The sequence below is a fragment of the Humulus lupulus genome, chromosome 3 (assembly GCF_963169125.1).
Source record: "Humulus lupulus chromosome 3, drHumLupu1.1, whole genome shotgun sequence".
Classification (NCBI taxonomy): domain Eukaryota; kingdom Viridiplantae; phylum Streptophyta; class Magnoliopsida; order Rosales; family Cannabaceae; genus Humulus; species Humulus lupulus.
The window spans coordinates 242798388-242870476 of NC_084795.1; the positions used below are offsets into that span (position 1 = coordinate 242798388).

The following is a 72089-nucleotide window of genomic DNA, read 5'->3' on the forward strand; positions in this document are numbered from 1 at the left end:
GTATTATTTATAGATACGAAATCTATAACTTCTGTATGAGAAGTGAAAAGATGATTTCCTTAATTTCTTTGTTCATAAGGTTAAATGATTGAGATCTCATTTTTGTGATTAAGTTCACAGAAATATCATTTATAAGGAACTTAGTGGGAGTTAAGGATAAAATACTGATGAGGGTTAAAACGGTAATTTGCACCCAACTCGTTAGTAAGTCATCGATAGAGGATTGACTGATTGTAATGGTTAAAACAATGGATAACGTATTTATGGTTTTGAAAATACGTTCTATGAATTCAAGAGTTCAATTCCGAGTCTATAGTGGAGTCACGAGGAATTAATAAGGTAGTGAAATTATTCGTAAATAAATTCACGGTAACTTGTTGGAGCTTGTTTTCATGGATCCATAGTCCCCGCATCACCTTTGAGTAAATCATCTAGAATGTCTCAATTAATTGATTTAATTATCAATTAGGATTTTTAAAGTTGACTAGGTCAATTTTGGAAAATTTACAGAGACATGAGATTTAGATAATAAAAGAGAATCTTTGGGTAAATTTATTAATATTGATAAATTGGTATCAATATAAATAAATAATATTAAATCAAGTTTAAAATTATAATTAGTTAATTTGAATAAGGATTTAATTAATTAATTAAAAAATAAATAAAAATTAAAGGTTTTGAATTTAGGCCTAGTTGGGATTTAAATTCAAAACAAAGAGATTGGGCACAAGTCCATTTATGGCAGCCAAGGCTTTTATTTTTGTTTATTATTTTTAATTAATTTAAATTTAAATAAATCCCATTAAGTTGCCTATATAAGGAATATGATATCTAGGGTTTTCATAAGGAAGTGAGTTTCAGTTGATTGGTAAGTGAAAACCTAGACAGTCTAACCTTTCTTAGCCACTCTCTCTTCTTCTTCTCTATAAGATCTCCATCTCATGTGTTGAAAACCAGCCCACACTAGTTCTAGGTTGATCAAAGGCTTGGTGAGGAAGACTGTGTTGCTGATCTTGTTCAATCTCTTGATAATACTCTGCTACAGAAAGGAATCAAGGGTTAGAGAGATTGAAGGATGGAGTTGTTCCAGTTCCGCTGCATAATGTAAGTTTTTTACTTTACTTTGTATTTGTATCAATTTCATAGGAGCATGTTCTAGGAATTTGCATGTTTGTTTGATAATATGTAAATTGCGTGAAAATAAATAAAGATCCTACAATGAGTTTTTCCAACAATTGGCCTCAGAGCCATAGGTTGCTAGTTTATTTTTATGAATGAACATGTATGAAATTGATTGATATGTTAGGTATTAATTGGATGGTACATGTTATTAGTGCATGTGTTATGTTTTCTTATGTAAATTTAGCAATAATTTGGTTGTGTTTTGGATTTAAAAACTGCACAGATTTAAAAAAAAAAAAATTTGACTGTTTTTTTGCAGTGTGTGCTAGGCACGCATAGAGCCGCTGGCGAGACCCGGCCGTACGGATCTGTACGAACGTCCGTATGGCGTCGGTGCCGAAACCCGCGCGCGGCATTTTTTCGCAAATTTTTTTTTTTAAATTGGATATTTTGTGCAGTTAGGTTTAAAATATTTAAAATTGATTATCTAATAATTTTATAGATATTTTTGCTTTTTAAAATATTTTGAATTTGTTATCTAATAATCATGAAATTTTAAGATTTTTTTTTATTTTGTTATAAATAAAATATTAAAATTAGTTATGTGATTATTCAAGATATTTTTATTATTTAAAATATTTATAATTAGTTATCAGATAATACTAGATATTTTAAATTTGGTTAAAAGATATTTTGATATTTTAAAATTTATTAAAATATTTAAAAATAAAATATCTTGTCATTCCTAACAACTTAACAACCTTGGTTAAATTAATTATTTGAAATTGAATTGTATTTGATAAATTCTAATTTAATTAATTTAATATTTTGTAACTTATTTAATTAATTATATTGAATTTTGTCCGATGAATTCTATGTTAATTAATTATGGTATTTTGCAAAATAGAATATTGTTGTGGTATATTTGCATAATTTAATAATACATGCTTATAGAGTAACATGTTAGGTCCATCCAATTATTAACATATCAAGCATCATTATTAAGTTTTTTTTTTTTTTTTTGCATTTGGGCTTTAAATATAAGTATAATGATGGCCCAATTTTTGCGTTTAAAAAATGTGGGAAAACTCAAATAAAACTGTCATAAAATGTTAGGTTTTATTTGGGCCCAATTGAACATGTAAAGTTTAAATTCCTCTCTTGTGGGTGGTTCCACTTGTGAATGCCCATTTGCTTTGCAGTACTAGATTGAGCCTAATCAATTGAATAACAATTAATAAAGCAAATGTTCAAATTCATGTCTTTTTGGGCTTTGTGTAGAAGTTAGGGAGCCTTAGTAGTGGGTCCGACATACTGTACCCAGCTCTCCTCCATGCAAGCTCGAATTGTTAAAGTCCATTTACCTAAGTTGGACTTAATTGTATTAGGTTATTCCTTTTAGTTGGACCTAATAATTGATTAGAAACATATTAATTCTAATTTTTGGATTAATTTTCAATGGTAATTTTAGAATTAATGGAAAAAATTATAAACTATGGTTTGTTGATTATTTTTATAATTTGGCGAACCTTAGTTGATTTATTGATTATTTTGATAATTTGGAAAACTTAAGTTGATATTTTTTCAAAAAGAATAAAATATTAAAATATTTAATAATGAGTTTTAAAAAATTTCAATTCGATCTCCATCGTTGATTTAACAAGGTTAGAGTTCAGTGGGGCCTCATGGCGCTTTGATTTCGTCTCCCTACGAAAGGTGTTCACTGGACTTCTTAATATGGTTAAATTTCTTAGGATAGATGGTTATAGATGGACCTTCTATAGACTCATCCCTACGGTGACTATAGGAATTAAGTCTATAATAATCGAAACTGTGGGTCAAACTCATAAAGTAAGAAATATTTGTGACTCTCGCCTACCGGGACACATGAGTTTCCGTTACTTTGATCGGATGGAATAGGTAGTTAATAAAAGTCTATGACGTTTTATTAATTGAGATGTTTCTCTATTTAACTACGTGAATATTTGTGACTCTCGCCTACCGGGACACATGAGTTCATGGCTAGCTAAAGTACCTAAGAAATAGAATATAAGTGTTTTAGTATTTTTCGTATCTCAAAACATTTTGTATGTTATGCTATTTCTAAAATATTTAATGAATAAATGTTTGTCAAGCAATGCATTGATTTCTACTTAGTTGATAATAGAAGCTCTAGGCTTCCCACCTCATACTCTCTTTGATCTCTAAAATGTTACTCTATGGTGAGAACCTGACGAAATGTTTGTCCAAAATCAACATGGTGTTGATTTAGACAACATCGAGTTCATGATAATCAAAGATATTCCTATTTTTCCCATGCAATGATCACCAAATCCTTCAAAGAGGATTGTTGATGGTAGTTCGAGCAAATGAAAGAATACTAATACTACTAAACAAGCTCAAGGAGAAGCTGATTTGAGCTTCTTCTTCGAAGAGCAAGAGAGGAAGAAATTCATACAAAAAGAACAAGAAGTCAACTGGCAAGGCACCAAATGCTGCAAAGCATCTTGGAGCAAGGCCTGATTATAAGTACACAAAAAGGGGAGTGTTTCCAACTACAAGGAGACTGGGAATTGGAACAAGATTGCCCAGAACTCAAGGCATATGGAACCCAAAATAATTAAATTTGTTGTGGATGCATGTGATTTTAGAGGATGATACTTCGGTTTTGGATCGCTGAATCACAATCTACTAAACATGCATGTACCTTTTTACACTTTTAGCATTGGGAAAGCCATGAAGGATAAAAAGCCACGGCTTGGTATCCATCAAGGGTTGTTCGTATCAAACAAGGCAAAAGGATAAGCTTGAATGAATTTTGGAAATAAATATATTGTTTTAAGACAATGTTCATTTTATTATGATTTTCAATATAAATTTTAATTTAAGTAATTCTTATTACATTAACAACAATTTGTAGTTACTTTCACAAATAATAAAATCCTATTTCTTTAAATGGATGTGGATTGTGGGGTGGATGTATGAAAAGCAGGCTATACCTATTGCAACTAAACAAACCATATGTTATAGATAATGAGTTGTTTAAGACAGCTAATTCTAGGACCGTTAAACGACAAAAGGTCAATAACGTTAGAAATGACGTACCTTTGGCATTTTCGCTTTGGTCATATTTGTTATGATAGGATTCAAAGACTAACAAAGGCTGGGCCTTTGAGGAAACTCACCTAGGGTGACCTACTTGTTTGTGAATCTAGTCTCGAGGGCAGAATGACAAAGCGTCCATTCTCTGTGATAGGAGAAAGGGCCAAAGAACCACTAGGGCTAGTATGTTCAAATGTCTGGGGACATATGAATGTTCAAGCGAGGGGTGGTTATGAGTAATTCGTCACCTTCATCGACGATTGCTTTAAAGACTCATGTAAGTACCTAAAGCATAGGAATTCTGTGAATTTGTTAAGAAGTTCAAAGAATTCATTGCTATGGCTTTAAAACCAAATTAGGTAAAACGTTAAAGATCCTGCGATATGATAGGGGTGGAGGATATTTGGATAATCAGAACCAAGATCATTTAATTGAACTTGAAGATTTGTTTAAAACAACTGCCCCAAGGACTCCGCAACAGAACAGTGTTGCTGAGCGGTGTGAATCGCACGTTTATGAAAATGTGTGTTCTATGATAAGCTATTAAACTCTACTAACTTCTTACCTAGATCTTTTCTGGAGACATACTACCTATACCGCATGTGATATTTTTTTTTAAATGTTGTGCCGTCTCAAAAGCTGTCTCCAAGACACCACTAGAATTATGAAATGGTCGTGAACCTGGTTTACGTCATTATGGAATTTGGTGGTGTCATGTTTTTGACATGAGGAAAAAGGTAGAAAGCTAGAACAATGAGCTGAGGGTTTGCTTGTTTGATGGCTATTCTAAAGGTACTCAGGGTGGTCTGTTTCATAGTCCAGTAGACAAGAAAGTGTTTGGCTCTACAAATGCTACTTTTCTGGATAACGACTACATAATGAATTTCAATTCTCATAGAAAAATAGTATTAGATGGAAAAATGATAAACTATTGTTCCATCCTTACCGACGGAAGTCGATGAAAACAAGGTACATTTAGAAATCACTAATCCAAGTCAGAAAGTTATGATGCCTCGTCATAGTGGGAGGATTTCTTGGAACCCGGTACCTATGATATAGATAGTGAAACCCACAAGTTGGTTGGGAACACAAGTAACAATGATTCGTTGGCCTTTAAATAGGAAATGGGTAGGTCTGAAAGAGATTTTTGACTCAAAGCCAAGTACCAGGTAATAAAGTCTAAGTACTCTTAATTTGTCTGAAATCTTGTAGATGTGCCATTGGACTTTAGGCCCATGGGGTGCAAGAGGATCTATAAGAAGAAGAGAGGAGCTGATAGAAAGGTCGCGACATTAAATGCTCGACTTGTGGCAGAGAGAGAAATTTGACTTAGAGAAAACTTTTTCTCCAGTAGCCATGTTAAAATTCATTAAGTATACTCTTATCCATAGCCACAACTCTTGATTAAGAGATAAGGCAAATGGACATCAAAGAAGCATTTTTAATGGCTATCTTGATGAGACAATTAACATGCATCAATCAGAAGGATTTAAAGTAGTTGGACAAGAAATTCGGCAAGCTGAGTAAGTCAATCTATGGACTTAAACAAGCTTCGCGCTCCTGGAACTTAAGGTTAAATGGAAACATTAAGACCTGAGTTTTTGAACAAAATGTAGTTAATCCTTGTGTTTGACAACTTAGGGAAAAAGACATTGTGGTGTTTTGAATCCTTTATGTAGATGTATCTTATTCGTTGGAAACAATGTCAAGAAATTATCAAACATAAAGAACTGGCTAGAAACGAAATTCCATATTTCGTTGTAGCAAGTCGTGTTCTTGGTATCTAGAACATCAGGGAAATAAATAACTGAAATTTAGCTCTAACTCAAGCGACCTACTTTAGTGAGGTGCTTGGTCATTACTCTGTAACAAATTCCAAAAAAAGATGTTTAGTGTCTTGACATGGAATTTATTTTTCTAAGCAGCAGTCTCCACAGACTCCTCAAGAGAAAGAAAAGATGTAACGAATTCCTTATGCATTTGAAATTAGAAGTCTAATGCATGCTATGTTGTCTGTTGTGATCAAAGATCTTCTATGCAGTGGGAGTGGTGAGCAAGTGTCAGTAAAACCTTTGAAATAAACAATAGATGGAAGTCGGTATCTTTGATGGACTAGAGACTATATGTTAGTCTTTCCAAGTGGATCTTTGTACTTGTTAGGCTACACATATTCAGATTTTAGACTGATGTTGATGACAAGAAGTCTACTTCTGAAAAATGTGCTTACTCTTGGGGGTGGAGCTATGATTTGGAGAAGCGTTAAGCTATCTGCCATTTTAGAATCCACTTTGGAGGCTGAGTACATAGTTGCGTCTATGGCGGCTAAGGAAATCTATACGGATCTCGGTGTTATTCTAGAAATGGATAAACCACTCATTTTGTCGAGTGACAGTAATGAGGCAATAACGAATTTGAAAGAACCTCGAAGCTACAAAAGAGCAAATCATATAGAGAGAAAGTACCACATTATCGAGGATGTGTGACGAAGGTGTGAAGTGAAGGTGATGAAGATATCATTGTAAGGCAATCTTTCATATCCCTTTACAAAGATATAAGCAGAAAACATAATTGTGAAGCATGTAGAATGCATGGTTTTGAGAAACATGTCCCTTTTGTTTTAAAAGGGCAAGTGGGAGTTTGTTGCGTTTTATGCCCTTATAAAACCATGTCGGACATGTAGCACGATTTCATATTATCAATAAAAGTAGTAGAAATCATTTAGTTTGACAACTGGGTTGCTTGCTTGTTTTATTACATGATTATTGAAATAATACTAACATTTATAAAATCCCGAACATATAGATAGTTACAATTATAGTGACTAGGTCACAGTGGATTATAGTTGTAATTATATGTTCAAAAGAACGAGTCCTAAGATTAGATCAGTGCATTGGATTTTCACTGATTAGGCAATCTACGATATGATCTACTTACACATTCAGGGTGTGATGTCTTGTCCAAGGATTCAACCAAGTAGATAAGATCAGATGTATTTAGTTACATCGGACTAGGACCGATATTGATTATTGATTGATGAATAAGTATCGTTGTTATCAAATCTAATCAATGTCACAACGTTGACCATATATTAAGTCGATCTTAATTCTGAGTGATAATATTCTGTTAATTATATTATTTAAATCTTTTGACTTGTTCGTTACCAGCTTACCCTACGGTCTAGCCCATACTTACATCTTGGAGATTTATTAGTGTAATTGAGTGGGAGTATTATTCATAGATATGAAATCTATAACTTTTGTATGAGAAGTGAAAAGATGATTTCCTTAATTGCTTTGTTCAAAAGGTTAAATGATTGAGATCTCATTTTTGAGATTAAGTTCACGGAAATATCATTTATAAGGAACTTAGTGGGAGTTAAGGATAAAATACTGATGAGGGTTAAAACGGTAATTTGCACATAGCTCGTTAGTAAGTCATCGATAGAGGATTGACTAATTGTAATGGTTATAACAATGGATAACGTATTTAAGGTTTTGAAAATACGTTCTATGAATTCAAGAGTTCAATTCCGAGTCTATAGTGGAGTCATGAGGAATTAATAAGGTAGTGAAATTATTCGTAAATAAATTCACAGTAACTTGTTGAGCTTGATTTCATGGATCCATGGTCCCCTTTGAGTAAATCATCTAGAATGTCTCAATTAATTGATTTAATTATCAATTAGGATTTTTAAAGTTGACTAGGTCAATTTTGGAAAATTTACAGAGATATGAGATTTAGAGAATAAAAGAGAATCTTTGGGTAAATTTATTAATATTGATAAATTGGTATCAATATAAATAAATAATATTAAATCAAGTTTCAAATTATAATTAGTTTGAATAAGGATTTAATTAATTAATTAAAAAATAAATAAAAAATAAAAGGTTTTGAATTTAGGCTCAGTTGGGATTTAAATTCAAAACAAAGAGATTGGGCATAAGTCCATTTATGGTAGCCCAAGGCTTTTATTTTTGTTTATTATTTTTAATTAATTTAAATTTAAATAAATCTCATTAAGTTGCCTATATAAGGAATATGATATCTAGGGTTTTCATAAGGAAGTGAGTTTCAGTTGATTGGTAAGTGAAAACCTAGACAGTCTAACCTTTCTTGGCCACTCTCTCTTCTTCTTCTCTGCAAGATCTCTATCTCATGTGTTGAGAACCAGCCCACACTAGTTCTAGGTTGTTCAAAGGCTTGGTGAGGAAGACTGTGTGGCTGATCTTGTTCAATCTCTTGATAATACTCTGCTACAGAAAGGAATCAAGGGTTAGAGAGATTGAAGGATGGAGTTGTTCCAGTTCTTCTGCGTAATGTAAGTTTTTACTTTACTTTGTTTTTGTATCAATTTCATAGGAGCATGTTCTAGGAATTTGCATGTTTGTTTGATAATATGTAAATTGCGTGAAAATAAATAAAGATCCTACAATGAGTTTTTCCAACAGTCAGTGCACCGGATTTACACTGACTTGCCAATCTACGATATGATCTACTTACACATTATAGTGTTATGTTCTTTCTAGAACATTAGCAAAGTAGATAAGATCAGATGTATTTGTTACATCGGACTGGATCGATATTGACAGTTGATAAGATAAGTAAACATACCATTATTATATATTCTAGTCATATCATATAGTTGACCATAGGTCAATTCAATCTCAATTCTGAGTGGTTAGTATTCTAACTGATTATATTATTTGAGTTCTTTGACTTGTTCGTTACCAGCTTACCCTACGGACTAGCCCATACTTACATCTTGGGAACTCGGTAGTATAATTGAGTGGGATTGTTAATCATAGATATGAATATCTATAGCTTCTGATGAAGAAGTGAAACGATGATTTCCTTTTAGTTGTGTTCAAGGTGTTAAATGATAGAGATCTCATTTCAGTAATTAAATTAGTTTACTAAAATATCATTTACAAGGAACTAAGTGTTTTAAGGATAAAATACAATGAGGGATAAAACGATATTTTAGTCCTATCTCATTGTAGACCGTCTATAGAGGATTGAGTTACAATTATGGTTGTAACAATGGATAATTAATAGCGTATCTATATTTGTTATAAAGCGTTCTATGAATTCAAGAGTGCAATTCCAAGTCGATAGTGGAGTCACGAAGAATTAATAAGTTAGTAAATTTATTTGTTAGATTTATGATAACTTATTGGAGCTTGATTTCATAGGCCCATGATCCCCATTGTAACTTGGATAAAATCATCTAGAAAGTCTCAATTAATTGATTTAATCATCAATTAGAATTATCAAAGTTGACCAGGTCAATTTTGGATAGTTTCACAGAGTTGTGTAATTTTGAGAAGAAAAGTGTAATGACCCAACTACTCTAGACTTTTGGACCATTAACGAAAACTATACATACTAATCCTTAATAAAACTTACAAGTGAAAATACCATAACTTTATTAAGAAACTTGTAAAAATAAGAGTTAAACTTACATAAACTCAAAGCAGGATATGGGATCCCATTGTTTTAAAAAGAAAACATATCTTAATTGAAATGAAAAGAGATTACATAAATAGGTGCGGAAAAATACACATAAACTATAAATAAAAGACTACATCCTCGAAATCGAACTCTCGACTCCTTGAATCCATTCATCACCGATACACATTCCCCAAGCATCCACGAATCTTACCCGCCACTATAGCTATTTTCCTGCACATATAAACAAAAAGGAATGAGCCTAATACCCAGCAAGGAAAATCTACCACATACTTCATATACATAAATTTCATAAGAAACATAAAAACATAACATAACACTTATATCATACACATACTATAATGGCCATTATTACTTGGGGTCCCATAGACTAAACAAGTCATATGCCCATTAGATTAGTGGGGTCCTACTAGCTAAGCAAGTCATATGCCCATAATCTATTTGGGGCTTGTTAGTCATATGGGTCATATGCCCAAGCCTACAAACATACATATCATAACATATTTCATAACATAAAAACCATAAGATAACATATAAAACATATAACATATGAATTCTATCCTATTTTCCTTACCAAAATACCGGGATAAGAGGACAGAGTTGGGACTTTGGAACACTCCTAAGAACCATTTGAAAAAGAGTGAGTATAGTGAAGAAGAGAAATGAAAGGAATGGAAGGACTAAACCATTGAGAAAATACTTACCAAAAACTTATTTGCAAGTTCTTAGATTTCCTAACTAAAATAAAGATTAAGGTTAGAAGGCTGAGTAGAAGACTGTGAGAACTTAAAATAAAATAATACCAATGAACTAAGGTGTGGAAATACCTTGAAGACTTGTAATACCAATCTAAACCTCGAACCGAAATACTATAAAACCTTACTTCCCCAAGTGTTTGATAAGCTTATGATGATCAAGCTTATGATTCCCAACCCAAGTGTTTACACTCTCACACTCACCTAGCAACTTGCAGCCTCTGAGCTTAGAGCAAAAGATGAATAATGGCTGGGTACTAGGTCCTATTTATAGAGTTTAGGAATGAAAGGATCTTAATTTAACTTGAATAAAAATAATGGCTTTTTAAGTGAAAATAATTTGAATTTTCGTTCAGCAGAGGCTGAAGACTCGTTCAAAAAGATGCTGGACTTATCAAGAGGTTGAAGGGTTGAATGGAAAATGATTTAAAAAACATTCAAAATATGCTGAAGGAGGCGATATATCGCCTGGACCATTATGCCCGAGGCAAACGGCATCGTTTCGTGTTTTCCGTATCTACGTGCTGCGATATATCGCCCCCTATAGCTGCGATATATCGGCATACGCTGATTATTTAAACACAAAATTACACATTTTTAGCTTAATTCAAATTGAGTAAACAACCTTGACTAAGCCCTCAGACGTATTCAAAGCTGCTGACTGACCTTAGAGCATTCAAATTTTACCCTTATTAAATTTAATCCTCTAAATACTTAATCCTTATTCACCCATACATAACATGTGCTTAAAATCCTATTGGTTCTTATCTAAACCTTATAGTATAATAAATATTATCCTCAATATCAGTCATATTAATCAAACCTTAGGTTAAAATTAATATTCTTAATCTATAGGTTAAACTTAGAAAATCTACAAGTACTACTATGAGTGTCCAAATAAATCCCGGTCTGAACGAAAAATCCACAGTTATAAAGATAATACTATTACTACTATAATACTACTATCTAACTAGCTAAGTAAAGTTCTTGGACTCTACAAAAAGAGAAATTATGGCAGATTTATTAATTAAGATTTATTGGTATCTAAATTAATAAATAAATTTAAATCAAGGTTCAAATTATAAATAATTAATTTGATAAATGATTTAAATAATTATTTAATTAATTAAATCAATAAAAAATAATACAGGTCTTGATTTTAAGTCCAATGAGCTTATAATCAAATGAGAAATTTCACAAGCCTATAGCCCATGATAATTTCGACCTAGGGCTTCAAAATGGCTATTATTTTATTGATTTTTTAATTAAATTAAATGGCCTAATTGAGTCTATAAAATGAGTGCTTAGAGAGAAGTCAAAACATAAGTTTGATAAGTTACAAGTCAGATTTTCTGATAGTTTTAGATTCTCTCTAAACACAAGTCCTTTTCTAAGCCTCTTTGTTATTTTCTATTCTTCTCTCTATATCTATCTCATGTGTTGAGAATTGCCCACACTAGTCTAGGTGGTCCTAAGGATACATTGGAAGATTGTGAAGAAAATAGAAGATCGGTTCAGTTTCTTGATAATACTCTGCTACAGAGAGGATACAAGAGTTAGAGAAACTGAAGGAAGGACTCTTTAATTCCGCTGTGTATACTGTAAGTATTCTATTCTTTGTTTCTCTTGAATTCAATTTTAGAAACATATTTTAGGCTATCTCATATTACTTTGTTTAATATTAGATATACATGAAAATAAATAAAGATCCTGTATAAGCTAATCCAACATATTTCGGGTATTAGATGGTTATCAGGGTTATCGGGTTATGGAAATAAATAATTGGAGATATATTTGAGGTTAGGAAGCCTAGGTGGGAATACTGGGGAATTTTACCATTTTGCCCTCGGGGACGTTTTTGGTACCCCGAGCCTCGAGATTGACTTAAATAATTAAGGATAGATTAAACAAAACTAGGAAAATAGTGGAAGACACCCAAACCGACCCTTTTCTTCTCTCTCTTTCTCTCTCAAGGGAAACCACAGTTGCAAAGGAAAAGCTTGGTTGGAAACTCAGGAAATTGAGTTGAAGCTTTGGAAATTAGCTCAGGGTTAGCTAGAGGAGCTAATCAAGGGTTGAGGTTGAATCAAGGTAGAAGACTTAGGAGTTAGCTCAGCAATATCTTGGAGGATTGGTCCTTCAGTGAAGGTATAAGCTAGGGCTCGGGAAACGGATCGTGCTCAAGGGGCGTCTCTCGTAATCATAGCACTTGGAAATTAAGGTAAGAGAACTGCACCCAGTTGTGAGTTTATAATGGTACTAAGGGTTCCCTATTCTTGTATGCGTTATGAAAGTTGGTATTATGCCATGAGAATATTAAACCAACGACCTAAGAGTGTCGGGGTTTACATTGGCGCACAGGGCGCGGCTCAGCCACTGGTAGCTGAGGATAGCTTAATATTCACTGAGCTCGGTTTAAGCGGACCAGAGTCAGTGGGGTAAACAGAGGGTGCGACCTAAGGGCCTCGACCCTGATTATTGTGTGATCTGATTGTCATTGTTAACTATTGAATATGATGTGCTGAATGACTGAGTATTAGCTTGTGGATTCATGGTTATGTGTATGAGTTATGTGATTAATATGGACTGCTAAGTGTATAAACATGCTTTAAGAGTTATATGGTTATTATCAATGCTTGTGCTATGATGTTATGTTTTCTTGCTGGGCCTTGGCTCACGGGTGCTACGTGGTGCAGGTAAAGGCAAAGGTAAGCTTGGTCAGCCCTGATTCAGAGAGCTTTGAAGGCAGAATGTACATGACTAGTTGCTCGACCGCCACGATTGAGGAAGGGACAGGAGCAGGAGGATCATAAATCTCTGTTTTTCCCTTAGAGTTGCTAGCGGTTGTTTATACCTTGAAATTTTGTAAACTGACTTTCAAACGTTGTTTCTTTTGGGATCCCTTGTACAAAACATTTAATTATATGAAATGTATCTTCTATGACCAAAACCTTTTAACCCTAGTTCATTAATGGTTTTAGTGACACGTTTTCAACTAAATGACTTGATTAGCAAGTCCTGCACCTTTATAAATATACAGTGTAACGGTCTTGGCTACCCAGGGCTTTACAGAAGTCAAGTCTATTCTTAAAAAGATGGTGAATCCAAATAGGAAGGATTGGAGTGTAAGAATAGATGATGCTCTATGGCATATCGCACAACCTACAAAACACCACTTGGTATGTTTCCGTATTGGTAGGTGTATGGAAATCCTTGTCATTTACTGGTTGAATTAGAGCATAAAGCTTGATGGGTTGTGAAAAAGTGTAACATGGAGATGGACAAGGCAGGCCAACAAATAATGTGGCAATTACAAGTCGTATGTCGTATCAAATTTAAATATTTTTTTTTATTCACTTATACCAGCTACTTCAGTATGGCAGTAAATAATGGTCGAACCCATGAGGATTATGATCAAATTATTATTAAAAGTAAGAACTAAACTGAAATTAGAAAGATATTTTAGTTTTAAAAACTGAAAACATAAAATGAAATAAAGATCAAAGATTAAATAACTAAGGACAGGACGATATTAAAGGTATAATCAAGAATTACTCTCCACCTTCGACAATCAATCTATCAACAATAACAACTAATATTCCCTATTCCCAATTAAACTATTAACCCCGCAGCTAACACTTAAGCAGTCAATTATCCTAGTTTCCCTATCATACTTAATTAAAGATAAGCGCTCTTAATTAACCATTTTTACCCAACGATAAACTCATTAAGCATGCGATCTATTTAACCTTGTAAAAACATTACACTCTACGGAAATAGGTTAATCTAGGCAACAAATTCACTAAGCATGCAATTCATTTAACCTAGGTTCTATTTTTCATCACAATCAAAATACCCGTCACAATATCCGAATTGTAATTTATCACTCTACCTAGAATCCTAAACTCTTAGGTGAATAGAAATCCTAAGATGATAGTAGAACAATGCAAAACCCTAATTAGTGGCCATCTAAACAAGATTCATAACATTCAAATAGAAAAAATAGAAAGAATAAAATTCATCAATGCATTCAAGATCTCATGTCTAGGGTTTTGAAATAACCCTCAACTATAAAGAAAACTACTCTATAATCACATTCATATTCGTAAAACATAAATATTCAGTGAAAATAAAATAGTTTATTGAGAAGAAAGAAAAACTAGATTGAAGAATGTTTTTGCTGATGTCTTTTCTCCTCCTCAGCTGCTCTAGCCTCTAAAATTTGCAATCCAAAGTTGTATTCAAAGTTAACCCTAATACCTTTTATATAGCCCATTAAAAATTCAAATTTTAAGAAAAATGCTATCGCTGGTCGCGGCCCAAAATGCTCACATGCTTTTTCTTCGTAATCTTCAACTTTAAGCTTGAACCTCGGGTTTAGGGACTTTTAAAACACTTCAAACTCGTCCCAAACTTCATTTTCTCAAGTCCTATCATTGCACATCCATTCCTAACCACAAACATATATTAAATTCATCAATAATACCTTATAAAATATTTTATGGCTTAAATATCTAAGACCTGTAAAACAAAGCTAAGAACACCTAAAAATACATGTAATTAACATTATCTAAATGCGAAAGGATAACAAATATAATATCTAAAATACCCTTATCAGGTTTTTTGGGTATTGTCAAATCAATTGGCACTATTTTGAAATGATTCAAATGCCTAGAATTTTTTTAACTTAAGACCCTTGTTAAGCATAAAAGCTCAAATTTTCCATTGAGAAAGAGCTATATGGGTGAGAAGGAGTGATAGATTTTGAAAAAGGTTTGGAGAGAGACATTGAGGCTAGGTATGTAGGTTTTTGTATGGGTATTAATATGGGTTTTGTATGCGTATGAGAATATATATGGGCTTTGTGTTTGATGGTGGTGGCCTTCCTTTATTTTTCATTCCATTACCGCCATTTGATAAATATTTAGAGAAGAAAAATCGATATCTAAATGTATATCTAAGAGTTATTTTTATTTATTTCTCATGCTGATGTAGGACTGGCACCATTGATAGTTGCTTTGGCCATGACTCCGTGGAGAAAATTATTGGCGCTTTAGTAAGTTTATAATAAATATTTGGTTGATTTCTAGTGCTTTGAACCCTTTGTGTTTTCAATCTTAGTTAGTTATAATCCTAATTTTTTTATATGAAGATATATTTTGTATATATAGTAGGCATTTCGCAAGTTTTTAAGAAAATTCAAATAATTTACAGTGCCGAAAACAGGGTTCAAACATTCTGTTCCACACATGTTTTTTTTTTATAAATGCGTATACAAAAAATGTTTGAACCTTGACTTTGACACTGTAAATTATTCATATTTTTTAAAAATTTATGGGATGCATACTATAACTACACTGTGCACAATTATATAAAAGAATTGAGATTCTAACTATCTAGGTGCCAAAAAGACAAAGAATACACCGATAGTCCCCTTTTCGGAGGAACTACCACAAAGAACTACCCTAAAAACTTTGCAGAGTTTTTTTTTACATAAATAAAAGTATTTACAATTGTGAAACAAGCTTTTTAGATTTTTGAGTAAGCACCTTTAAATCCAGTCCTCTCATTGTTCATTAAAAAATTTCCAAATAATTATTTGTTATAAAATCTTACAGGGCAACATGGCAGCATCAAAAATCAAATATATGGATCCTAGTTATCACTTAGTTACAACAATTTATCTTTGTATTTTCTTTAAAAATCAAATAAACAATTAAAAGGGTCAGGAAAAGGAAGCTTCTATAACTACGTTGAATGGTGCAAAATAGTTTTTTTGGAGCTAAGAAGAATCATCTGGCTGATCGATTTTACAAAAAAACTCCAGTGGGAGCCTCCGAGTTTAAAAGATGTGTCACAAGACATGGTGGACTGCCATTTTTCACCGCTTCTTGAAGTTGAGTCTGAAGTAGAGCTACCCACTGCATTGCGAAAGCCATACATGTGAGACCGACGAGAACCTTCATACCTAGCCTCAAACTCTCCCTTGAAACCTCTTTCAAAATCTCTCACTCTTTCCCACATATAGAGCTCTTTCTCGATCTCTCTCAGTCTCAAACTCTCTCTCACTCTTCCTTAGATCTACCTCAATTTCTTCTTCTTTTACGTTTTCATGTTTTTGCATTTTTATTTGATTTAATTAAAGAAAAAGCCTGAGTTCCTTTTTTATTTTTAATTAAAAGTATTTAATTTTTTATTTGATTTTGTTCATTTAATTAAAAACAAATAGTTTATTTGTTGCCACATCACCCATCCCATTAGTAAAATTAAAGAAAGTGCTAAGAGGTTGAATGTTAGTATTTGATTGCTAATTTTCAAACTTGAAGGGCTAATTTTCTTACCAACGTATAATTAAAGAGGTTACTATGCTAAATACCTTTTTAGTATTAGCATCAGTCGACTACATTGTTTCCAATCTCCACCTTCTCCATTTTTCTGTCAATATCAATCTCAAGGGGGCGGTATGTTTTTTTCTTCTCAACTCTAATTTACTGTAATGGGTAGTGCTTGTTTTCTATTAAATGTCAATTTTTGTCTTTTAACTCCATTCCACTTTGGAAATAAATGTTAGCTTTATTTTAAGATCATTAGTATATATGCAATTCTAAACGTAATATGACACAAATCATAATAGGCAAGATCTTTGAACAAAATGATTTTCACAACTACATAATAGATTAAGAAAACATACCTTGATCCATAACAAGAGCAAATGATTTCTTGTGAGCAATTGCCTAGAATTGTGTTTCTCCCTCTTGACCTCTTTAGGTTGACAAACTTTCTTGATGGAGAGAAAAACTAGATCAGTGGGTAGAGAGAGAGAGCCAATCTTAGTAGGGTTTTCTTTTCTTTATATACACCTTCCATCAATATGTAATAGGAAATTACATTTTATTAATTAACAATTAGAAATTATTCTCTTTATTTTATTAAACCCTAATTGTAACAGGTTACCACAACATAAATGAATAAAGAAAAAAAAAAGGTAATTGGATAATGTAAATAATCGATTACTCATATATCAAACACATACGCTAGAGTAACTTGTTATTTTTTGTTAGTTTTATATTAATAAAGGTAGCAAATTACCCCAAAATTAAACACATACGCCAAAGTTTATATGTTATTATTTTCTTACTTTTATATTGTATGGTAGTAGTTACTTAAATTTCGATTAACTCAAAAATCAAATATATACGTATGTCTTCTGATTACCTAATGACTAATGGTAACCCCAACATTACCCATGAAAAAAATAGAGAAATATTAGTAAATGATTGAAAAACAAAGCACTAGGAAGCTCAATGTCCCCATTTTAAAAGTTGTAGAGAAATGACTCATTTAGACTTTTCATTACCTAAATTGCCCTTGTAATATAAAAGTCTCCTATTCTTCTATTTCCTCACAATAAAGTGATACATAGGGGAGAAAAAAAAACACATATAAAGAAAGCTGAAAAGACCGATAGTATCTCAAGGTAGTTGTCGGCGTTGATTTCCACCATTTTTCCCGGCAAAAACAAGGTTTAGTTAAGTTTAACTTCTTCCATATTCCTCTCTTCCTCTTCATTGCTTGATTTGTTTTTCTTTTTTGTTTAAAAACAAAAATCCCCCCATATTTTTTGACTTTAGGCCATCGTCCATTTTTTCCAGCCATTTCTCAAAATTTTCGGCAATTCTTCTTTCTGGTATGTTAATTTCTATTTTATTATTATTTGTTTTGATATATTATTTTATTTGATTGATATATCTGTTTTGTGTGGTGTCATATATAACAGATGGTTTGCCAATATTATTCCAATTTTTTTCCCTTTTCTATGTTATGTATGGTTTTATAATTCGGGATGGGTTAAGTCTATATATTTTAATATCTAGTGTTATTTTTATAGTTAAGTTGTTGAGGAATGATTCATGCTTATTTTTCATAGATGGTTGATGTTTGTATATAGATCTGAACAAAATTATGTTTTTGTATATTGTTTCCTTTAATTTTTAAGAATTTGTTAACTCAACTTTTTAGATGAAATCTCATGCTAGATGAGATGTGTTCTATATAATTATTTGTGTGTATTGTTTATTTTTAGTTTTGATGATTAAGGTGTTTTGTATTTTTTTTTCATGGATGTTATTTGGCTAGCCATTATTTATAGTACAGTGGTGGTTTTTTTTTTTTTTATTTTTTTTTTTATAATTCCACCTACTTTAGTTAGTGGATAGTTATTGAGTTATCATCAATTTATAATGATGATAATTGTTCATTTCGGTTTATGTTTGAATTCTCATTTTTTATTATGTTGAAGCTAATTTTTCATCTTTATGTGTAGTCTACATTGTAAGTTTGTAGCTCTTTTGGTTCATTGGAGGGAGTTTGTATCCCTTAGCTCTCTTTTTAAAACAACAAGTTGGTTGTTTAGCATTTAAGAGTTTTGTCTTAGTTGTCCTTTTGTGTTCGTTTCTAGTTGATTTGGATGAAGATGCATTTGTGTTGTTTTTGTTCCTTGAGGGAGTTTGGGTCTCTTTTATAATTTGTTTCCTGCTATTTTTGTTTCAAATTTATTTCTGTTTTTACTTTTGTTTAAAATCTATTGTTAGGTATAATCATTTTACATTTATATAATATATATTATTTTTACATATATTTGTCTAATATTATTTCTGTAACTATTGGAAAATTCAAGGTAGAAGGTTCAAGAATGATTTGTTAGATGTCGTTTGGAAGCAATGAGCACATTTACAAGATTCTTGACATGGGCAAAAGATCAGCTAGTTGAGCAAAATAGTTTGGGTAGGACTATGAATGTAAGTCAATTTTAACTATGTCTTTTGCTTAACTATGGGTACATTTATTACTAAGAAAAGTATATATGTCACCCTTAATGCATATGTTTTGTTATTGATTAATGTTATTCATGCTCAGGTAAATTTAGTTGGTCTTCAGATTTACCAAGTTATTGATGACAACTTAGAATTTCTTATTAACATTGTAGATCGAAGTTGCACTTGTCGCAGTGAGACTTAGATACAAAAGCAAATTTGTCACATTATGCTTATGTCTTGACCTTTACATGAATGATGTTTTTGTAAACACATATAAGGGAATAATCTATCCAGTAGGGAGTCAAAACGTTCTAGGATATTCTTGAAATTGTAAAAAATTAGGTTGTGTTGCCACCTGCTGTGAATAGAAGGGCTGGCAGACCAAGAAAGAATAGGATTCCTGCATGTGGTGAAAAAAAGAAGCAACTCAGGTGTGGTAGGTGCAAAGAAACTAGGAACAATCATATAAGGTGCATAAATGGTATTCCTATGAAAATGAAAAGTATGAAGATTATAAAATCTTATGATCACACTCGTTAAAATTTTACTTAGTTTGAGTATTTTTAGTTTACTTATTCTTTGATTTGGTACATCAGGTTGTTTTTCAATAATAATTTGAGTACATTCAAATTGTTATAAGTGATGTTAGAGATATCTTTGAAGGTGGTATATCAATTAGATTTGATGTTTTAATTATATTATGACATATTTTGCCGTCACAAAAGTGCTATACCATAATTTAAAAAAGATATATACCCATCTCACAAAGCATATATACACGTGAACAAAAATGATATTCCAAAGTGTAAATACACATGACCAAAAGTGATATACTAGAGTTTATATCTGTCATTTTCATTGTGGTGTATCACAACACCTATTGCTTATGCTTACATAAAAATAAATAAAAAATATGGTATATGAGTTTAACATAAAGGTATATATGTTATTTTTGTTGTGGTATATCATATTTAGCAATAGTTTATCTTGAAGAGAAAAATCGATTTCGGTACAAAATTTCATCAACATGGTATATCTTTTAATAGTGTTGTTGTATATATGTGTTTTTTGTGGTAGATATATTTTTGGTATATGCATTTATTAGTATGGTTATCTGTCTTGTGATATATCACATCACCTATTTCTAACGGTTACATAAAAATAAAAAATATATATATATTGTATTAAGTTTGACTTAAGGGTATATATGTTATTTATGTTATGGTATATCATATTTTACAATAGCTTATCTTGAAGAGAAATTATTTTCGGTACATAGTAGTATATCTTTTAATAGTGTTGTGGTATATACCTATCATTGTAATAAACCTAAAATTCATTCATTCATTTAAGAAAAAGAAACCTGAAATCAATAGATATATACTAATAAATCTTGAGAGAAGGGTATATATTTTATTTGTATTATGGTAAATCAAATTAAGCTATAAATTATCTTGAAGGGAGAAAATATTTTATGGTATATAAGTTCATGAACATAGTATATCTTTTATTTACATTGTGGTATGTATATACATTCGTGGTAGATATATTCTTGGTATATACATTTATTAGTATAGTATATCAGGTAATTGTATTGTGGTATATCAAAACACATACTGTTAATAGTTACATAAAAAAAATGAAAAACAAAATATGATACATAAGTTGAAGATGAAAGATATATGTTATTTGTGTTATAATGTATGCGATTTAACTAGAATTTATCTTAAAGAGAAAATCTTTGATGGTATATATGTTCTTTAACATGGTATATGTTTTATTTGTATTGTGGTATATCACATTGCTTATGGTTAAATAAAAATCAACTATGTGGTATATAAGTTTAACATAAGAGTCTATATCAATTATTTTTGTTACATTTAAAAATATGGTACATATATTTATATAAAAGTGAATATATATGTTTGTTATCCAGATTTCCGGATAGCGTTTAGATTGATGGCCTCGGGGAAACAGAATTATCGATGTCTTTCACGATAGGTGACCAGAGCTCGCGGATATACAGAAAGGCTTCACCTCTCCCGCTTGGTGTCCGGATTACTCTTCCAAGCAAACACCATACGGAAACTCGTCAACTCTCCCGGAGCTCCCGAAGGAGTATCCATCGGGGAAGCTCCTTCCAGGAGAAGCTCTTCGAGTGATCTCCGCGGAAGCAGTTCCGTGCCTCGCACGGAACAAAGCCAAACGGTCGAGTCCTGGAGGAGGCATATTTGGAATGATATCCGCCTGACACAGGATCCCGCCTGACACGCCCGTCAGGTCAAAGCCGCACACATCCCAGCACGCCCAAGGGTACCTTTTCGCCTACTGTTCCGCTGACAACTTGGAAAAGACGGCTGACTTTGTGTGTTCCCCATACTTTCACGTAAATATACCCACATAGAGTCTTGTAGCCATGCTACTACAGTAATTGTATCCCTATTTATGGCTGGTGTAATTAAAACTCATGTACGTAGAGAAAAACCCTAATCCAAAACCCTAGCTATAAAGACCCCTTCATTTTACAAGAGGAGGGACGAACAAATCATATAGCAAAAACTCTACTAAAATCTCTCTAGCTTCATCTTCTTCAAGAGAACCCGAGAGAAACATTGTGAGCGTGTGAAGTTCTTATGCACCAGCCATCTTACTGTAATCTTTTCCAAGTATAATAACATCGACTCGTGGACTAGGGCTTGTTAACGCCTGAACCACGTAAAAACACTGTTTGTTTAGTTACATTTCAGTATTTCTACAGTTCTTATCTTTTTATTATTCTGTTAGTTATTCGTTTCCGAAAAACTCGGTAAACATTTTGGTGCTTTCATTGAGAGGGGTAGGAAGTTGTTAGTCAGCTCTTTTTCTGTGTACGTTTTTTGTATTCACTTCGTGCTAAAGAGATGGTGACTACGAGAAAATCCGCTGTTGACAAAAATGCTACGGTCAACCCCGATACCGTGATGGAAGATGTGGTGCAAAGCGAACCCTTAGACTACCAAGGTGAAGACCCGACATCCCGCCAGGATCAGGTCAGTACCGAAGATACAACATACTTAGAAGACGAAGAAGAGTATGTCCAAGACGGTTATTACAAGGACGGCTGCTACTATGAGAAGGACCCAGAACTGGTCCAAGTAGCCGAAGAACTGGTGGCCACTAAGGCCAAGCTTGCTGAGCAGGAGCGCGTCTCCGAAAGAATGCAACGCATGATGGAACGCCTCCAAAGTAGGTTCGGAGATCTAGGCGACTCGGACGAGGATACCTCTGTTCGAGGTGGTGCTGATGCCCCCATGCCGGATCCAGCCGCTGCTGGACCATCCAAAGCCGCCCCTAACAAGGGCAAAGAAAAAGTGGGAGAGCCTGTGCGCGCTGACGCCCCTGCACCTCCTAAAGGCGTGAATCACCAGGCCGACTGCCCCCCCCGCGCGCAGAAGGTCTCTGGCGCTCCTAAGCCCAGACGCCCTTCAGCCCCAAGGGGGCACTCTGTGCCTAAAGGGCCCGGTGCTAAGGCACCCAGGCCTAGGGGAAGGAACAACCGCCCCAGTGATTCCGTCAATCAGGACGGTCGGGCTGCGAACTCGCACTCCGAAGATAGCTGGTCCACGGTGGACCTAAGAAGAAGGTTGGAGGCCAAGTATGAGAAGGCCAAAGGGGAAAAAGCCCGGCCTCGCGGAGATGACCTCCGAAATCATATTAATGACAAGCTCCGGGGACGTGACCTCCCGGAAAGTGATACGAAGAGGCTCGAGGAACAGATTGCTGCCTTGACCAAGCTGGTCCGGAAGCAAAGTGGGGCCCTGTCAGATTCTGAGGAGGAAGACCCGGAACCATGTATTAGGAGGATCGCGGAAGCGTCCCTCCCGGATAACTTCAAAATGCCTCACATAGAATTATATGATGGGAGGACAGACCCGCGTACCCACCTAGCTAAATACAATAAAATGATGCAAGTGGCGCGCGTCAGTGAGGACGCCAAATGCATGTGCTTCTCACTCACCCTTACCAAGTCTGCGGAGGACTGGTGGAAAAGATTAGCTCCCGGATCAATCCACAGTTGGAAGGAGCTACAGTCCGCGTTTAGGAGGCAGTTTATTGCTGCCCGCGACCACGACATGGAGGTTGGTTCCTTAACCAACATCAAACAGCAACCCACTGAGAACCTCAAAGCTTTCATTCAGAGAATGATGGAAGCTGCTGCAAAAACCAAGGTCAGCGATGACATGAAGCTGATCGCCCTTCAATCGGGCCTTACTGTCGGCTCCCTGCTATGGGGGGAAATGCAAAGGAGACGGGCAGAAACCCTGTCCGAATTCATGTCAAAAGCTCAGGGAATCATCAACCTTGAGGATGCCTACCAGCAAGCCTTTGGAGTTCCCCCGGCTCCAACCCCTTCCGTGACTGCGCCGAGCTTTGCTTCGCAAGCTCCCGCACCAGTCCTCACGCTTCCAGGAGCCCGATTCACTCCGAGTGTGTATGGGCCTTCCGCGTCTGTTCAGACGCCGGGTCAAACACATTTCTCTGGGTATGGAGCGGTACAAACCGGATGTAGTATCGCTCCTAGCATGCCGCAGCCGCAAGCGGAAGCCCCGGAACGAAGTTTGAGCCAATCGCGGAGCAAACGAAGCGGAAAAAACTCCAACCGGGGAGACCATTCAAAGAAACCCCGAAAGGATTATGAGCCCAAGTTCACGGAATATACCAGTTTAATAGACTCGCGAGAGAATGTCTATCGGGCGACCTGTAATATGGTCAACTACAGGAAGCCCCCGAAAGTGTCTCACGGAGGAAGGCGTCCGCGAGACTCCAATAAGAGGTGTGAGTTCCACGGAGACGTGGGGCACACCACGAATGAGTGCCTTCAGCTGAAGGATGAGATCGAGTCCCTGGCAAGAGCGGGACACCTCGGTCAGTGGGTGAGAATACCCATAATCTATCCCGGACAGGGGGTGGTTCACGGAGCTGCATATTCCCCGGGACAGAGGGGGGCCGCTAGCGCACCTGGAGCCGGTCACCCCCAAGCTCCCGGGTCTCAGTTCCCAGCACTTCCTGCTCCACCCGCTCCGGCGCCCATTGCCTTGTTGGCTCCAGGACCAGGCAACCCATATCCACCCGGCCTTGCTCCGCCACCCGTTGACGGACACGTCGCCACCATTTCCGGAGGACCACACCTTGCCGGAAGTACCCGCAACTCCCAGAAGAGGTACTTGAAGGAGTTAGAGCACGCCGAGGAGATGTGCGCTTTGGTCCAATCACCTGCTCAACGTCCCCGAATGATGGATCTTCCCATCACCTTCACGGAGGACGATGCTCGACATGTGCACTTCCCCCACAACGATCCCCTCGTAGTGGAAGCCCAGATTGCCAATAAGAAGGTCTCACGGATCTTGATCGATAACGGAAGCTCCGTGAACATCCTCTTCAAAGCGGCCTTCCACGCGATCGGATTGACCGAGACGGACCTGGCCCCATGCCCCATCCAGCTTCAAGGTTTCAATGGGGACGCACTCATGCCATTAGGCAAAATTCAACTTCCGGTCACCCTCAGAGGAGAAAGCGACGCTTGTGCCTTCAAGCATAGCACATTCGTGGTGGTCGACTGCCCCACGGCGTATAATGCCATCTTAGGCCGACCGGTCCTGATCGATTGTGGGGCCATAACCTCGATACGTCACTTATGCTTGAAGTTTCCCTGCGACGATGGGCGTATTGGCACCCTCCGAGGAGACCAGAGAAGTGCACGGAGCTGTTATAACGTCTCCGTCCGAGCCGTCTACACGGTCCGAGAGACGTTTGCTGCCATTCCTTTGGCGGAAGTATTGCCAGAAACTAGGGATGCTCAGGAGGCATACTTTGACGAACTCGACCCAAGAGTGGGAATCGAGAAAGCAATAGAGCCGATGGAGGAAGTCGAAGAGGTGATCCTCAATCCGGGAGAACCCACCAAGGTCATTCAGGTGGGGAAAAACCTGCCGTCGGCCGTTCGAGATAAGATCGTGGCCACTGTGAAGGATAATCAGGATATCCTGGCATGGTGCCACGCTGATATGACAGGGATTAATCCCAATGTTGCGTGCCACGCACTCAACATAGACCCAGCTGCAACTCCAATTCGCCAAAAGAGGAGGCCGCTGGACCCAGTGAGAGCCGAAGCCGTCAAAGCTGAAGTGGACAAATTGATGTCCATAGGCTTTCTCCAGGAGTCGCACTATCCCGTGTGGTTGGCCAACCCAGTTCTGGTCCCGAAACCCGATGGGTCCTGGAGAATGTGCATTGACTTCACGGACCTAAACAGGGCCTGCCCGAAAGATTGTTTCCCTCTCCCGCGAATCGATCAGATGGTGGACGCTACTTCCGGGTACGAACTCTTATCCTTCATGGATGCGTACTCCGGATACAACCAGATCAAGATGCATGTCGCGGACCAGGAACACACCAGCTTCCTCACGGATAAGGGTGTCTACTGTTACGTGGTCATGCCTTTCGGTTTGAAGAATGCTGGGGCGACTTACCAGCGTCTGGTAAACAGAATGTTCAAGGACCAACTGGGGAGGAACATGGAGGTGTACGTGGACGACATGTTGGTAAAGTCCAAGACCTCCGGGGACCACAGTAACGACCTTGAGGAAGCTTTCGCCGTGATCCGAAAGTACGGGATGAAGCTAAATCCAAAGAAATGTACTTTCGGGGTCTCGTCTGGAAAGTTCCTCGGTTTTATTGTCAGCTCCCGCGGCGTGGAAGCCAACCCTGAAAAAATAAAGGCGTTCATAGATATGCCTTCCCCCCGGAAGCATAAGGATGTCCAGAGCGTTACCGGAAGGATAGCTGCTCTCAGTCGCTTCGTATCCAAGGCCACCGACAAGTGTATCCCCTTCTTCAATGTTCTGCGAGGGAACAAGAAGTTCGAGTGGACCCCCGAATGCGAAGCGGCCTTCCAACACCTCAAAGAACATTTAACCCGAGCCCCCATTTTGTCCAAACCGGTCGAAGGAGAGGCGTTGTTCTTGTACCTAGCTGTGACTGAGCACGCAGTAAGTGCCGCTCTCGTCCGGGAAGATGGCCGTATCCAGCTCCCTGTGTATTACGTAAGCAAGAGGTTATTGGACGCTGAGTCCAGATATTCGATGATCGAGAAACTCTCCCTCTGCTTGCTGATCGCTTCACGGAAGCTGAGGCCATATTTCCAGGCGCACACCATCAAAGTACTCACCAACCACCCTCTCCGACAAGTCCTGCAGAAGCCCGAGTCTTCTGGCAGATTGCTTAAGTGGGCCATGGAACTAAGCCAGTTCGACGTCCACTACCAACCGCGTGTTTCCATAAAAGGTCAAGCTCTCGCGGACTTTATTGTGGAGTGCTCGGGAATGAATGACCTCCCAGAAGATCCTGTCCCGGAACTTCCCACCTGGAAGGTCTACGTAGACGGAGCCTCAAATGAAAAAGGAGCTGGAGCGGGGGTTATCCTAATATCTCCCCAAGGGCATCAGCTCCAGAGCGCCCTCCGTTTCGCATTCCCAGCATCCAACAACGAGGCAGAACACGAAGCCATGTTAGCTGGGTTACGACTGGCCAGAGAAGTCGGAGCCCAAAAAATCGAAGTGTACAGCGACTCCCTGCTTGTGGTAAACCAAATATCCGGGGAATACCAGACGAAAGGCGAAAGGATGGCTGCCTACGTGTCTCTCTCCCGCGGCCTACTGCAGCATTTCAAAGGCTACAAAATCCGCCAGGTCCCCCGGGACCAGAACTCACTTGCGGACACGCTGGCCAAGCTTGCAACGGACCCGGAGATTGAACAGTATGGCTTAGTCCCCATCGGGCACTTAGAAGCCCCCAGTACTGAGACGCGAAGGATAAACGCCATCATCGACCATTCCCACTCCTGGATAGGACCCATCCTCAGATTTCTCACCACCGGAGAACTCCCCACCGATAAAGCGGACGCAAGGAAGCTCCAGTATCAAGCTCCCCGATACGTGGTTATGGATGGAAAGCTTTACCGCAGGGGGTTGTCCATACCCTTCCTTAGGTGTGTTGCCGGAACCGAAGTCAGCACCATCATCCATGAGATTCACGGAGGCTTCTGTGGCGATCATACCTCCGGGCTGAGCCTCTCCAAAAAAATCCTTCGACAAGGATACTTCTGGCCCACCATGAAGAAGGATTGTGTGGATTATGTCAGGAAGTGTGAGCAGTGCCAGAGGTACGCCAAGGTTCCGCGAGCGCCGCCTACGGAAATTACCCTAATGACCAGCCCCTGGCCGTTCGCCGTTTGGGGCATTGACCTAGTAGGTTCCCTCCCCACTGGAAAGGGTGGAGTGAAGTACGCCATAGTCGCGGTAGACTACTTCACCAAATGGGCTGAAGCTGAACCTATGAACACGGTCACATCTAAAAAAGCACTGGATTTTGTCATCAGGAATATAGTGTGTCGTTTTGGGCTTCCACGGAAAATTGTGTCCGACAACGGAAAGCAGTTTGACAGTGAACACTTCACGAACTTCTGTGCTTCGCATGGAATTATCAAAAGCTTTTCCGCAGTCGCCAGACCACAGGCTAATGGACAAGTGGAGGCTGTAAACAAAATATTAAAGACCACGTTGAAGAAAAAACTCCAAGCCTGCAAGGCTCACTGGCCGGAAGAACTTCCGCGAGTACTTTGGGCTTATCGCACAACAGAGAGAACTTCGACGGGGCACACGCCTTATTCCATGACCTTCGGTTGCGAGGCCGTCATCCCAGTAGAAGCTATGATCCCCTCTCACAGGCAAGACACCTACGATCCTACCCGGAACCATGCCCTCCTCCAGGAGTCCTTGGACATGATCGAGGAGCTCCGGGAGCAGTCGCAGGTCCAACTAAAAATGTACCAAGGCAAGATAGCCCGACACTTTAACATGAGAGTCCAGAGCCGTACATTCGAAGTTGGAGATCTTGTCCTACGGAGAGTATTTCCTGCTACGCAGGACCCGGGAGTAGGAGTCCTTGGACCCAACTGGGAAGGCCCCTACGAAGTCCAACAAAAAGTGGGCCATGGGACGTATCACTTAAAGAGACTCGACGGATCTAAAGTCCCGCGCGCCTGGAACGCGGAGCACCTCCGCCGTTACTACCAGTAGGCCCCGGACCATCCAGTCGGAAGTCCTTGGTGAAAATAACAAAAGTGAAAAATGTGGAAATAATCCTCCCTGTTGTAAAACTCACGCCTAGCAGGCTAATTCAATGAAACACGGAGAGATTCACTCCGCTTTTACTGCACTTTTTATCCCTGTGTTCAAAGCTGCGTTTTAACAAGTGACCACGCGGTCCGGAGACGTCCGGACCCCACGCTCACTTGGGGGGTATACATGGCTAAGGCATAACCATACGCCCCTTGAACAAAACGTACACAGAACACCACTTATGTGCTAGCATTGTGTTTGAAATTTTTAAATTGTTTGAAATGTTTAAATTGTTGAGCTTAGGTTTATTTGTTGCCATGAACATGCTTGCATTACGTGTCATATGTGCTTATGTGAAAATTGCCATGGAAATGCCTGCCATTATGTATCATAAGTATTATCTCCTGTGTAGCCCAGCGATGGACGGGACTGGGGGTCGAGGCACGTTCATAGAGCTACGCCAAAACACCCCCAACTCCCTGACAAGTCCTTTGCAGAATTCTCCGCGATCGCTGTAGAGCTTTGCTTCGCAAGCTCCAGCTCCGGGTCCCGCAAGGCGAAAGATGGCAAGATCCGCGAGCGCTGTAGAGCTTTGCTTCGCAAGCTCCAGCTCCGGATCCCGCAAGGCGAAAGATGGCAAGATCCGCGAGCGCTGTAGAGCGTTGCTTCGCAAGCTCCAGCTCCGGGTCCAGCGAGGCGAAAGATGGCAAGATCCGCGACGGTTGTAAGCCTTGCTTCGCAGGCTCCAACTCCGGATCTCACAAAATAATGCATGGCAAGCTCCATGGCCATTGCAAGTTTCAGCTCCAGAAGCAGACATACTTGATCCCCCCACTCACAGCCGGCTTTGCTTCGCAAAGCCCCTGCTCCAGGATCACACCTGGTGGGCGTGGCGATTTCCCCAACAGCAATAAGCCTTGCCTCGCAGGGCTCCATGCCAGGTCCCTGAAGTCAGCCACAATGAGGTTCGCAACAACAGTTAGTTTTGCTTCGCAAAGATCTAACCTTAAGTCTAGCGACGCTCACCAAAAGAACTCCCGTTCCAAACAATGGAACGACTCACCTTAGCAATCCCAGCGAACAGTATAACTACAAGTCCCTGGATTGGCTATTTGCCTCAGGAAAGATAAAGTACGGTGAAAGGAGCCTGGCCGTTGGAACCAGGAAACCTTCGTAACCTAGAAACTACATGGGAAAAAGACATCATCCGTTAAAGCTTCAAGTGGGAAGTGCATAGGTTTTGGCCGTTGGAACCAAAACCCCATACGCCCCTACAACAGTTTCTACCGTATAAATGTCTACCCTAAGCGCAAGGATAAATAAAGAACTCGGCAGAAAAGAAAGGAGAATGCTATGATTATGGTAAAAATGTCCGCAATGAAAAACTCAAAATGAAAAATAATTAAAGATAAAACCCCTTCAAGCATTGGGGGTAACTACAGCGTCCACGACCGCAGCTTCGGGGGCATCTGTTTCAGCTGAGGCTGGCGGAGTCGGCTCATTGGAAGGAGGAATTTGGTCATGAGAAGGTTCAGAAGTCCCCGCCTCTCCGGGATCTCCCGCCTCAGGAGCTTCAGCACGATCGTCAATGTTATAAGTTTGGACATACGCCTCTGGGCCCTGATCCCACACGAGTAGCTTCTCCCTCATGGCTTCGGCATCATCTCCCAGATAGCCTAACACCTCCGGGTTCACTTTCCAGAGTTGATGCATGAGGACCACATGCGATATATTAATAGTCCTGTTCAGTATCACCTCAGCATCCTCCTTCTCCTTCAACCGCTCTGCCTCGGAGGTTGCCAGCTGTGCTTCCGCGGCAGTTAGTTGGGCCCTCAATTTTTCCATTTCGGCCTTGGAGGCATCCCGCTCCCCCTTAAGAGAATCAATCGCCTTGCGCTGCTCCCTATTTTGGTTCAGCACGGATTGCTTCTCGGTCACATGCCCCCTGGCAGTGAATTGCAAAGCCCCGATCTCTTTATCCTTCTCGGCGAGCCCCAACTGAAGCATAGACACGAGATCCCTGCTCCTCTTATGGAGTTGCTCCTCGTCGTGCAGCTTACTCTGAAGAGTGGAATATTCCTCTTGCCGCTTAAGGAGGAGATCGTTCTTTGATTGCAAGCGGGCTTCCAGGGTATCTTTCTCCACCTTGGCTTGGGACAGCTCTTCCCGGAGCTTGGAGTTTTCGGTCTTAATCCCATCCGACCGCTGTCTAAACTCATTCTCTGCCTTGGCCCGGTACTCTTGATATTTGGCAAGATATTTCTTCTCCGCCTCTTCTTCAGCCGTGCGCCGGGCCTGATCAATCTTCTCCGAAGCCCCCAAGGCCTGTTGGGTCAGCTTCTGTTTCTCCGCCTCCAAGGCCTGGCGAGCCAGCTGGCTCTCCTCCAGCTGAACCAGAGCTGCACCAACCTCCCGGAACGAGCGTTCCGCGATCATAGAGGCCTGCAAGGAAAGACAACCGAATGAGCTAAAGCCGGACCAAAAGAGAGGTGATCCCAAAAAATAACAACTGACGGCTTACCCCGGACAGTTGCTGCTTCACAGCGTGTGTCAGCAACAGCGGATCCTTGCTGCTACTGATGGCCCATTTCTCAGAATTGAGCTCGCATAAGCTCAGGGCCATGTCCTCCATCATCTCAGCTCCGAACGGCGCCAATGCACGTCCAAGCCTAGGCACCAGCCTCTTCTCCAAGGCTGGACCATCCAGAACCGCTCCGGCCGGGTGAGGAGATCTCACCCCCTCGGCCAGCTCAGCCCTCTTCACGGCAGACAAGTTATCTGCCCTTCCCTGAGTAACGGCCTTCTCCGCCTCTAGCCGCCTCTTCAAAAAACTATCGGCCCGTCTTACACCCTCCAGGAGGGCAGCGGGAAAACTGGTCGGCTTCCGCGGAAAGTGGAACTTCAGGCCAGGCAGGGGAAGATTGGTTGTCTGAGAAGACGGAGACCCCGGAAGGGTGGACCCCCTTTGGACTGGAGGAGGAGGCAGCCGGGGTATTAAGGCCCCGGTCTGTTGCTTTTGCTGCTGCGGTAGCAGAAGTAATTGCCCTTGTTGCTGCTGCTGGTTTGGATGTTGCTGTTGCTGCTGCTGCGGCGTTGGTGATTGTCTCTCTTGTTCCTGTTGCTGCTGTTGTTGTAGTTGTGATTGCTGTCGTTGCTGTTGTTGTTGCCTTCGACCGGGAGAAGAGTGTCTAAGGCGTTTGTTCTTAGCACCCTCAGCATCTCCTCCGGGACGCTTGCTCACCCCAGTTGTCCTCACGGGGAACACAAGCCCTTCCCCGTCGCTACTGCTACTCGAGACCATCATAGTCTCGGAAGGCCCTTCAGCAGGGGACTTCTCTACCCTCGGAGACGCTTGCGCCTCGCCACTTGTCTTCTTGGGGGAGGCAGCCTTACCTCCCCTACCAGCCTTGGGCTTCCGTCCTTTCCCCGTGGGCGGGTCCTGGCTGGTGGCAGCCTTCTTAATAAGCAAAGTAACCCTCCCCAACATCTTGGCTTCGGGATACTCTGCAAGAAACGTACAAAGCAAGGTTAACGAACCAACAAGAAATGAGAAAGAAGATAAGCGGAAGACAAGACAATCAGCAACATAAAAGTACAAGCAAGCCCGCCAGCAGGGAACAAGAAACAAGAAAAAGAAAAGTTTGAAAGGGACGACCATGCACGAGAAACGTGGATGGCCTTCCCCGAGCAAAACAAAACATCGCTTCCTGCTCCAGGAAGCTCCCGTACTCCTTGAAGTCCGGGAAGAACATGCTGAGAGAAGAAGGGTCAACCATGATGACACCTTCTGGCAGACTACCATCACTCAGACACCAGAGGAGCTCATCTACCCTATCACAGTACCTGTCGAAAGGTATCCTACGCGGATCTAGCCTAAGGAAACGAGGATCAAACCCCATCTGAGAGGTTTGGGAAACTTCAGACAGGCTGGGGGTGTGGATCAATCGAAAACTAGTCTTACCTCTCCCGGAGGAACTAGCCCCCGGAGCCCCTTCGTTAGGGTAAGCCGCGGCGTGGCGAGCCTCGATCTCCTCTCCCTCCGGCTGGGGGTCGGGGAACCTCTCCGCCCAACTAGGAGATAGAGTATTTTCGTCCCGAGCGGCTTGGGTGATCACCTTAGACAGCTCCAGGGCAATCTGCTCCCGGATGTCAGCCGACACCTGAGTCTGCCCCCTACCACTTACTGGCTCGATATTTTGGAAGGAGGCGAGTAACCCATACTCCCTCAACGATTCGGAGGTCACAAGTCCCTCCACTCTCAACTCTTCCTCGGAAAGCCCTTCGTAGAACTTGGACCTCCTTATCATCTCCGCGCAGCGAGGTGTCCGCGGAACGACTTCTGCAAAAATCAAATACAAGCGTTAGAGATCCTCCCAAAAGGCAAATCAAACACAAAGAAACAAAGTTGAAAAGGAAAAGAGGAAACACTTACCAGGGATTTTGAAATCCAAAGATAGAGCTGGCACCCTCTTCAGCGGGAAGCCAGTCGTCAGGAACCAGTATTCCCGGAGGTCTGGAACCCTCGCGGTATGACAAGTGGGGCACATCACATCCGGGTGCCTTTCTAGCCTGTAAAACCCCACCTTGTCTGAGTGACCCCTCATAGGCTGAGACTTCAACCCATAAAAGTACAGCACCTCCTCCGGGGTAGGAGCTTCCAGTCTCCGGGACTTGCAAAAGATGAACCACCCCGCTAAGAGCTTGTAACTGGGAGGAATTAACTGGAAGGGGGCAATCCCCGCCTTCACACAGAAATTGGCGAAGTAACTCCTTAGGGGCAAGTGCGCTCCGCACACTATGTGTGCCCAACTCCAGGCACCAAAGCCCTCGTGGCTCTGGCTAGCTGACTCGCCCAGCACCGACAGACGGTGCCACATCAGACCTGGGATGTTCTTCAGGCCTGCCTCAGAGGAATACAGCTCTAGCATGCCATAATTCCTGAAAAGGTTCGGTTTTTGGTCCATCTCCCAGATGGAACTATTGGAGGTTGGTGGGCTAGCCGCGACCGCTTTCGCTTTTCCTTTCCCCTTTCCACCAGCGACAGGAGAGCCCTTCTCTTGGGCAGAATCAGCCTCCCCCGCAGCAAGGAGTTGTTCCTTCGAGATGTTCGTCACTGGACAAAAGAAAAGAAAGAAGAAAACACTCTAAGCAGTCAGCACCCTTGTCATACCCTAGTGGTATCAAAGGCGTCGGGGAGACCCTCCTCGAAAACTGCTTGGAGAGGCTCCCACCGAGCTTACCGAGGGATTGGCACCATGCCACCCGAAGGACAGCAAGGAACCAGACTCAGACCCCGAGCCTAAGCCCACCAAAAGAAGTGTTTTTCCAGAGAAAGACACCCTAAAGGCGTTCATGCTTATGCCCTAAAACAGCAAAACACGGGACGACTTTCCAAACGCAAATCGCCAAAACATGCAGAAAAGGCTACTTATCGACTCACAATCAATCACATGCCTACCAAAGCCCTATTCACAAATGCACATAAGCAATAATGGCAGAAACCTCTACTCTAACAACTACCAACAACCTAAGGTTTGGGAGGAAAGAGCAAAGTAGAAATACTTACTGATGTTCGGGTAGTTGGAGGTTGAGGGAGTAACTGGATCACTGCACAGCACGATCGCGAGAAGTAAAAGCTGCAAAGACGAACGGCGATTCAAACCAGGAACTTCGGGAATAAACCCACTGCCAAATCAAAAAGAAAAGTTTCCAGATACTTACCAAAAGAAATGGCAAGTTCGGGGGAACGTAAGCTGGGAAGCCTGAGAGTTCGAAGGTTTGGAAATCTGAAAATCCTAAAGATGGAGAATCTAAAAGCGTAAAGAGGAAGAAAGGTCCTTTCCCTCGTTTTTATAGCAGGGAAGAGGCCGTTTCGAATTCCTCAAGTGGACGGTCCCGATCTTCCCATTCCGTGTGCATCAGATCCAACGGCTGGAGAGGAAGCGACGATCCTATTTATGACTCCTCGGATGGGAATAAAGTATTTATTTCCCATCATTACACCACCTCGGGCCCGGAGTACCATTAAAAACCGTCAAATCATTAGTTAGATGACTGACGCACGCATACTCAACCAGTCGCCTCACGCACACGTCTTGGTCGCAGAACCATTCCCAGAATGACACGTGGTCCTTGCCGCACTTGAGTACTTGATCTCAAACAGAAGAAATTCTCTTTCTTTTCCATACTAACACTCAGGCGGGAAAAAGGAACCCTTCCGGGAACACAGAAGGTGCCCCCTCGCCTAATCTAAGAAACCGATTGTACAAGCTCCCGGATCCCTCAAAGCTCCGTGACCTTGGGGGGTAAATGTTATCCAGATTTCCGGATAGCGTTTAGATTGATGGCCTCGGGGAAACAGAATTATCGATGTCTTTCACGATAGGTGACCAGAGCTCGCGGATATACAGAAAGGCTTCACCTCTCCCGCTTGGTGTCCGGATTACTCTTCCAAGCAAACACCATACGGAAACTCGTCAACTCTCCCGGAGCTCCCGAAGGAGTATCCATCGGGGAAGCTCCTTCCAGGAGAAGCTCTTCGAGTGATCTCCGCGGAAGCAGTTCCGTGCCTCGCACGGAACAAAGCCAAACGGTCGAGTCCTGGAGGAGGCATATTTGGAATGATATCCGCCTGACACAGGATCCCGCCTGACACGCCCGTCAGGTCAAAGCCGCACACATCCCAGCACGCCCAAGGGTACCTTTTCGCCTACTGTTCCGCTGACAACTTGGAAAAGACGGCTGACTTTGTGTGTTCCCCATACTTTCACGTAAATATACCCACATAGAGTCTTGTAGCCATGCTACTACAGTAATTGTATCCCTATTTATGGCTGGTGTAATTAAAACTCATGTACGTAGAGAAAAACCCTAATCCAAAACCCTAGCTATAAAGACCCCTTCATTTTACAAGAGGAGGGACGAACAAATCATATAGCAAAAACTCTACTAAAATCTCTCTAGCTTCATCTTCTTCAAGAGAACCCGAGAGAAACATTGTGAGCGTGTGAAGTTCTTATGCACCAGCCATCTTACTGTAATCTTTTCCAAGTATAATAACATCGACTCGTGGACTAGGGCTTGTTAACGCCTGAACCACGTAAAAACACTGTTTGTTTAGTTACATTTCAGTATTTCTACAGTTCTTATCTTTTTATTATTCTGTTAGTTATTCGTTTCCGAAAAACTCGGTAAACAATGTTGTATTCCATTCTTTTCAAAATTGTATACGAAAGCTATAACTTAGAGTAAATTTCTTTCTTTTTTTAAAAATTAAAAATAAAAATGATTGGAGTATATGAGTTTAACATTATGGTATGTTTGGTTTTTGTTTTTTGGTACATTAGAGTTTTTTATTGTGTATGATTAAAATAAAATGTTTATGGAATATAATTTTAACAACACAATATTTTCATCCTTTACAATCATATATGTCAAAGATGAAAAACAATTCTATAGAAATATTTAGACACGATTTAATATATAAATTAAACACTCAAGCTTTTATACAAAAAATTTCAAAAGAAAGGTACCTGTGGTGTAATGTGGTAAGTTTTATAAGCTATTTCTGTAGCACTTTCACTATTTTTTCTCAATTTTTCCTTTGTCCGAGCATATAGTTATACATCTAGTTTTCTCCGAAAGAAAGGTATTTTCCTGTGTGTGATATCATTTACACCTATGTTTGATATCAAAACTTCACATACATTACGCAGTCAAATCTACATTAGATCAAAGAAAAAAATAATTAAAAAAAAAGAGACATACTGGAGTGTAGAAAATATATATACTAAAGCACAAAACATACACATGAATAAAAATAATATACCATAATTTAAAAAATATGTATACTAAATCAAAAAACATATACACACATAAACAAATATATACACATAAATAAAAGTGATATACTATATTTTAAAAAGATAAATACCAAATCAAAAAACATATACACACATAAACAAAAGTATACCATAATTGAAAAAAAGATATATACCATGTCACAAAGCATATATATATTCATGAAGTGATATACCAAAATTTAAACAAGATATATACCACATCACAAATCATATATACACAAAAACAAAAGTAATATACCAAAGTGTGAAAAAGATATATCAAATCACAAAGCATATACACATACAAACAAAAGTGATATACCATACTTTAAAAAAGATATTGATTCATTCATTCATAAACACCTATCATTCTAACAAATATGAAATTCATTCATTCAAAAAAAATAAATCAAGATGATATTGAGAAAATTTATATATACCACAGGTCAAATTAAATATATCAAACAACATAATAGCTAGCAAATTATAAATCAAGATAACATTACAAATACCACAAGTCAAATATATATAACAAACAGCATAATACCAAATTATAAATCAGGATGAAATGAAAAAGTTCATATATATATCATAGGTTAAATTATACATGAACCTTGTGTAAAAATTGTTGAAATAACTATAAGAAAAAGATTTCCCATAAATTTGGTTAATACTACTAACACAAGAAGCAAACAACCAACATGAAAATATTTCCATTTCCCAATCAAGGCCTCATCTCATCCCACCACTTTCACTAACAAATACTTGTTTGGCTTCAACAAAAGCAAGAACCAGAACCAAAAGAAGAATTATAACATATCTGCCGAAATCTGCACTCCTTTAGTAATAAAGACACACATATATATATATATATATAACTATATTCCCTATTCCATATATCACTACTTTATCATTAACACACGCACATATAAATATATGAGAGATCTGGAGATGAGTTCCGAATTTAAATTATTTTAGGCTTAACTTGACTGAAGGAGACTGGTATGGGGTCTACGTGTATAAATGAAACGGATGGACATGATTTAAAATTAAACCATGGATGCATGCATTTTTTTTTATATATATATATATATATATATATAATTTCTCATTTAAAATTTAAAAAATTATAAACAATACATTTATCAAGTGTAGCAACCAAATAAAGTGAGTCTACTTTTACACTATGAACACCTCAACTTCAAAATATGGATCAAGTAAAATAATAACCAAAGAGAGAATAAGAAACTTTGAAAGAAACAAACATGAACAACTATAGTGATGTCATTATGCTCTAGTTGAATTGAAGACTATATCCACTGCAATAGGACTTCATGACACAAAGATTATCCAAATTTTAAAATGCTTGTGTCCAACAACACTTTATTAAGAGTGTCCAACAACACTTTAAGAGTAAATATTGAAAAGTTTTGACTTAGATGAAGAGAAGAGAAAGGATAAGATCAATTATACCCCTTGGTTAAGATGCAAAGTAGGACAGAGTAGGGTCATATCAGCCCACTGCTAATATATTTTGCAAGATTTTTGCATTTTACATTCATACATAAACCGAAAACATGACATAGGATTAAAGTCATTTCAATGGAATTACTTTGAACTTCCTAATCAAGTGTGCTAAAGAAAGTTGTCGCACAACAATGATTTCATTGTCACCATTTGATAAGAGGAGGAGCGAATTCGAATATATATATATAATAATCTTCATCCTAGCTATGTTATCTTACTATTAAAAATTTGGCTCAATAATTACTTCTCTTTAAAATGATATGTATTATTCTATATTATTGAGGTAACTAGTTAATTTTTATTGCTTGAATTTTATAAGAGCAAAGTTGTTACTTGTAACAGATATGTATATATATATAAATTAGTTCATTATTTTCAAGGTTGATCAGACAATGAAACTAAGAGATATTGTGCAGAAAGACTGCTGAGTTGACAAAGTAGATCAAAGAGATAAAATCTCAAGAGAAAAAGGAAAGTTACAAATTATACCATGAACTAGTTAAGCATTCCTAGAACTAAGCAATCAGATCAAATATATTAAAAAATTTCAAATATCTCAACTAATAACTCCTAAAAATGCAGGAACCTAGATGGAAATCTGAAGTAAATGATCAAATAAGAGACAAAGAGACAGAAAGATAAAACTTACAAAGGGCTTAGAGGATTCAACAGCAGTCAATTTGAGGTGTTAGTTTCGGTCTTTGACAATGGCAGTGAGTGACTTAGCTTCGGTCTTCAACAATGGCGTTATGATTGGCTTAGCTTCGGTCTTCAACGATGATGGTTGTCGGAGATGTCAATGATGTTCGTGGTGATGTTAGGATTGAGAACTGAAAGTTGAAAGATGTGAATAATGAAAAGGGAAAGGTCGTGAATGTTAAAAATTAGGGATTTTGAATAGAAAAGTTATTTTTGTAATTTTGGTACTCTAACTAATTATATTTGGCCATTTTGTTAAAATTTTCAAAACGGAGACATTTGTCTAATTAGTATCTAAGTTTGGGGCTATAATTCTCCAAGCCCCAACAAATATCTTAAAAAATGATATACATTAAAAAGGAAATTGAGAAAATAGAAATTAAATAAAAAGACACATAAATTACACAATTATCCTTTTAAAAACTAAATAACATGATAAAAATACCCAATAAATAATACAAAACTTTAAGTACTAAATTAATATTAAAAATTTGTCATTATTTCAAACAAAGACAAAAATATGGAAAAAATTTCCATATAATTATCTTTTAATGGGAAAGTGGAAATTACATGAAATTTGCTTTTTTTTTTTTAAAAAAAGAAAAATTTGATAATTTTCAACTTTTTGCATTTTTTTTATAGGATTATATGTGTTTTTTATTTTTACATTTTATGGGTTTTCCCATATTTTGGTAATATTATATTTGTTACTTTTTAGTAACTAGTTACCAATGTCAAATTAGTTGCTTTTTAAATTGAAAATATTTTTTTTATATGGTAGAAAGCAGTTAAGACAACTTTTTTAGTGATGTAGTGATAATCGATTATCACTATGAAAATAGTTTTTATACTTTTAATGATGTGGTGGTCATTAGTTATCACTATCAAAATAGTTGGTTACCCTAACAATAATCAAATATAATGTTGACCAGCATTTTGATCAACGACACCAAGTCAATTTGAATGACAGTTAATAATTTAAAGAGCAAAAATAAAACAAAATGACACAAGGAATTTATAGTGGTTCGGCCCCAAGAGTTGGTAATGACCTACGTCCACTTGCGCTTTTATTAATCAGGAAGGTTTCAGATTCAAGATCAAGAAGAACAAGGTTCAACTGAGTTTCCTAAGCCTGAGATAAAATAGAATCGATAAGGATTTTGTATGTAAAGTGTGCTTCAGAAAATAATGACTATGAAAGGTCTCTATTTATAGAGTCTCTGAATAAGCCCTACACGTGTAGTATAGGATTGTTACAATTGATTACATATTCAAAATAATAGAGAAATACATTCAAATATTAGTTACATAAATATCTTGTGATATGTCGTGATATATCATGAAATCCGCATCATTCTGTTTGAATGACTTGTCTACCAAGCAGGTCTCCCTTCAAGCAACTTCATAAGGTGACTAAGCCCTCGACCACCATCCTTCTCTTCGAGCAGCAAGCTTCGTGGGCCCCCAATCCTCTGAAAGGCACAACTACCTTCGTGCTAATGAAGTCTACTCGAGCAACTCTTTGTCTTGACTAGCTCTTGGGAACCTCAATGCTCTACTGCCACGTGTCCTCTTCAAACACCACATCATCATGTCAAATTTTGGGTTAAACATTTATCCCCCAAGTTTATCTTAGTGTTACTAGGACTGGATAAACATGCATGCTTCGACCTGGCTAGTGCCTTTTCAAAATCTGACACACTAAAAAATGTAGTGCCACTTTTACACACAATGATGGTACTTTTTGATAAGGAAAACGACGGTTGTTGGTTTTCGAGGTGGTCTGACAATACATTTTAGCCTTTAATGATGGTTTTCATTTAATGAAAAAGGGCAACGCTTCAATTCTCCATGCAGGTGATGTCACATCAGCCCAAAAATAATGATGAATTTTCTTTGATGACGTCAGCTGCTCGCATGCAATCAGTGAGGCTATATATAGCCTTTGCCTTTTCCCCTTTATTTCTTACTCTCATTAGAATTTTCAAGCCTTCTCTCTCGAAACTCCTCTAAAACCCAGAGCTTTGTTCTTCAATCTATAGTTCTTCTATCCATCTTTGTATCCAGTGTCTCCTCAAGATCATCAAACAAGTAAGAATTTTGCAATCATCTACCTATTTCCTTCTGTAACTTCTTGCAAGATCTACAGTTGTTGTGATTTTTTATACTTTCGTGTTCTTGGTGTTCTTGAGCAAACTGTAGAAACATTGAATTTTTTTCTTGAAAATTGTTTATTTTATGGGAAAATGGTGTTTGGGGAGTAAGAAAATGAACTCTTAGTCTTCATATATGCTTGGGTGCATGTTGCCTACTAGGAAAATTCACAGAATCGAGGAGAATTTTAATTTGCGATCTTTCAAAAAACAGGGAGAATTTTCCCTCCAAAAGGTAAGTGAAAAGTTTGTGCAAACTTTTCAATTGCCTTTTGGATCCACTTTTATACCTGTTCGAATAGATATCGTGTTTATTCAAACAACACACTTTGTTATGGCACACATATGCTAGTCGAGTAATTCACTTCCCATTTCCTTATCATCATATATATGCATGCGATCACTAGGGAAGTGATTATTCAATTGACCCAGATTTACTCCAAATGCTGGTCGATGAAGTGGATCGAAATCGACCAGACATTGATCTGAACCACGATACTCCTGAAACTCCAACTCGATCTGGGGAGCAATCCCATTAGTATGTCTTTCAATTTTTCCCTAACCAGAAGTATCCCCGTAAGGTTGATGAGTTATACCAAGGAATAAGGAAATTCCTTCCAAAAGATTTGATATTCTGTCCATCCTGACTACGTTGGTACACTCTCGGTTGGAATCTCGACCAGCGGGAAAGAAATGAGCAGGAGTTAATTTGTTGAAGAGGTTGTAACTGTTTCTTTCTATTTTCCAGATATGGCTAGGGTATAGCAAACAACTAGGGAACAAGCAACTGCAAACCCGTAGGTTGTAAGGCAAGCAACCACTGGGAACAATGGGCAGCAGCAAAGGTGAAATGTGCAACATGCAGTGGCTGCACCAGCTGTGGAGGTGACCAACACCTTAAGACTTTATGCAAAGCTCAAGCCTCGAAAGAATAAACATGTATCATGGCATGTTGTCCCAGTCAACACTTTTTCGAGTAGTGCTTTGGAGAGTTACCCTGAAAATTTTTCCATCAGGGGAATTAGCATGGTAACTCCTCAGGTTGAACAGCGTGCTAACTTGCCTGGTGGAGCTTTCAACGCCTGGTTGCACTTCCACATTCAAGCTAGTGCTACACTACCCTTTCATGACTATTTCAGGGTGTAGCCAAATATTTCGGCATTGCACCCTTCTAGATTACTCCTACTAGATATTTAATGTTTTCATAATTATATATCCTTTATTATCTTCGCAAATGGGATCCTCCATCTCCCCATGAGGTCCGCTATCTGTTCGACCTCATATCTAATCCGGATAAGCACGATACTATATTCTTTTATTTATGCCATAAGGACACGAGCATGGAAACGAGCTAAGTGTTCCGGACCGACCCCACTTTTAGGAGCAATGTGGGGGCCTATTTTAAAGAATATTTCCTGACAACTAACCTGGTCGTAGAAAATCTCTCCTTCCAACAAGGAGGTACCAAGCCATTCCTTATTTTTCTTCGCTTTCATTTCCCATGGGAAAGGCCTCCCCCCACTTCAGGCATGCTTACTCGAGCAGCTATGCTAGACAACCTAACTCATGATGAGAAAAGTTGTAGGAAACTAGTAAATAATGTCAATCTTCAGTTGGTTGGCCTACACGAGGCCCACCAAAATAATATTGATGTTGCCATCGAAAGCACGACTGGTGGAAGAGCTGCCGAATAAGAAACTGGAGAGGAAATGGGGAAAAAAGAGTAGCACCAGGCCACTCCTACTTCCACGAGGAGAAGGACAGCGGGGATTGGCATCAGGGAGCAAGAAAATGCTCCTCGACCCAGAGCTCCAGTACCTCTCCAAGTTAAAGGGAAGGGGAAATAGGAGCTGGTCGAGGATGAAGTTTTTCTCAACATGTCAATTTCTTCTTCCGATGATGATGAGGACCTCCCATGTAACAATTTAAAACATTGCATTAATTCCTCTGTAGATAAATGTAGGCTTAAACTTTTTGATTCACTTTACTTGAGCAATAATGTAGATATGGGCACTGTCTTTTTTCTAAATATGTTGGTCGTTTTTCGTTATATTTTTGTTAGAATTCTAACATTTATGCTCTTGATTACAGCCATGTTGGACTCATAAATTTTTGAGTTGTACGCATTAGCCTCACCTCCTTCTTCGACCAAGAAGGTAGCCAAAAGAAAGTCTACAACTAGTGTTGGGTCGAGTAAGGACCAGCCTTTAGCTAAGCAGGCTAGGCAGAATCCTCCTGCCCCAGCAGCTCTGCCCGCACCAAGCTAGGCTTCTCCTAAGCAGACTCCACCATCCACCCAGGCTCCTCCCCCCTCGAGTAGCTCACCGGTAGCCTCAATGGCTAACCCGAGCACTTCTCTGGTCATAATTCAACGCCTCAAGGCCTCCGCCAAGGCGATCTACACCAGGACGCTTAAGCTATCTCAACATCGTTTAAGTGCGGAGGCCTTTACAGCCCTCGAGGAGGTCTCAATTGACCATGCCTTTGGCCGGGCTATGTCAGAGGTTTTTTCAATAAGCATCTCCTCCTTTCCTCCTAAAATTTATGTATTTTGCACTAGTCTTCTGCTCAAATCTAATTTGTTTAATTTTTCAGGGTATGATGACACGTGCTCATACTTGTCCTTGAGCAAAGGGGCTTGCTGACGAGCTTAAAAGGACAAGGGCCACTTTGGAGAAATTCCGGTTGGCCAATAAAATAAACCATAAGGCGACAAAAGAGATCGAGGAGGACCTAAAGGGGAAGATCACCGACATTGAAGTCAAAAGCATAGTGATCAAGGCACTCCTAGAGAAAGAAACGATGCAAGTTCGTCTCCTCGAGGAGCATGAGCAGAAACAAAAGAACAACGAGGAGAAAATAAAGCAACTCGAGGAGGAGCTAGCCCAACAAAAAGAGAAGCACTCCTCGAACATGTCTAAGTTTAAAGGCGTCGCCTCCAATAATTTTTTCTTGTTATGGAAAAATAATAAGGAGGAAAATTTTGACTATTTTTGTAACGCCCTGGATAGTCAAGACCGTTACACTGTGTGTTTATAAAGTGCCAGACTTGCTAATCAAGTCATTTAAATAAAATCGTGTTATTGAAACTATTGAGGAACTAGGGTTAAAAGAGTTTTGGTCTCAAAAGCCACATTTACATTAAAGGAAAACATTTTTTATTTACACGGGATCCCAAAAAAATATTTGTTTAAAGGCCATCTACAACAGTTACAAGGTTCAAATACATTAACCAGCCATATTAAGGCAAAACGAGCAGTTAGGTAATCCCTGTCCTGACTCACTCCTCGACCATGATGATCGAACAGCTGGCTAAGTACATTCCACCTCGGGGCTCTCCACCTCAGGCTTGGTCAAGCTTGCCCTTGCCTTTACCTGCACCACGTAGCACCCGTGAGCCAAGGCCCAACAAGAAAACACAACAACAACAGAGCATGAACAATTAACAAACAAATCAATAACTCATATTGCATCTCATAGACTCAGATAGATCATCAGTCAATATAATCAAGTATTCCACATACTAAGCATTTCAATTCATATCGTTCACAATTCACAAACGATAACCAGGGCTAGCGCCCTCAGGCTGCTCCCTCTGTTATCCCGTTGTTCCTGGCTCCCAGTGGCCAATTCGCGTCCAGTGCGCTAATATCAAGTACGGCACTCTTAGGCCGCTTTTACATGTCCTTTGGCGTGATACCAACATTGACACAACACAATTCTTGGGAACACTTAGTCCCATCACCAACATTTATCCGGGTGCAGTTTTCTTACCTTTCAATTCACTGGTTTCTGATGCCACGAAGCCGCGAGCACGGTCCTCTACCCCGAGCCTCTCCAAAAACCTAATCACAACACAAATGAAACATCCTTTGTCACTAATCAATCCATAGCTACCTCCCCGGAGTCAATCCCACACTCTCGGAACCCCCAAATCCCTAAAACAATGCACCAAAGACATCCCCCGAACCCCCGGAGCAAAGGCTCAAAATTGCAAATTCTAACATCCTGAAATTGGCCTTGCGCCGCGGCGCAGCCTTGTAGGGCCGTGCCGCCCAGCAAGTCAGAGGACTCGCCTGCCTAGAAATTCAGCCTCGCGCCGCGGCGCGCTAGAACAGCGCCGCGGCGCTCCTTCGCGAACCCAGAAAATCTGGGTTTTCCCTGCGTTTTCCCCGAACCCAAATCACTCCAAATCATCCCAACTTCATACCCAAGCCCCAAAACTTATTTAAAACCCCACATAGACCAACCAACAACCTATAAATACTATAATCCAGCTCAACTACACAATCACCCACAGAATTCACACTTAAATTCAAATTCAAACCTTTGAACCAAAGCTTGAGAAATATGTAAACCAGCCCTTAAGATTCTTAAACCATAACAGCTACGAAAATTTAAACATGATACACCCTTACCTCAATCAAGAACCCAGCTTGAATTCTCCTCAACTCTAGCTTCAAATCACCTTCTCCTTTTGATTACTCCAACTTTAAATTCATGCAAAACCAGCCACCAACTTGCTTCAATTCTTATTCATCATCTAAAAACTAAACTTGAAACTTAAACATATTATAGTTAAATCCTTACCTCTGAGTTTTCTTGGCCTAAGCTTGGTTGATAACTTCAAACACCCCTTGATTCTCCTTCCAAGAGCTAAAGTTCAGCTTCCCTTTTTCTACCTTTCTTTTGTTCTTCTTCTAGGTCTCCAATATATTCAGCATAAAACCAACTCCCAAAATGTTATACGTAAATGTATTTCCTTCAGCTCAAACTTATCTATTTACTGCCAAAAGACCAATTTATCCCTCTAATAATATCCCTTTCTAACTAGACCTCAAGGGCTTACTTGTCCTTTTACTAGTTTACAATTCTACCACCTCTCCAACAAAACTGGTTACTCTCTATGGTTACTAACAGTCACACAAGTTACCAAATCACCAGTTACCATTATCTAGTTTTCTAGGACCATCTCGACACGTGCATCACATTGGTATCACCGCACCCACGTGGTACAAATCACATATCATAATTATCACATAACATAATACACATAGTCATATAACATGCTTAAAATCATAACCATGCATCTAAATCATTAAAATCACACATAATTCCCATTATGCCCTCCAGGCACACTACTCAAGGCCCTTAAGCCTAGTTAGTGAATTTGGGTCGTTACAATTTTCCTACTAATCTCTGAGAAAAGGAGATTGCCAAATGTTGTGGCTGCTTCCCCTGAGACACCTGGTCCAGAATTTTTTCTCAATCCTAATGGTGATCAGGGGCTGGAGCAGGTCGAGGATGATGTGGTCAACCAGTGATGCTGGAGCTTGTTCTTAATTTTTTTCTTTTCATATTTTGGACACCCAAGCCATAAGGTTCGTGGTGCAAAAACATTGACTGACCGAGCAACTTTTAATCTCGGGCAGTATTGTAATATTTTACTTGCATTAGATATAATATTTTGCTCATTAATTTGACTAGATATAACAATTAATTGCTATGTATGTTTTCTAACTTTCCTGCTTGTGTGAACAAACAAAGTTTTTAATTTCTTTGTTCTTTTCGAACAAAGCACAAAACTTTATAAATTTTGAAATATTTTCTAAATACTACTCAAATGTGCTTTTTACTCTTTTGCTTATGAGTGAAAATGTATACCCTATATGCCTCAAAGTGATCGAGGATGTAAGTCCTTGATTACTTACCAAATGATCAAGTTTGTTTGAGCTAATCCTGTTGATCAAAATAAAATCATAAAGCACTATACTTGTATAGGAAAAATCACTCATGTTAAGCAATACTTGTTAAAAATAACAAAAATTGGAAAAATTTGAATTTTTCAAGCACACTCCTTTGTAAATACCTCATTTTCCTGTAGGTAGTTGCCTGATTAAATCTATCCCCCATACAGCAAAGGGCCATGCATTATGCATTTGTTTAAGCTCATTAGGAGTTGCTTGGGGTATCCAAGAGAATCTTTGGCATTTGTCACATTTTCACACATACTCCATTGCATCTTCATTCACTGTTGACCAAACATACCCTTCCCTTAATATTTTCTTTACTAGGCTCTGCCCCCTGTGTGATTTCCACATAATCCTTCGTGTACTTCTATCATCAATAGATCAACTTCTATTCTGGTGACACACTAGAGCAAAGGCATTGAGTATCCCTGCCTGTACATCACTCCATCAATGATTACATACCTAGCAGCATGCCTTGATATCTTTCGCGCTTTGTTTATTTCTTGGGGCGAAATCCTGTGCTCCAGATAAGTAGCAATTGGAGTCATCTAGGATGGAGAATTATCCAGCAATAGTGTTGTCTCTATTTCATCAAGGTGCTCAACTGGTATTATATTCAGAGTGTCTGGATCTTTGGCGCTCTCTAGCTTGGCTAAGGCATCAACATTTAAATTCTAGTCACATGGTACTTGTTGTACGGTATATTTTTTGAACTGTGCCAAAAGATCTTTACTTTTACCTAGATAGAAAGCCATCTTTATCCCTCGAGCTTGGTATTCCCCTAGGATTTGGTTCACGACTAACTGAGAATCACTATAAATGTCTACTGAGAGTGCTTTAACGTCTATTGCAAGTTGAAGTCTGGTGAGCAGGGCCTCATATATCGCTTCATTGTTTGAGGCATTGAATCAGAACCGTAATGCACAATGAATGAAATGCGCTTCTAGTGTGGCTAAAATTATACCAACCCCAGAGTTTTGATTATTTGAAGAACCATCTACGTACAGTTTCCACGTTGGCCAGGTCTCCTCATTTAATTCTGGTTCTTCCCTTTGCTTGTTTTCATCTGATATGCCTATGCATTCAGCAACAAAATCCTCCAAGGCTTATCCTTTGATAGCAGTCCATAGCTGGTAGGTGATTTCATACTACCCAAGCTCTATTGCCCATTTAAGCAATTGACCTGATGCCTCAGGTTTCTATAAAACCTGCCTGAGGGGTTGGTCGGTTAGGAATGTAATCGGATGGGCTTGGAAGTGTGGCCTCAGCTTTCTTGCGACAAGGAGTAGGCAATATCACAACTTCTCAATCAGGAGGTATCTTGTTTCAGCTCCTACCAACCTCTTGCTAATGTAATACACTAGATGTTGGATTTTGTCTGCTTCTCTTATAAATGTTGCACTAGCAACATGCTTAGTGACTACTAGATATAAGAGAAGGCTTTCCCCATCAATAGTCTTTGATAATATTGGTGGCTGCACCAGGTGCTCTTTAAGTGCTTGTAAAGCTTTCTCACACTCTATAGTCCATTCAAACTTGCTATTTCCTCTTAGTAGGTTGAAGAATGGAACACATTTATCTGGTGACTTTGAGACGAATCTGCTAAGAGTTGTGATTCGTACCGTGAGGCTCTACACATATTTTATCTTGGTAGGAGACTTCATGTCAGTTAAATCCTTAATTTTATAGGGATTAGCCTCTATGACTCTTCAATTAAAGATGAAACCAAAAAAATTTCCCAAACCTACCCCAAACGAGCACTTTAAGGGGTTAAGCTTCATGTTGTAATGCTTCAAAATTGTGAAGCATTTTGCTAGTTCTCGAACATGCCCCCGACCTTTTTTGACTTGACCATCATATCATTGACATAGACTTACATGTTATTGCCTATCGAATGCTTGAACATCATGTTAACTAGGCGCTGGTACTTCGCGCCAGGGTTTATGATTCCAAAATGAATTACTTTTTAACAATACAAGCTTATGTCGGTATTGAAACTGGTGTGCTCCTTATCGGAAGGATGCATGCTTATTTTATTGTACCTTGAGTAGGCATCCATAAACATAAGAACCTCATGCCTTGTAGTAGCATCAACTAACTGGTCGATCCTTGGTAAAGGGAAATAGTCTTTGGGGCATGCTTTGTTCAAGTCTGTGAAATCAGTGCAGGTCCTCCATTTGCCATTGGGCTTTAGCACTAGAACATGGTTTGAAACCCATGCAGGGTAAAAGGCTTCTCGTATAAACCCGTTCTCCTTCAGTCTCTCAACTTCTTCTTTTAAGGACTTAGACCTTTCTTTGTCAAGCAGCCTCCTCTTCTATTGCACGGGATTGAAATTCTCCTTGTCATATTTAAGGCATGGCTAATTACCGTAGGGCTGATACCTACCACGTCTTTGTGTGAATAGGCGAATACATCTTGGTTGTTCCTTACAAAACTTATAAGTTCAGATTTTACTTCTTCAGCTAAGTTTTTTTTTCTTCCAATTTTCACCGTTCTTGTCGGCTCATCCTGATTGAGTGGAATGTCTTTGAGGTATTTGATTGGTCCCACTCCAGTGTCCTAATCCCCAAAGTGAGGGTCAAAGCCCACTTCCTCGCTTTGGGCAGTGCCCTATTTGGAGGTGTTCTACTCATTTGGGGAAGCTGGCTTTTGTGCTTCAGATGTACTCATTTCCATTACCACTATCGGCTTGTTTTTGGTTGGTCTAGCAAAAATCATGTTGGTCGTTGCTAAGCCTTTTTTAGCAGTTGTGATGGAAGAGTTGTAACATTATTGAGCTTCCTGTTGATTCCCTTTGACACATCCGATTCCAGCGTTAGTTGGGAATTTCATGGTTAAATGACATATGGATGTGATAGCTCTCAGATCAATGACTATTGGCCTTCCAAGCAAGGCGTTGAAATCAGAGGGAAGGTCTACTGAAAGTGGCCATGATTGTGTTCTTTGTTGGTGCAACTCCAACGGTTGCTACTAGTCTGATTATTCCTGTTGGAGTAATTCCCTCTCTAGTAAAAACATATAAGGTCTGTGTACAGGGCTCAAGGTCTCGAACAGAGAGTTTCATCATTTCAAGAGTGATCTTAAAAAGGATGTTAACTTAAGAACCATGATCAACCATGGTTTGTGCAACGATCATATTGGAAATTTGGGCTTCTATTACCAAGGGATCATTGTGCGGGAACCTGACATGTGTAGCATCGTCCTCGGTGAATGTAATTGGCTTACACTCATACCGAGGTTTTTTGGGAGTACATTCCTTGATGGCCAACACTTCTTCCCCTAGTTCATGGCGTAGCGTTCGGGCATATCGTTCTAGGGCCTTTCTACTTTCGCTAGCCAGGTGCAGTCCTCCAGAAATCATATCTAGTCGACTAGCTAGATCTAGATCTATTCGACAGGACAACGAATGTGTCTTCTCATGGCTTGATGAGTTAGATGGATGAGAAACTCAATTTCATCCTTAAGCTGATTACACTCAATAGTGTCATGTCTATAGTCGTTATGGAAATGATGAAATTTTTTGGTGTCTCTCTTACATATATCTTTCCTAATAGGATTTGGCTTTTTATAGGGCACCTTAGCCTGTGTAGCTTGAAAGACTTCTGCTTGTGACCCTAAGCGCGTATAATATGTGGTAAAATGTGGAACATATTCTTGTGGTTTATCATTGGTGTTTCCTCGTTTATTGTAGTTATTATTGCCACTGCTAGAATTGTTTCGTTTACCATTGTTCTAGTTATTCTTGTTACCATTACCATTGGTTGTCTGGTTCTGTTTATTTGCACTAGAGTTCTTGGTTGGTGCGATACTGGTTCCAGCTTGGTCAGCTTGGTCAGCTTTCCGTATAGCTTCTTCTAGCTTTATAAACTTGTCTGCTCGATCTAGAAACTCTCTGGTTGAGTAAATGATTTTTCTTCTAAGGTTGGTCCAGAGTGGAACTTTGACTTGGATACCAGCCATGATGGTTATCAACTTTCCATCATTGCTAACTATCTTGGAGCGAGAAACTTCTTGCATGAAATAATGAACATAATCCTTGAGGGACTCATTGGATCCTTGTTTAATATTGACAAGGTCATTGAGCTCGGCTAGTAGAGTTCAAGCAGCAAAGAATTGTGAGTAGAAGAGTCTAAAAAATGCATCCCAAGAGTTAATGATTCCATACTATAGTTTGAAGAACCACTGTTGGGCGGAGTCAGCAAGAGTAGCAGGAAAGATCCTGTATTGAACATCATCGCACACTCCTTGAAGATCCGTTTATATTTCAAAGTTATTCACATGAGACATTGGATCTTCCTTGCCAGTGTACATCTTCCAAGTTGGCAACTTTAACTTGGGAGGATTGGTGAGTGCATTAATTCGATCAGAGAACGGACAACCTTTCCTTCTCTCTAGGTTTATGTTAGTTAGTTTCGAGGCTCTTAACTCCCAAACAATCTGCGTAAGGGCATCAGGTTGTGCTTGATTTATCAGAGCAATCAACGATACAACTATTGGGGCAATGACTGGGAGTGATACAACTTCATTTCATAGTGCTGGTGGGATTATCGGTGCAATGGGTCCTATAGCATTATACCCATTTCCTTCTGAAGGTGGATAAGGACATCTCATAAGTCACATCCCCAATTTCCAAGTCTGGCATAGGCACTGCCTCCTCTAGGTTTTCCCTAGCATTTTGACTATTTGCTCGAGGAGCACCAAGAGGTGGTCTAGCTGGACAATCCATTGGCTCATGCTACCTTGGTGGGACAAACGGTCATTCAGGCTGCATGTTATCCTTAGCAAGGATGTTTTGAGGCCTAGGTGGCCTAGGGAGAACAAACTGTCCTCTTGGATGCCCATCATTATGACGATAGTCATAGTATTGATTGTTGTGGGGTTGGTAGAACCGAATATCCCCTTCATCATCATCATAACCATCCCGATAGGATGTTTGATAGCTGCTACTTGCTTCTTAGTCATTTCTCTACTTATTCCTCATTGGGGATGACCATGATTGCACCCAGCTGAATGATTACGTCGAGGTTGTTGGCCTTGATTTTGCCTTGCTGGTCGTTCAGTCCTTGGTTGTCGGAACTGCTAGCAAGGTCCTAGATTTTGTTGATTAGGAGGTTTCCCTCCTCTTAAGGCTGCTCGCCTTGGTTTCCCATCAGCAGGCCTTCCAACCCCTGACACTTTTCTACCACAGCCTTGACCTTGGTAAGGTTTGGGTAGTACTTGTTCATCTTGGTGGAGTTGACGTTGTACTTCTGGTTGAGCTCCAATGTTCGAGTGATGACCTCGAGTTTGCCAAAGGGGAACCACTTGGTCTCAAGACCTTGCTGGTTGAGTAGGCTCTTGGGCTCGACCAGTTGGCCTTTGAGCCTTTGCATTTGCTCGGCCAGTGTACTCAGGTTAAGGGTTCATTGGTCAAAGTATTGCGGCTTGAGTTTGTGTAAGACGGCTTTTAGAAACCTTGCTACGTCCATATTACGACGGTCAGCTTATTCTTGATGGGCTTCAAGGGCTTGCTGCCATTGATCCATCCAAGACTAAAATTCTTGTCTCTGGTTGTTCAAGAATTCAAATACAACTTCCTGGGTTATTGCTTGATTCTCATGCATGGCAATAAACTGCTCCTGCATTTGTCCCACAACTTCTTTCATTTGTGCAATATCAGGGTTAAGATCTTCCCCCAAATCAACCTGGGGTTCATCTCGCCCAAATGCTCTTTGTGGAGGTAGGTCTCTAGGTGGAAAAACTTGTTGACCAGGGTGTAGAGGGGGAATTTGACTGCTCGAGGGGTAGTCATATGGCCCAGTGGTAGGGTTTCCCCCATGTGGTTCCTGGCTTTGGCTTCTAGTAGTGATAGCAATAGATTCAAATGGGTCTGGTAGACTGTGATCTTGGATTTTAGTTCCCAATGAAAGCACAAAAATGTTGACCAGCATTTTGATCAACGATATTGAGTGAGATAGTTAATAATTTAAAGAGTTAAATCAAATAAAACAACATAATGAATTTATAGTGGTTCGACCCCAAGAGTTGGTGATGACCTATGTCCACTTGCACTTTTATTAATCAAGAAGGTCTCAGGCTCACGATAAAGAGGAACAAGGTTCAACTGAGTTTCCTAAGCCTGATAGAAAATACAATCGATAGGGATTTTGTATGTTAAGTGCGCTTTAGAAAATAATGACTATGAAAGATCTCTATTTATAGAGTCTCTTAATGGGATATGAGCCCTACAAAATGATCTAGGCCCTACATATATAGTGTGAGATTGTTACAACTAATTACATATTCAAAATAATATAAAAATACATTCAAATATTAGTTACATAAACATCTTGTGATATTTCATGGTATCTCTTGAAATTTGGATCATTCTGTTTGAATGACTTGTCTAGCAAGCAGGTCTCCCTTCGAGCAACTTCATAAGGTGACTAAGCCTTTGACAAACTTCCTTCCCTTTGAGTAGCAAGCTTCATGGGCCCTCAATCCTCTGCAAGGCAGACAACTACCTTCATTCTGATGAAATCTACTCGAGCAACTATTTATCCTGACTAGCTTTTGGGAACCTCAATGCTCTGCTGCCATGTGTCCTCTTCAAATGTCACATTGTCATGTCCAATTTTGGGTTAATCATCTAAAACCTAAATAAAAAAACATGTTACTTAACCTAAACCGATCATGATTGTAATTGAATGGTATCTAGTTACTTAGCCAAATGTATAGAAAAAAAAAAAACAATCATGATGGTAATTGGTTACATAGCCATATATGAAAAAAAAAAAAGATCTGAAAAAAAAATAATTTAGATCTAAAAACAACTAAGAAGAAAACGATGAAGAAGAAGAAGAACTGGATATCGGGGTGATTAGAGGTATGGCGTCCATTTTGGTCACCAACATAAGAATGTTACCATTGTTGTGAGAGAAAATGGAGAGAGAGAAGGTGTGGGAAGACACGAGGGAGAGATATGAGAGTGAGAGTGAAAGAGAGTATTTCGTTTATGGCATTATATATATATATAATTTATGGATATTCTATATTTTAAACCTTATTTTTGGTCAACTACCCATATTTATGTGGTATTATTTTTTTGTCCACATTTATAGAAATGATGTTTAATTTTACCATATTTTTGTAAAATTCCTAATGGGAAAAGTCATAAATTTTGAGAATTCTCTAAATCTTCATATTTATGGGGGAAAAAGCTACACTACACATAATTTCTACTTTACAAATTCTTACATATTGTTTAAAAGGAAATTGTATTTTGCTATTTTATATTTCCGATTATGTCACTCTGTGTTTTTTTAAAAAAAAAAATATTTGTATGTTTGTAAAAATTTATACTTTTCATGTATTTTTGTGAATTTCTGTTAAAAAAATGAATAGAGGTAGAGAGATTAATGTAGAAAATTGTAAGAAGTGAGGATATATGAAGAAAAAGATTTTTATAAAAAAATCATCAAAATTTAATAATTTAAGGACATTTACATTCCATACGTTATTTTGTATAAAAATGTCATTTTTATGGTTAAATGAAAATTATTTAATTTATATGTTTAAAGCTTTAAATCTTCATTTATTATGTTCAATTCTTTTAGCAGCAATCAAGTCATTACATTGTCCAACACTTCGATGCCTATCGTCTTCGACAACTTTTCCATGTATAGTAGCCCCAAGTGTGAACATATTATTAGAAGAAGAATGTTTTTGCTTTCATTTTTGAAACTAGCCTTTTTTTTTTTTACATATATATACTTTTTAAAATCTAAGTTTCATATTGAGGGGTTTTTAATCCAAAGATATGATGAATTCCATCAAGAAAAATACTTAAAGGTTAAAAAATGTTGAAAAATAATGTTGAAATGAAGTTATACAGCCAGATGTTTCCTTTGATTTTATGGGGCTCTAGTCAAGACAAACTAACCCAACTAGAGGTTGACTAGTTTTGGTCATCAATTCTTTAGTGAAAATGTTAAACATCAACCACATCAACTCTTTATTGGAAACAATGTACATCAACCACATAAATTTTTTTACATCAATTTTGTTGTACCTGAAAAACACGAGCTGACATCAATTGTTCGCAATACAGTTGGAATGAATTTAATGAAGCTATTTCTAGTTCCAAGGTCATGGTACAAGCTCTCTAATGCTCAACTTGGGATAAGCATAGATCAAGGTATCAAGGAGAATGTCTAGCTAGATCTTTAGGTCGCTTATACATAGCTCGAGTATCTCGATATTCATATCAACTTATCCTTGAAACCTTTAGATCGCGTGGTGTGTTTTCAGCTCCCAGTGAACACACGAAAGGCACAGATTCAAATCCTTGAAGACTTGGGATTTTATATCATAATTAGAATATTGTAATCTTACCTGATAAATGTATAATATTAGGCAATCGATATATTAAATGTAATTATTTATATATTTGGGAAGTTACTCAATCATGTAAGTTACCCAAACCTGTCCATTAATCCCCTATAAATAGAGAGAGAGAGAGTGGACAGGAAAAGGGATCACATTCTTGTATACTAAAACTCTAGAGAAATTGTCATAAACACTTTCTTAAGAGAAAATAACAATAACATAGACTCGTGGACTAGGTTGACTTTAACCTTTGAACCACATAAAATCTCTTTGTGTTCATAATATATGGTTTTATCTAATCCTAATTACATATCAAATTTATTAATTCTAAGTTGACGAAAAAATGTGTCAACAGTTTGGTGCTTTTGTTGAGAGAAAATTAGGCTTGCAATTTTCAATATGAAACCTTCCCTAAAACAATGGTGGTGACAAAAAGATCAGTACAAGAGGAGGAATCAGAAAGGTCTATTGACCACAGGGACTACGGAGTGGCTAACCTTGTTGGGGAGAGAATTTCAATACCCAGGCGTGTTGGGAAGCATCCCCAGATTCATGCTGGAGATAATCAAGACACGGGCAGTTCATCATTGTAACGCCCTGGTTACTCCAAGACCGTTACTATGAGCTTTGAACCGTGCTTAACTCGCTAACCGAGTCATTTGGTTATAAATGTGCATCTAGGTGTTATTATTAGGCTAATGTGAAAAGCTCGATCAAAAGGAAATGATATATTTTATTTAAAACATAAAACTGTACATGGGCCCATAAAAGAGTTAACATGTTATTTACAACTCAAAATGGTCATTACAGTGTGAAAATTACAACCCGCCGACCTAAGTCGCAAAATATAGGGTTAACCCCTAGTTCCTCTGAGAAATACCTTGGCTGTGGTGTTCAAGCAGCCACATATGTACACATCGCCACCTAAGCTCTCCACTCAAGGTTGGGTGAGCTTTTCTTTCCCTTTACCTGCACCACATAGCACCCGTGAGCCAAGGCTCAGCAAGAAGACTCATTACTTCATGTATATAATATCAAATGATGATTATGATAATCATACAAAGCTTATAGCCCTAAACAGATGAGTGAATATCACTTCAAGGTTTTGGTAACCATGTTGGGGCTTGTAGCCCTAATCAGATAATATCGAGATTCTAATAATCATGCTGAGGCTTGTAGCCCTAATCATATGAGTGATTTAACACTTTGAGGTTCTGATAACCATGCTGGGGCGTGTAGCCCTAATCAGATGAGTGAGTCACTAACGTGGGCTCAGCACCCATAGCCATGTGACGATGCAGTCACCTGGGCCTTCTGGCCCTGGCTCTAAGTGACTAGCCATTAGACTAGACAAGCGCTTTTAATTTTCATCGAACTTGAGGTTGGTCAGGCACTAATGCTCATGATGAGTCATTCAATGCTTATGTCGATTAGATCTAATCTTTTCGGCTTGAATTAAACACGCTAAAACCATTCTTGACTCTTAAGCCAATACCATACGACCAGTGCTTAGTGCTACTGCCGAACTTGACTAGTAAGTCACAGCTTCGCAGTTAATACCAACACCATTGCCGATTCTGACTAATAAGTCAGTGCCATTCACAAGTAAGCAAGATTTTCTAAGCATTTGATATGCAATCAATGTCCACATATACATCACTCAACATGCCTCAATAATAACCATGCATGTCACATATGGGGTGCAGTTTTCTTACCTCTGGTTCGAGCGAGAAATAATAAAAGAACGACCCTTGAGAACGATCGATCCTTTGATTCCTTAGCGGTCACCTAGTCATAACCAAATATAACCTCCATCAATGAAAATGAGCAATGAAAGGTTCATGACCTAAACCTCACTCCCGGGGCCTCGAATGGTACCTAAACAGTGAGTAGATTTGATCTCGAGCCTTAGGAATTGAAACACGGAGCCAAAAACCCTCAAAAGTGCCCAAAACAGGAATCTGGAAAAGTAGGGTAGCGCTATAGCACTGCTCCCCTAGCGTCCCAGCGCTACAAGCAGAGCAAAAGGCCCCTGGCTAGCGCTGTAGCACTACAACCAGGGTTTTCAACCCTGGTTTTTCCCTCCTTCAAATCCTCCATTTTCAACCTGAAAAACATACTCCCAAACCTCATTCAAACTCCCAATTGAACCCAAATATCCACTCTACAAGTACTAGGCATCATAGCCCAATCAATCATAGCCAAAAACTCCCATCAATCCTTAACTATCCAACTCAAAATCCAAGCTAAAAACCCAATGAAAACAAAGTATAAAACTAGAGTTTTAATGGCTAGAAACTTACCTCAAGCTCAGTATGGAACCCTCTTCAATGGTGGAACACAACCCTAAGCCCTCAAGACTTACTTCCCTAGCTTAATTCCTCAAAGGGAGCTCAAAAATCCAAAGAGAAAAGGAGAAGAAATGGTGTACTGGAGAATAAGATGAATGCTCTGTTTTACTTAAGCTTCTACAACCTTCAAATGGATATATCTATCCTTAGGGTGAAAAGACTATATTGCCCCTAGGTCATTTAAAGTCCTTTAAAGGCTTCCAAGGGTAAAACCGTCCTTTCCCGCCTATCTCGTTAATTATAATAAACACCCTCCAATACCCGTTATTTCCAATATTCTCAAATGCTAATAAATCGTATCCCATTACCCTTTAATTCCCGGTAATGATCTAATCACCAAATTACCCTGAGACTCACCCTGAGCCTCGAAATCAACCCTGTTATGACCAAACTGCTAACTTGCATTAAAAGATCATCTCATGCCGAATGGCTCGAACAATTCCACATTATAATGTGGCCTCATCAATAGTTCACCAACATGCATGAAAATATACAATTATGCCCTCAATGAGCCAAATTACCAAAATGCCCCTATAATGAAATGTGGACCATATGCATGCATTTAACATCATATAATAATATAATTCACATAAACATGCACATAATCATTTAATGGCATAATAAATCAATTATGGCCCTCCCGGCCTACTAATCCAAACCTCATTAGGGATTTTGGGGCATTACAATCATGACCCAACAAGGAAACTTTCTATTCAACATATTATGTGGGATTCATTGAGCAAGAAAATGCAGAGCTCAAGTGCCAGCTTGCCCATGCCAATAGGCATATTGATGAAATCATGTCCCGACTACCTCCTGTAACCTATCCAAATACCAGAAGGAGAACAAGTGGGTCTCAAGGATCTAGTTCGTGCAGACATAGTCGCGTGAATGTTAGCTGGTCGGTTTAAACTGCCATTCTCAGCATTGTACCATCGAAGCAAGCTCTCAGAAATGAGTGACCTGCACCCGCTCCCAGGAATGAGCGACCTGCTAATGTCCCTAGGAATGAGCAAACTGCTCATGGACCTAAGAAACAACCTAATCAACCTGCCTGAGTTGGGACCAATTCAAAGTAAACAAACAGAGAGAGAATTCCCCCAAATCCACCAACTCGAGTCCCTTCGAACAACCAGGATCAAGGAGAGAGGCCACCACTAGAAAGGGAAATAGTGGTGGATGATGGGTGACCTCAAACAGTACGCCTAAATGAACGACTGGTGGTGTCACCTATAAGACATCCTCCATCACTGTTCACATACCCATCACCCCCACAAGCTCAAGGCAATACGTCTCTCCATGGAAATGACCGAAGAAAATCTGTTCACTAAGAGTTCGCTTTTTTCACTCGATCTCGCGACACCGGGATTCGAGTCTACGTTAACAACCAGACTCACCGACCTCATCAACGGGTGGTGAGTTTTGTTGATGGAAGTTATTGGACGGAGATTCATCATGAAGACAAGTCATAGAGAGTTCATAACACTCAATCTCGAAGACAAGAACCTGACCTGAGAGATCATCTCAACTCTGCTCATAGTTTTTGCATCAATCGTTAGCCCGATCTGTGTGAACATCTAAATTCACATTGCAGGCAGCAAGGTTGTGATCACAAGCTCAGTTACACTCAGCCAAGGGAAATCCCTTTTGTGAGACATGATGACGGGAATGTCCCAAATAACCAAGCTCAAGCTTCGAGGGAGAATAATCGGATAACGTGTAGCCCAGGACGTGAGCTAACAACCAGATTCCTAATAACCCAACAGTGACAGATCCAATTCAAGAATGATTTGCGCTGATGGAAGAGCTGATGAGACTCCTCCTAGCATATAAAAATAAGGATGATTGTGACTCTGATGAGGAGCTCGAGCCTAGTGCTCCTCATATTTCAGCAACTCCCTATCTGTAGGGTTTCAAGATGCCACATATGGCGACCTACGATGGAACCACCCATCCATCTAACCACATCGGGACTTTCAACACCTTGATGAAGGCCCATAATGTGAGTGTCAACATGCGATGCATTCTATTCCCAGCAACTTTGATAGGCACTACAAAAATGTTATTCGAAAAGTTCAAGGGGCATACAAACACTTCTTGGAATAAACTATCCTCATCTTTCAAGAAAAAGTTTTAAGCTGCCAAGGAGATTCGCGTGGAGGCTAACTCCTTGGCCAACATAAAGTAGCAATTGGGTGAGTCTCTCAAGGCTTACATAAACCGATTCACCAATATTCCAATTTGGGCAAGAGATGCCGATGACAACGCCAAACTCATGGAAATGTGAGCTGGGATCATTGCAGGAGGAGACTTATGGAAAAAACTCCAAAGAAAACAGGTTAAGAACATTGATGAGTTTATGTTTCGAGCTTAACAGTGGATTAACCTCGAGGAGGCAGAGTCAGCAATGGCGAGAATTAGTAGTATTCCCGTTCAGCCCACTGGAGTGGTAAAAAATAGTGTGACACCAGCTCAACCGATTACCAATAACAACCAGGTGGGTAAGATAAAGGGGAATATTGAAGGTGACTGGGCGAGGTCCAAGAAAAACAAAGCTAGAGATAAGTACACCTCTGTTTTCACTGCAGATACTGATTTAACAGATACAAGAGAAAATATATACTTGGTCAATTTTGCTCGCCTCCCCTAGAAGAAGCTCGAGCCCATGAAAAATCAACGGGCTAAAAGAGATTCGACAAAAAAAATTCATTTCCATAACGACATCGGTCATACCATAGATGATTGTCGCCAGTTGAAAGATGAGATCAAGAGGATGATCCTAGCTTGACCGTTAGCACATTATGCTTAGAATCGGGTAGCTCCCAACCAGTAGGTCGCACAAAATTAATGGATTGCTCCAGGTAATCAACAAAACCCACATGCGGCTCTTCCAGCCAATCATTTAACCTCCAATGGAGGGGAGGGACATTGCTGTGATATCAGGTGGGAAACATTTAGTAGGAACAAGTAATGGGGCCTAGAAGAGATATATACAGGAGCTGAAGACCCACGATGGTGTGGAGCATACTCCCAAGCAGCTCATGCCAAAGAAGTAATGAATGAACAAACAATCGATCATTTTTACGGAAGAGGACACAAGTCACATCCAATTCCCAAATAATAACTCACTTGTGATAACCGTTCAGTTCGCCAACAGGAGAGTCTGGAGAATTTTGATTGATAACAGGAGATCTATAAATTTTCTACTCAGGTCCACTCTAGAAAAGATGGAAGTCTCGGTCATAGACCTGAATGCCTCTTCAACGAGTCTCTATCATTTTTTTAGAGAAGGGCTGGCAGCAATAGGGACGATCGAGCTCGTGGTAAAAATTGAGGATGAAGCTTGAACCAGGACAAAGATGCTCGAGTTTATCATCATAGACTGCCCAACTACCTATGATGTCATCTTAGGGCGACATGATCTCATCACATTCGAGGCGACTACTTCTGTTCGCCATCTGGCCATGAAATTTCCACACCTACGGGAGTATGCACAATCAGGGGAGATCAACTAGCTACCAGAGAATGCTATATAATCTTAATGAAGGGAAGAATGCAACCCGGGTAGCAAGCAATGGTGATCAATGAGGAAGCAAAAGTGCCTCAAATAATGGTGATCGAGGTTGTTAATGGAGATCAAGGTCGCTTCTAGCTCTTGAGGAACTAGAGCAGGTAATCCTCGATCAGGGAGCCACTTCCAAATTTGTGAAGATTGGAAGAAATATTAGTGTTGAATAGAAAAAGAACCTGAACGAGTTTTTAAGAAAAAACCTCGACGTCTACGCGTGGTCACATTATAACAATGTTGGTATTAGTCCTAAACTAATCATGCACACGATGAATCTAGAAAGGAACATGCCATTGTAACACCCCAACTAACTGAGGGTTACTTACGTGACATAAAAATACTTACTTTGACCCAAAAGACCATAAGTTTACTTTATTTGATTTAAAAGAAAGTAAAATAACCTTAAAAAAGGTATATTCAAAAGAAAATGGAGACTCTGAAATCATATAGTTATTTTACAATAAAAGTACTTGATTACAACATAACATAATACATTTAGTGGACCCATAGTCACATTGTTCCTAACATGCACTCACGGCACCGCAGCTCTCTAACTCATTGCTTGCCTTTCTCTTACCTACATACAGAGTACCTGTGAGCCAAGGCCCAGCAAGAAAAGCTATATAGGACACAACCCTGAAACCCAAAACATAACAAATTCATAAATACATGATAGTCAACACAATCATAAAATGTGACATCATAATCATAACGCATATTTTAATGTAATCCAGTACAACATATGCATCTCATTATAATCCAAAAATATCACTCTTGCAACGAACCACTGCCCTTCCGACAGCCCCTTGAGTCCTTACACTCAAGTTAAATCAACATGCATATACAAGCATGTCTATATATTTTTTACATTCATAAATCATCATAATATAAAGACATAATAACGTTCATGCACATACATGCATTTATCTAAACATATATCATGACCAGAACCATAGCATGTCGTTAACCATACTATAATAGTATGAATAATTTCAAGCATAAATCGATAGGCAAGAATGAATACCAAACATATTCTCTGCGAGCAGGTGTCCACTCTTCTTACCTTAAGTCCAGCAATTAATTGATAACAACCTAAGTGCGATCTCCTTCAAGCGTCCTTAAGGAACCCTATGTCACAAAAAATAAAGCGTAGGTTTAGTTTCTCCTTAAACCAAAACCTACCATTACTTTCATACACCAATCTAAGCTCCAATTAGACCTTGAGCAAGTCTAATTAAGTCTTAAGAACCTTAGCTTAAGAGCCCCTAAGGTTACACATCAAAATTCATTAAAATCACTTACTACCAAGATTAGATCCCAATTAAGACTCTACAACATCACATCTATACTTGGCTTAGGTTATAAGATTGTAGAGATTTTCATAAGCTTTCCAACCATATAAGTAATGTCCAAAACCGACATCAGAGTCAAAAGTTATGATCAAAATATGAAACCTCAAAAATCGCAACCACAAAATGTATTTGCATCGCGACACCCTCCCGAAAGGGCCGCGGTGCTACCAAAGTCAGAGAGATTTTCAGAGCCCAAATGAGATGCAATTGTGCCGCGGCGCTCATCCACTTGAGGCGTGGTGCCATTCCAAGAAAATCGAGAAAATTGTGTTTTTCATGCGATTTATCAACTCCAAACTCAACCTAATGAATTCTAGCCCACAAAAAGTGTTGTTTTTAACTCCAAATTAGATATATAACACTACATATATCATCTAGGCATCATCTAAACATCAAATCCAAGTCTCAAATCAAGGATTGAAAATCTAGGGTTCTTAGACCCAAATTTCCCCAATTATGAAATCCAATCAATTCAATGGTTTTCTGTTATAATCTAAACCTCAAATACATTCCTAAACATGTTTCTAACATCAATACACATAACTCAGCAACATAGATTCATCAAATCACGAAAATCAACAAAAAACCCCAAATTCTCAAGAATACTCAAGAACACAAGAAGAACATCAAAATCAAGGCCTACATCTCTGAATTTCGAATCCTATATGATGGTGAAGTGATTGGTATCCATCTAATCCTTTAAGAATTTCCAATTTCCCTTATTATCTTAGACGAATCAAGAGTTTGCAAGATACAATTCTAGAGGGAATATGAGGAGAAGAAGAAGGGGAGATGCTGAAAATGAAAGAGGAAAGGCTAATGGTCAACATTTCGATCCATCACCAAATGACTAAAACACCCCTCCCAACTTAGCCACACTCAAGGGTAATTTGGTAATCATGAAACTATTACTAGTTACCTCGAATAATAATTCATTCTCGACCCAAGTCGAATATTTCCTTTTGTGACATTCCGCTATTAGCATTTGAAAGAATCCACTATAGTCAGAAATCAATAAAATGCAATAATCATTTAAACCAAATAAATGCCCATTCTCACTATAGATGGGTCTTAAACATATATAATTCATATAAACATTCAAATATGAAATCACGCAATTCATAGAATGACCAATATACCCTTGGCCAGACCAATTTACCAAAATGCCATTTCTTTAAGAAAGCGGATATTACAAATATCCCCCTTAAAAGAATTTCGTCCCTGAAATTCACCTGAACAAATCTGGATAGTTCTCTCTCATGTCTGACTCCAATTTCCGAGTCGCTTCTTCCACTGCACTGTTCTTCCATAGAACCATTACCAATGGAATTTTCTTGTTCCTCAACATTTATCTTTCTTATCCAATATTTGTACTGGCTGTTCTTCATATGAAAGATCTTCCTATAAACTTAAGGTCTCATAACTAAGCACATGAGACGAATCCAACACGAATTTTCTCAACAAGGATACATGAAACACACTGTCCACTCGTGATAGTGCCGGTGGAAATGCTAACTGATAAGCCACTTGTCCAATTCTTTCTATATTCTCAAACGGACCTACAAATTTGAGACTAAACTTCCCTTTCTTTCTGAATCTTTTGACTCCTTTCATTGGTGATACTCTAAGAAAGACATAGTCATCAACTACAAACTCAATATCCCTGCTCTTGGGATCTGCATAACTTTTCTGTCGATCTTGAGATGCAATCATCCTTGCTATAATCCGAGCAATAACTTCATTTGCTTCTCGAACTGATTCCGATCCAAGAAAATTACTCTCTCCCATTTCATCCTAGTGTAATGGCAATCTACACTTGCAACCATATAACATCTCATACACTGCATCTCCTATAGTCAACTGATACTGTTGTTGTATGAGAACTCGATCAATGGGAGATACTTACTCCATGATCCACTAAAATACAAGACACATGCTCTCAACACATCTTCTAGAATCTGAATCATTCTTTCACTCTGTCCGTCTATCTGTGGATGAAAAGCAATACTATATTTCAATTTAGTACCCATAGCTTTTTGTAGACTTCCCCAAAACTTCGACGTAAAGGTTGGGTCTCTCTTTGACACTATAGACTTTGGTGCCCAATGAAGTCTAACTATCTCTTTTACATCCAGTTGGGCATATTGGTTAGCTGTATACACTGTTCTAACATGTAGAAAGCGCACTGACTTTGTGTATCTATCCACAATCACCCAAATCGAATCATGTTGTTTCATGTTCGTCGGTAGTCCCACCACGAAATCCATTGCTATATCTTCTCATTTCCATTCCAGAATAGACAATTGTTGTAACAACCCAGCGGGTCACTGATGTTCTGTCTTCACTTGCTGGCAAGTAAGACATCTAGCCACATAATTTACGAGATCCCTTCTCACACAAGTCCACCAATACAAAGTCTTTAAATCCTGATAAATTTTTGTTGTACCTGGGAGCATCGAGTAAGGTGTGGTGTGAGCTTCCGCAAGAATTTCTTTCTTTGTCTCTTCATTAGTAGGAAGGCATATTCTATTTTGGTTTCTCAGCTTACAGTTCTCAGAAATCGAAAACTACGCATTGTTCCCATTCAGAATCTCTTGTTTATGTTTCAATAAATGTGGATCCTCGTCCTATTGTTCTTTAATCCTTTCCAAAAGTGTAGACTGGAAAGTTATATTGGCAAATCCTCCACATATCAACTCTATCCCATAACACTTTATTTCCTCCATCAACGTGGATGTAACTTGTCTCAATTCAGACACTTGTCCAGGACCTCAGCGACTCAAGGCATCTACCAAAACATTCGCCTTTCTCAGATGATACAAGATATCGCAGTCGTAGTCTTTTACCAACTCTAACTAGCGTCTTTGTCTCATATTCAAATCTTTTTGCTTAAAGAAGTACTTGAGACTCTTATGATCCGTATAGATCTCACATTTCTTGCCATAAAGGTAGTGCCTCCAAATCTTCAAGGCAAACACCACTGCCGCCAAAGTCATGAGTGGGATAGAATTTTTCATAATCCTTTAACTTTCGAGATGCATACGCTATTACCTGTCCATCTTGCATCAGGACGCTTCCTAATCCCATTTTCGATGCATCACAATACACTACAAATCTTTCCTTATCAGAAGGAAGGCTTAACACTGATGCTGAGATAAGTTTCTTTTTAAACTCCTAGAAACTAGTCTCACACTTGTCTGCCCAGCAAAACTTCATGTTTTTCTTTGTCAATTCAGTCAATGGTGTCACGATTTTAGAAAAACATTCCACAAACCACCAATAGTAACTAGCCAATCCAAGAAAGCTTCTCACTTCAGATGCGTTCTTTGGTCTAGGCTAGTTTTCTACAGCTTCTATCTTGATTGGGTCTACCATAACTCCATTCTTGCTCACTATATGACCCAATAATGTCACCTGGGGCAGCCAAAATTCACATCTCTTGTATTTGGCATATAACTTGTGTTCTCTTAACTGTTGGAGAGTTAGCTGTAAATGCTCCTCATGTTCTTCCTCCGAACTCGAGTATATAAGAATATCATCAATGAATACCATGTGAACTTATCTCAAAAATCCTTGAACACTTGGTTCATTAAGTCCATAAATGCGACAAGAGCACTAGTCAACCCAAACGACATCACCAAGAATTCATAGTGCTTGTATCTAGTACGGAAAGCCATTTTTGGTATGTCCTCCTCTCTAATTCTCAATTGGTGACACCTTGAATGTAGATCTATCTTTGAGAACACCTTTTTCTCTTGAAGTTGATCAAACAAGTCATCGATTCGAGGTAGAGGATACTTGCTCTTGATTTTCATCTTGTTAAGTTCTCTATAATCTATACACATTCTCATTGATCCATCCTCCTTTTTCACAAATAAAATCCCATGGAGAATGGCTCAATCTTATGAATCCCATGTCCAACAATTCCTGCAGCTGAATCTTCAATTCATTCGATGCCATTCTGTACGATACTCATGAGATCGGCGTTGTTTGTGCTGCCAATTCAATAGTAAATTCGATCTCCCGATGAGGTGGTAACCCTGGTAAATCTTCAGGAAAAATATCCGAGAATTCTCTGACTGTCCTTGTTTCTGTAGGATCTTGCATTAACTCCTTGTTGGTGTCAATCACATTAGCCAAGAACCCCATGCATCCATTTCGTAACATTTCCCTTGCTTTAAGTGCTGTCATAATCGATATTTTTGTTCCATTTGTGGCTCCTATGAACACAAATGGCTCTTGTCCCTCCGGTGTAAATCTTACTGTTTTACTTTTGCAATCAATAGTAGCACCATACTTTGCCAGCAAATCCATACCAAGGATGACGTCAAAATTCATCGCCTTAAGTTTTATTAATTCCACAAATAACTCCTTACCATATACCTATAACAACAAGGCTTTGAGCCACCTCCTAGATATTACCACCTCCCCAGTTGGTAACATGGTCCCAAATCCTACCTCATATAATTCACATTGCTATTCAACTTTTCCACTATTCTATCAGCAACATAAGAATGAGTGGCACCAAAATCTATTAAGACATTTCAATTAATTCCAGTGATAGAGATATGATTTGTGACCACCGAAGTGCTTGCATCTGCTTGTGCCTATGTCAGGGTGAAGACGCGTGCATGAGTTAGACTTTCAGTCTTCTTTTGTTCATTCCTAGTTGCAACTTAGTTCAGTTGTGGAAAATTTCTCTTGATGTGTCATGCTTCACCGTACTAGTAGCAAGACTTGGTTCGACATTCCCCAAAATGTCTCTTATACAAGTAGAGCATTCGGGGTAACTCTTTCGAGAAAAACTTCCACCCTTGTTGTCTCTATCCTTTTATCTAGTACTACTAACCCTGTACTTTCATTGTTCTTCCTTTTCTCATCTTGATTACCTTTGGTAGAATCCCTCTTAACATCTCTTCTAGCAGCATTATCTTTCTAGATTATGTCTTCCATTCTCTCAGCAGTAAATACTCAATCAAGAGCTTGAGCATAAGTAATAGTTCCTCAGCCAAAAACTATTTCCACATCCCTTGCTATCATTGGTTTCAACCCTCGAATAAACCGATCCTTCATGTCTCTATCGGTCGGGACTAGAAAGTGTCGACCGTCGGTCAAACTTCTGAGCATACTCTGCAACTGTCATGTTGCCTTGTGTCAGTGTCCTAAATTAATCTATCTTGGTTGTTCTAACTGCTTCGCTATAGAATTTTTTGTTGAAGACTTCACAAAAGTCTTCCAATGTCATCAAATTATTGTCCCTTGTTTGCTCAACTACCTCCCACCATACTCTAGCATTTTTTTTGAACATATGGGTGACACATGCCACCCTGTTTTCCCTGTCACTCTCATGAAGTTCAGGATTGACTTCATTCTGCTCTTCCAATCCTCAGCAACTATAGGGTCTGTGCTCCCATCGAATTCAGGACGATACTGTTTTCGAAACCTTTCATATAGTGGTTCCAATCAGCATAAACTGCTAATGGTTCATGTAGGAGCTGAACATTATGTGCTACTGGCACTTAAGCAACTTGCTACTGTTTTAACTGCCTCAACTCTTCTTCTTGTCGTCTTATAGTTGCTTCCATTGCAGCAAATCTGGTCTCCCATTCTTGGGGAGTAGGTGGAGGGGCATTTCCTGTGCGACCAACTCTTCCACCTCTTCCTGTCTGACCACCCCGCCTGACATTTCTCTCAACAGCAGGTGGTTGCACATCTTCCTTGGGAGCATTATCCCCACCATTAATCCTCACTGATCTCCTAGGAAGCATGTTTCTGTAGTACACCCGAGATCAAAAAATTATCTTAGTGCCGTCTTTTTAATCTAATTGGTAGTTCTAAACAAAATTAAAATGAACCAGAGATCAATCCATCATCCATATCAAAACATTAAGCAGTTGACAAAATTCCAACATTATCATAAATGATAATTCATCCAAAAACATACTTGCATTTCGTACTCAACAAAACCTCTTAAAGATAGCTTCCATAATTGAAACTCGTTCCCAAACCACATAGTAGTCCACAACAGGCCAACCAAACTCACTCACAACTCATACAATAAGGTATATTCTAAATCATGCATAATAAGGCAAGTAGGTAAAAAAATATTCACCACTTATAGTGCAATGAGTCGAGCTTGTCTTCGGTGGTGAGTGTACATGTTAGGATGGTTCACACAAAGTTTATAAAAACGTAAATCTCTGATACCAAATGTAACGCCCCAACTTACCGAGGGTTACTTACGTGACATATAAATACTTACTTTGACCCAAAAGACCATAAGTTTACTTTGTTTGATTTAAAAGAAAGTAAAACAACCTTCAAAACAATAAATTCAAAAGAAAATGGAGACTCTAAAATCTCATAGTTATTTTACAACAAAAGTACTTCATTAAAACATAACATAATACATTTAATGGACCCATAGTTACATTGTTCCTAACATGCACTCGTGCCACTGCAACTCTCTAACTCATTGCTTGCCTTTCTCTTACCTACATAAAGAGTACTCGTGAGCCAAGGCCCAACAAGAAGAGCTATATAGGACACAACCCTCAAACCCATAACATAACGAATTCATAAAAAAATGATAGTCAACACAATCATAAAACCTAACATCATAATCATAACACATATTTTAATATAATACAATACAACATATGCATCTCATTATAATCCAAAAATACCACTCTTGCAACGGACCACTGCCCTTGCGACAGCCCCTTGAGTCCTTACACTCAAGTTAAATCAACATGCATATACAAGCATGTCTATATATTTTGTACATTCATAAATCATCATAATATAAAGACATAATAACTTTCATGCTCATAACAGTCCATACATGCATATATCCAAACATGTATAAAACCATAGCATGTCGTTAACCATACTATAATAGAATGAATAATGTCAACCATAAATCGATAGGCAAGAACGAATACCAAATATACTCTCTGCATGCAGGTGTCCACTCTTCTTACCTTAACTCGAGCAGCTAATTGATAACAACCCAAGTGCGATCTCTTTAAACAACCCTATGTCACAAAGAATAAAGTGTAGGTTTAGTTTCTCCTTAAACCAAAACCTACCATCCCCTAAGGTTACCCATAAAAATCCATTGAAATTGCTTACTAAAAAGTTTGGATCCCAAGTAAGAGACTAAAATAATCACATCTAAACTAGTATCATGCTCTAGGATTTTAGAGCTTTTCATTAGCTTTCCAACCATCTAAAAAACATCCAAAACAGACATAGGAGTCAAAAGATATGATAAAAATAAGAAACCACAAATATCGCAACCAGAAAATGTATTTGCACCGCAGTGCCCTCCAAAAAGGGCTGCCGCAGTCAGAGAGAATTTAGAGCCCAAATGTGATGCAATTGTGCAGCATTTCTCATCTACTTGAGCCACGGCGCCACTGCGAAAAAACCCAGAAAAACTGTGTTTCTCCTGTGATTTCTTAGCTCCAAACTCAACCCAAATGAATGCTAGCCCACAACAAGTGTTGTTTTTAACTCCAAATCAGTTATATAACACTGCATACATCATCTAGGCATCATCTAAACATCAAATTCAAGTCTCAAATCAAGGATTGAAAATCTGGGGTTCTAAGACCCAAATTCCCCCAATTATGAAATCCAATCAATTCAATGGTTTTCTGTTATAATCTAAACCTCAAAAGCATTCCTAAACATGTTTCTAACATCAATACACATAACCCAACAACATAGATTCATCAAATCACAAAAATCAACAAAAACCCCCAAATTCTCAAGAACACTCAAGAACACAAGAAGAACATCAAAATCAAGGCCTACATCTCTAAATTTCGAATCCTATATGACGGTGAAGTTATTGGAAGCAATCTAATACTTTAAGAATTTCTAATTTCCCTTGTTATCTTAGACGAATCAAGAGTTTACAAGGTAGAATTCTATAGGGAATATGAGGAGGAGAAGAAGGGGAAATGCTGAAAATGAAAAAGGAAAGACTCATGGTCAACATTTCTATCTATCACCAATTGACTAAAATGCCCCTCCCAACTTAGCCATCCTCAAGGGTAATTTGGTAATTGTAACGCCCTGGATATCCAAGCCTATTACATTGTATGTTTTAAATAGTGTTAGACTCTTTAAGTGAGTCTCTTTGCCATAAACGCTTAACTAAACGTAATTAACGTTCTAGGGTTAAAATTTTTGGTCAAAAGGAATAACCATTTCATTAAAATGTTTACGTTCATACATGGGATCCCAAAACAATGGTTGAAAGGCTAATTACAATTCAAAAGTTACAAAAGCTGAGCTAAGCGGCAAAATAGGGTTTGAACCTAGTTCCACTGAGAAACCATGGCCGTGGTGGTCAAGCAGCCGCATATGTACACATCGCCACCGAAGCTCTCCAACTCATGGCTGGTCCAACTTCCCTTTTCCCTTACATGAACCACACAACACCCATGAGCGAAGGCTTAGCAAGAAACTTAAACATGCTCATAAGCAGTTAACAACATATCATAGAATCATAATAAGCATGCCTAGCAGTAATAACCATACTCATGCATGCATTCTATTTAGATAAGTGACTATAATGTCACACTGGGGCTCGTTTCCCTAATTACATGACCATATAGTTATCCCAGGGTCGTTGCCCTAAATGAATGACTAATAAGTCATATCGGAGCCCGTTGCCCTAGGATATGGGACTATTGAGTCACCCCGGGGCCCACTGACCTATCCTCTGTATAACTAGCCTTAGAGCTAGCCCAACATACATGGCACCTTAATTTTCCAATGACCATAGGGTCGGCCAAGCGTATATCACGCTTCTGATTAGGCCTAACCATACCGACCATCTCTCAGCATGCTATTGCCTCCCTTGAATTATAAGTCAATGCATTCAACCAGCACTCAATGCGTTACTGTCGTCCTTGACTTATAAGTCAATGCTTTTCAATTAGATAATGTAAACAAGCATACATCATTTAGCAATTATCCACATACCGAGTATTCAAGCATGTTTAATCAAGAAATCATAGGCATAATCATAATCATGCTCATTCATAGGGGCATGAGCCCTAATCATATCTATATTTAACAACCGGTCCAAGAACTAATCACATATATCACGTATTGGGTGTAGTATTCTTACCTCTGGTCCAAGCACAAGTTAACTAACAACGACCCCTGAGCATGATCCTGTCCTCAGCCCTAGCGTTACCATAGTCATAACCATAATAAGCAATATCCATCAATATCGAGTAAATAAATACTTCCGGAAGGAGTCCTAGTCTTTAGGACCTCGAAATCTACTAAACTGAGTAGTAGAAACCTTCCCGAGCCCTTAGGTTTGAGTTCTCACCACCCAAAACCTAATTTGGCCAAAGTTTCCAATTTGAGCCGCGACACCCCTCACAAGTGTCGCGACTCTCCTCAAGTTAGAGAGCTCAGCCCTTATTTTCACTGAACACAGGTTGCGACTCAGTCCATCAAGCGGCGGTGCGATGGCAGTTCAGGGAGCTGTTCTGGCCTCTAGATTATGAGGGCCATGATGCCCCAAGAACAGGGCCGAGGCGCGACCCTGCGAACCCAATTTTTCAAATATTTTCCCCGAGCCAATCCCCTCCAAATCCACCACAACTCCAAACCAAAACCAGAATTATACCCCACATTCATTTCCAGACATCATATACAACATATAATCCCTAAAAACCCAGCCAAAACACCACTGAAACTCATAATTCTAGAAAATCTCTAAAACTCAAAAACCACAAAAAAAAACTCAGAACTTATGTTACCTCTGAAATTCCAAGCTTTCCAGCTATATAATCCGACACTAAGTTGTCGTAAATCATTCCTCAGTTTTGGATCACCTCCAAGTCTTTAAGTTCAAGAATTCTTCTTCAAAATCTCCAAAATCCCAACCTTGCTTAGAGAGAAATTGAGCACCGAGAGAATGAAGGAGTGAGAGCTGAGTGTTGTTTTTTCTTTGGTTTCTTGCCTCTGAAGGACTCTAGAGAGTAAGTCACTACATTGGCACAAAGACTAAAATGCCCCTTG

At 39.0% G+C, this 72089-nt stretch overlaps 1 long non-coding RNA gene across 3 annotated transcripts; it reads left to right on the forward strand.

Annotated features, from left to right (window-relative positions):
* Positions 1-17850: 17850 nt before the first annotated feature.
* LOC133823519 (uncharacterized) lies at positions 17851-38759 on the forward strand. Of its 3 annotated transcripts, none has more exons than XR_009888387.1 (5): positions 17851-17971; positions 18080-18135; positions 19126-19246; positions 38171-38288; positions 38373-38759. It is a non-coding gene; the product is annotated as an uncharacterized LOC133823519 (long non-coding RNA). The 3 variants fall into 3 exon arrangements; XR_009888388.1 differs by having other exon boundaries at positions 17852-17971; positions 38207-38288; XR_009888386.1 differs by lacking the exon at positions 38171-38288 and having other exon boundaries at positions 17853-17971.
* Positions 38760-72089: the final 33330 nt, after the last annotated feature.